The sequence below is a fragment of the Phragmites australis genome, chromosome 1 (assembly GCF_958298935.1).
Source record: "Phragmites australis chromosome 1, lpPhrAust1.1, whole genome shotgun sequence".
Taxonomy (NCBI): Eukaryota; Viridiplantae; Streptophyta; class Magnoliopsida; order Poales; family Poaceae; genus Phragmites; species Phragmites australis.
This window is the reverse complement of record NC_084921.1, coordinates 18883537-18954594: the sequence shown is the minus strand read 5'-3', so window position 1 is coordinate 18954594 and position 71058 is coordinate 18883537. Positions and strand designations below refer to the sequence as shown.

The 71058-nt window shown below is 46.0% G+C and overlaps 4 protein-coding genes across 5 annotated transcripts; 2 read left to right on the top strand and 2 right to left on the bottom strand.

Annotated features, from left to right (window-relative positions):
* Positions 1-18590: 18590 nt before the first annotated feature.
* Positions 18591-24879, bottom strand: LOC133883302 (uncharacterized). The gene is made up of 3 exons (XM_062322587.1): positions 24749-24879; positions 19470-19557; positions 18591-19376 (listed from the first exon to the last, which is right to left on the bottom strand). The coding sequence occupies exons 1-3, from the start codon at positions 24799-24801 to the stop codon at positions 18591-18593; spliced, it is 927 nt and encodes a 308-aa protein (XP_062178571.1). The 5' UTR covers positions 24802-24879.
* Positions 24880-25240: 361 nt separating this feature from the next.
* Positions 25241-28963, top strand: LOC133912175 (eukaryotic translation initiation factor 6-2-like). Its single transcript, XM_062354786.1, has 8 exons — positions 25241-26163; positions 26453-26500; positions 27010-27106; positions 27209-27294; positions 27375-27419; positions 28147-28277; positions 28369-28479; positions 28572-28963. The coding sequence occupies exons 2-8, from the start codon at positions 26491-26493 to the stop codon at positions 28827-28829; spliced, it is 738 nt and encodes a 245-aa protein (XP_062210770.1). The 5' UTR covers positions 25241-26163; positions 26453-26490; the 3' UTR covers positions 28830-28963.
* Positions 28964-29517: 554 nt separating this feature from the next.
* On the bottom strand, positions 29518-33532 carry LOC133912185 (NADH dehydrogenase [ubiquinone] 1 alpha subcomplex subunit 6-like). The gene is made up of 2 exons (XM_062354798.1): positions 33137-33532; positions 29518-29992 (listed from the first exon to the last, which is right to left on the bottom strand). Exons 1-2 carry the CDS (start codon positions 33347-33349, stop codon positions 29810-29812), a joined length of 396 nt encoding a protein of 131 aa, XP_062210782.1. The 5' UTR covers positions 33350-33532; the 3' UTR covers positions 29518-29809.
* A 4361-nt stretch (positions 33533-37893) lies between these two features.
* On the top strand, positions 37894-41366 carry LOC133912161 (uncharacterized). Of its 2 annotated transcripts, none has more exons than XM_062354768.1 (5): positions 37894-38168; positions 39563-39834; positions 40512-40616; positions 40701-40754; positions 40857-41366. In XM_062354768.1, the coding sequence occupies exons 2-5, from the start codon at positions 39568-39570 to the stop codon at positions 41112-41114; spliced, it is 684 nt and encodes a 227-aa protein (XP_062210752.1). In that variant the 5' UTR covers positions 37894-38168; positions 39563-39567; the 3' UTR covers positions 41115-41366. The 2 variants fall into 2 exon arrangements, with proteins under 2 accessions (XP_062210752.1, XP_062210760.1); XM_062354776.1 differs by having other exon boundaries at positions 37897-38168; positions 40701-40748.
* Positions 41367-71058: the final 29692 nt, after the last annotated feature.

The window sequence follows — 71058 nt, the reverse complement described above, 5'->3', positions numbered from 1 at the left end:
AGAAAGAAAAAGAAAGAAAGAGGATTTAGTTTGCTTTACAAATTTTTGTTCAATTGTGGTTGTATCTATCCTATTTTTTCAGCTTGCTTGAGCTAGTTATAGGAACGCGTTCGAGCCAACAACTGTGACGAGTATTGTAGACTTTTATTTGATTTTGCTAATCTGAATTCATTATTGCTATTCCTTTCTACTAAATATTGCTTGTCTGAGCTCCACATCTCTTGATCATAACATGTTCCCCTTGCAACCGACTAACTTGCACCCGATAAGGTATCACGAACCAACAACCGATTGTGCCACCTATTGCGATTGGTAAGAACAATTGCAAGAGCATGCATTACTGCAGAAAGTGCTATCATTTCCGACTCCAAAACCCCCTTTACTACTGGTTTTCAAGCCGGCAGTGGGCAATAGGCAGTGATAGTCCTCGACTATCACTGTCGGCCCAACGAATCGGTAGTGAAGGAGGTTATCACTGATAGCTCAAGGCTTCAGCCAGCAGTGATGCCCATGGAATCACTGCAGACTGAAGCCTTGAGCCATCATTGTTTTGCCTCTCCTCTCTCTCTCCTACCTCTCTCTCTCCTCTCGGTCCTCTCCTCTCTCTCTCCTCTCTCCGTCTCTCTATCCCTCTCGATACATGCATACAATGAGACACATATTTAATGTAAATTAATAATAAAGACACATTCATTAATACATAGTAATCCATGTCCTTCATTAATGCATAGTAATTCATGTCCTTCATTAATGCATAGTAATTCATGTCCTTCATTAATATGCAAATAAAGCTACTTAATCTGGCTTAACGATTCGCCCTTCATTATGATTACAGCGTACATAGGGACATTCATCGGTGCCTTCCATGAAACCTAGGTCGGCGTCCTCTCCGAAAGGACGTACGTGTCAAATTGAGAAATATGGTGTCATTTGAACAAATATACGTTGTCAAACCCCCTGGTAGACTTCTTCCTTATCTCATACTATCTACTAGAAGGTATGGTGTCATCTAAAGGTCTCTCACACGTCGATAGCACAAACAGTTCATGGAACTCGCCGTTTGGATTGATAACATGTTCGATGAAGTGCCCGGTGATCTATTCTTGAATGGCATGTAGTTCTACAGGGAGTATCGCACTCGTGCGTTGTTTGAAGCGCTGCATTTGAAGAATCTAAAGAATTAGTCCTTAAACACGGATAGAAATTGAAAAGAAGCCATTGATATGTAATTTCATACCTCAACATTATTAAACATGACAGCGTCTCCGTCTCTGCTGAATGCGTGCATGAAAGTAAGAACATAGAACCCGCAAAGACTATTGTTGTATGGCTGCCTCATACGCTTCAAGAGGAAATGATTCATCAGTGGAAGAAATTGAACCCTTTTTATTTAGTAGGAAATGCAAGACATGAATATTCCCTACATACCGGAAAGTTGGTTTTTACATCATACTGCTTCCTGTATGCAAAGTAGACAACACTCTTTTGCAGTATATTGTGTATGCCCTGCACATGACTATGAATACCAATTAAACTTAGATGCAATCGATGTGAAGATTAAATGATCGAGTTTGCCTATGTAACATGTCGATGAGGTCTTGATAAGTTGATTTATCTCCCTTTTGTGTGTCCAAGACAATAATCTTGCTCAAGTCTGGGTGGATGACAAGGAGGATCCAATAAAAACTGTAAAAATATGTCACAATATAGTAAATTAGTACTAGAATCGAGTTACCCATAAAAATAGAATGCTTTGTCATGTAAACACATACTCAAAGCTGTAGGGTAAGAGTACAAAGGTCTTGTGTTGGTGATGAAGCAGACACTTCAATAAGCAGTCCTTGGTGAAGTCTAGATTCATCTCTACAAGTTCCTCGTTGACAAGCCCAGGATTGATGAATCCTACTTTATTATCTAACTCTTGTTTGCATGTGTGGATCTCCATTCTACGAAAGATAGAAGTTAGCCATGCAATTTTAAGGTACAAGATGATATAATGTGAATTAGATACATAAGTCACTTACAGAGTCCACGCTCTGATTATGGACACGTCAAGGCCATTTTCCTGGTACAATTCATACATGCACTCAAATTTCACCCAAAAGGAGCCGTTCCCGTTGATGAAATCTTCATCTTTGTATCTTACGGGGAACACTTCTATACCCTGCCTGGACTACTCCAAGTACCACATATGTAATCAGCGTATTTGAGTTGTAAGGTTATTTTCTATATCTGGTTTGACCAAATGTTTGCCCAACTCAAACGGCCATCTAAGATCCAACTTTGGGATTTCCGCTCTCACAACAAGTCGTGCTAGTTCCTTTGCTTGTAATCTAGAAGTAGCCAAGAAGACCCCAATGATTAGAGCATCCTCAATGATTGGACCTGATTTGCTCTTGGTCGGCTTCTTACTGATGCGTTTGTAGTCAGTTGATGGCTTACTTGAAGTCGCCTCCGTCTGTTTAACTTTGATAATATTCATGAAAAAATTCATGCTATCTTCAGGCACGATAGGCTTCGATGGAGGTGATGGAGGATGGAAAAAAGCCGTGACACTGGCGTCCACAATCTTTTTGGCTTCCTCAGCATTAAGTGAATAGACATCTTTGGTTTCCACCATCTTCTTAGATGGCACCGACTTATTCGATGATGTCATCTTCTTGGATTGTGTTTTTGGAGATGATGGCTGGCTTCTTGATGGTGCTGGCTTCTTAAGCGGTGGACTTCTTTGAGGTGATGGCTGAGGAGGTAGACTTCTACTAGGAGATGACAGAGGAAAGGGAGATTTATGAGGCGACGACGGTCTGGGGTGTCGTGGAGAGTAGAGGTCCTCGGGAGCTGTCCCTAGTGGAAACACTATGTAGGCCTTTTCCCACATGATGAATGTGTGCTCATTCTCTTCTATAGTATTCGCCCCCTCCTCTACGGAGTAGTCCACCTCAACATGATGGTAATGATCAACTGTCTCATCTACTTCGACAACAACGTAGCCCTTCAGTATCTGACGTCCGTCCAAAAGTTTATGGGTGCCGTGGGGATAAGCCACACTGGAATCCACCTTGATGGTAATGTTCTTAGCACCAATGTGTAGTTCACACAGTGTCCGTGCTGTGATGTGATCTATGGGATAAGTGATGGAGTCAGCTCCTGAAACTTCCGTCGACGCACTACTACTTCGACGACCACTAGGGCTGGAGCGCACAACATTAGGACACGTTGCCGGTTGTTCCTGTTCACTCCCAATGGTGCCCCATTCACGTCTGATGGCTTCCTGTATTTCTTGTCTTATTTTTACGTCTGTCTATTCCCTCTCACGCTGTAGCGCAAGTTGAAGCATGTTCATCATCCTAGTTTGTTCTACCTCTCATTCTACATCTTGATCTAGTTGGAATCTCTTTCTACTCTTGTAACTGTCGATGGCGTTTGGGAAACCATATTTCCAACCCATGACACCAACGCCTCGTGTGCGACCACCATGCTCCTTGTTTCCCAGGGCCAAGGAGAGCTCATCCCTATCCTTATCTAGCTTAAAAAAGCCTTGTGCAGACTGCGTGTAAGCGTCCACAAGCCTTTTTGCAAGAGTTGGCGTCACTTCCTCTTCTTTGGAGGTTGTAAAGCACAAGCTTCCGTCAGCTGAGTAAGAAGCACCCCTCCCACAAAGGAAGCACATCGATCGTTCGCTCCAACCCTCCGTCTTAGGTGTGACACCTCTCTCTCGCAGTTCATCTAGCTCTTATTGCCACTGGCATTCTTTCCTCATGTACCCACGACTACCGACTTTGTGGGGGTAAAGGTTCTTCTTCTAGTTTGCTTTGTTCACCTCACTCAACGTATGTGCTTCTTCTGAAAACTTATACACTGCAAAGGCTTGCCAATGATCTTTCAGTTGTGGCCATTTGTTGAAATCTGGTGTTGTACCTTTCTGCACATAGGTTTTGTTCAGTGTGCCCTTACAATTCTTAAATGAAAGGCCCATGATCACTAGCACCTTATGCTTAACTACTTTCATATCTGTCTCTCCACGGAACTTGAACTTCCCTAATATGATAGGCCACAAGATATCATTCTTGATTGAATCAGGAACCACGTGTAGATCACCTCGTTCGCTAGTCCATAATATGTAGTGAAGGGCACATGGTCCTAATAGCTATCCCACAAATTGACTTGTATGGCCCCAGAACTTTCTTTGGTGTAGTTGCCTTCCCAATTGGTGAGACCTCTGTGATGACAAATTGTCCCCTAGGCATCTTCGAGGGACCTTGGACACGATGCCGCTCCTAGCTTTGATCATTGTTGTGACCCTCCGGAGCATCAGGCATCTACACATAAGCAAAAAAAAGTATTGAGAACTTATACGATCATATGTACAATAGATGCATTCATCTACTTATGAATTACCTCATTGCCTCCATTGGCGTCTGTTTGGTCCAAGTTGAGGTAGTTGCTCGGGCTACCTTCTTCAATGTTTGACGGTGGCACATCACCTTGCAGCACTTGGGCCAGATCGGAGGAGCCACCTTCCTGAGTGTTCTGCATACGACGGCATTGAGCGGTTGGTGGTCCATCCCATCCTGAGAGTTCTGCATACGATGATAACGAGTGGTTGAGTGTTCTACGGATAGAGAGCTGAGGAGGGAGGGAGATAGAGAGAAATCCGATCAGGGAGGGAGATAGGCTGTCAAAAGAGTGAGTAGAGGTCTAAGCCCCCACTCGACCCACCAAGTCTCCATCCGCCCCGCCCCGGTTGGGGCAAGATGGGGCGATGCACCTGTTAGGGCGAGGCAAGATAGGGCGGGGCACCGATCGAGGCATGGCGGGGGCGCGTCAAGGTCCGCCCCACTCCACCTTGCCTCGAAGTATATGTTATATGCATGCTTAGTGAGTTTATTAAGATTTTATTATTCTTTTGTAATGAAACTTTTAGTAAACTAATGAATATATGTAACTATTGTCATGTTATATTAGGTCTTGTGAACCTTAGATGCGGCTTTTTATTGATTTGTATGTTATGGTAGCTATTACCTCATAATTAAAATTGATCTAGAGCTTTTAATGACTTTAATCGGGGTGGGGTGTGTTGGGTCAAAGTCGGGGCTCCACGGGGCAGGGCGGGGCAAAAAGAATCACCCGTTCTCGGATTGGGGCGGGGAACATGCATGTGGGGGCGGGTGAAGGCAAAACCCGCCCGCCCTCCTCCATCTAGATCTCTAAGAGTGTGATAACCGGGAGGGGAGTTGACAGAGAGAATACATATATATACAATATTGCAAATGAGTACATTATGATCACATTTAACAAGAAAAGTACATTGCTATGATCTGTTTATGTATGTACAGAACTCATACTACATAATTAAATAATACAACACATTTACCAAAAAAGTACAATATTGTGATTACAAAATTACAACTCATAGTACATATTAAATAATACAACACATTTGCACCTGCACCTATCATGATTTTCACTCTAGCACATACCCTAAACCCTAATTTTCTCTCTTCCGTCTTGGATCTTTTTTTCCTCTCTTTCCTCTCAAAAAATCACATAACTTCACTTCTAGAAAATAGGAAAATGACCATGCCAAGGGCCCTCATACAAATATTGATTATTTGACAAGGGCCAAAGTACTGGGAGTTGTATTTCAAAAGAAATGTTTACTTCTCCCAAGAGATCATTTAATGTAGGAGGCTAAGCATGGAAAAACCAAGAAAATCTTTTCCAAAAATAAAAATATAAAAAAGGCCCCAAACTTGTAGAAAAGAGCATATGTTCTTATAATGTTAAGTAGAAAGACAACAGAGAGAAGGAGCAACAGCAGCATAAAGGTAGGAGAGAGAAGGAATATCATCTGTTCTTATCATTTTTAGTAGAAAGGAAGCAGAGAGAGAAGGAGCAGCATTTGTTCTTGTCTTTTTTAGCAAAAAGGCAGCAAAGAACACCCTCAGCTTTGCAGAAACTCTTTCACACTTAACCTCCAAAACCACCTCGAATCACAAGTTTGCCACAAATCAAAGCTTAATCATGAAGGCATGTAGCACCTTGTGCTACAAATAGGAGGGAGGTCATGGTCAGCCATTCATTTGGCCAAGGCTTTCTCCAAAAATGAGAATTAGTAGGAGGGATGAAAAAGGGAGAAATTATTCTTAGCAAAGCAAGTATTTGTTCTTAGCAAGTAAATATAAGCTAGATCAAACAAATTTCTGTTCTTAGCTTGTAAATATAAGCTACATCAAACAAGTATATATCTGCTCTTAGCATATTTTTAGTATCATCATAGAGCAAGATAAAGCATAGGAGCATCTGTTCTCAGCAGCAGTGGAAGACCAGATCGGCCTCTAGCAAGAAAAACAATAGCGGTTCAAGTGTCATGACCATAGGCAATTGAGACCCCAACATTAAACTACAGTAAAACTGGACAGGATTGATGACCTTAATCATGGCTCTAAGAATCATTATTCTAGTTGGCTCCAAGACCCGACGGGTCATGCTCCCTAGCTAGACAAATAGACTACTTCACTAACCAGGAAAAAGGCACAATGCACAAGTGAAAAAGGGCCCTCTATAGGTACGGAATTGATCAATCTATACTTTACATAGTTGCTATCAAAATATGTGAAAAGGTTCACCAGAAAATGGCAAAGCCTCCTACAGGCACAAAATCAAGTTGGCCAACCCAATAGCAAATAAATTCTGATGGACGAACATGTAATAGAGAGAATCTGATACCTGAATTAAGTGAACAGAATAGTATGCAGTGTAATAGAGCAGAAGCCAAACTAAGACAGAAGGTGACTGCACCTCAATTCAGCATTACCAAGCAAAATATTCAGGTGATCAGGCACTGAAACAGTATGCAAAAGGGCCTAAAATCAATGGACTACATCTGAGCCTGATTTCAGCATTTCAGATCATCATAGAGCAATGTATAACAACACTTAATCAATTATGTCCAAAGGACAAATCAAGCACAAAACAAATCAGCTGGACAGGATAACCTAAAATGGATGTCAATCATAATCAAGCACACATCGCAACACATAGAAATCATGTAGCTCATCATCACGATCAGGCACTCAACCATCATCGGAGAAAGCGGGCTAGGGCTTGCTTACCTTGGAGAGACCAACCGGTGAGGGCGATGGAGAGCTTTAGAAGTATGTGGTCATCGGCCTCCGTTGGTTTGGGGGTGAGCCAACAAGAAGGCAGCGGTGGCATCACAGTGGAGGTTGACGACCGCATTGTGGGGTGGGGACGGCAGGGTTGGGCAGTGCTCTGGGAGGGGTCGGCCCTAGAAGTGGCAGGGATGGCGAGGCCAGGTGGCGGGGGTTCAACTTCCCATGAGCACGAGTCTCGGCGGTGGCAGAAGTGTCAGGGTGGTAACGGGGATGAGGCATTGGCCTCAGGGACGACGGCAATGAGGACGGTGGCGTGTGGAGGAAGGTGGCCTTGGGGCGCACAGGGCAACGATGCGACGTAGGCAACAGGACAGAGGCGGCGCAGGGCGACAGGGGAGCGCGGGCTCCAGGGAAGAGGACAAGGATGTTGGCAAAAAATTTCCATGTGTTGGTCGGCCATGTACAACATTTTATAGGGAAGGGGATTCACTGCCGGCAGACCACTTAGGCTGGTAGTGAAAGTATTTTCACTGCCGGTCGTAGTCATGTGCCAGCCGGTAGTGAAAGTACTTTCACTGACAGTGAAACCCCCCCCCCCCCTTTCACTGCCAGCATGGGGCGAGCAAAAACATTGTGCACTACGTGCGCGCCGAGCATCGAACCCACGACCTGCCTCCAAGTATGGCCAAACAAACCGATGCACTTCAAGTGTTTTCATTGATGTTGGTACTAAAAATGTTTATTAACATTTAGTTAAGCTCCAGCAAGCCAATATTCATATTAATTTTAAATTCAAAACATGTTTATTTTAATTTCAACTTTCTATATACCTAAATTTCATATATACAGTTTTCTATATTGTTGCTTGCTAATTAATTAAAAATATAATTGGAGCTTGTTATAAACCTAAATTTCATGGATAAATTTTTTAATTCATTGAAAATGGAAAGTAATTATCCACATACCTAAAGTTTCTATATTGAAGCTTGCTAATTAATTAAAAATATATAATTGGAGCATGCTATATACCTAAATTTCATGGATAAATTGTTTAATTCATTAAAAATGGAAAATAAATATCCACATACCTAAATTTCTATATTGGAGTTTGCAAATTAATTAAAAATATATAATTGGAGCTTGCTATATACCTAAATTTCATGGATAATTTTTTTAATTCATTAGGTAAACAAATCAAATTAGTCCTTCCTTAATACATAGTAATTAATGTTCTTCATTAATATGCAAATAAAGCTACTTAATGTAGCTTAACGATTCGCCCTTTATTATGATCACGGCGTGCATAGGGACATTCATCTGTGTCTTCCATGAGACTTAGATCGACGACATTCTCCACTTTGACAATTCTTTTTTTTCCTTGAAGGAGCACGTGGCGTTCATCCTTGTTAGCTAGGTCTGGGTTCGTTACATAGAAGACTTGCATAACATCTTTCGCAAGTACGAATGGTTCTTCTCTATATCCAACCAGTTTTTGGTCCACTGTAATCATACCACACTTGTCGATCTTCACGCCCCTGGGAGTCTGACCCATTGGCATCGGAAAAGAGGAACATTTAACACTCTATAGTCGAGCACCCAGATCTCCTCTATGAATCCATAGTAGGTCTCCCTATTACCATTGCAGTCGTAGGCATCTATACAGACACCATTATTTTGGTTAGCGCTCTTATTATCTTGTTCTCTCGTATAAAATGAAGTTATTTATGTCATATCATTGGAATGTGAGGATTGTAATTAACGGTACGTGAGCCAACACATTCAACTGAGCACACGCTATCAGCTTATCTATCACTTGTCTACATAATCAGGCGCCAAAATGACATCGGACTTCCCTGAGTTTTTGGTGCGTAGCATCTTCTGGTGTTCTTCGACATACAGGCCCACTACAACTGATTGTTGCAAAACTACGAAATGTGCTTGCGTGAATGAAACTGGATCGTTAGTGCAGAATGACTTTTCACCTATCGTCCATTTCCCATATAGCATCCCCTCATGGTGAGATATAGGAACACCAATCGATTTGATATTCATGTAGTCAACGCAGAAATCAATGACCTCCTCAGTTCCTCAGCCCTCAGCCATGTAGCCTTTTGGCCGATTTCGATTATGAACATATTTTTTCAGAACTCCCATGAACCTCTCGAAAGGGTACATCTGATGCAGAAATATGGGACCAAGAATCTATATCTCTTTTACAATGTGAACAATGAGATACACCATGATATCAAAAAATGATGGAGGGAAACATGCCTCAAGCTGAGATAGAGTCTCGACCATGTCTTCCTACAGCTTATCTAGATTGGTCGGATCGATGGTCTTCTGTGATATTGCGTTGAAAAATGAACACAGCTTTATGATTAGGTTTCGGACCTTCGGCGGTAGAATACCTCTAATTGCAATTGGAAGCATCTATGTCATCATCACATGACAATTATGAGACTTCATGCAAGTTAATTTCAAATCTTTCATGTTTACTAGTTTCTCTTTATGTTAGCAGAGTAACCAGATGGAACTTTGATTCCTTGCAAGCACTTGCACCTTGCAATTTTCTCCACCTTGCTCACACTGTAGCTAGCGGGACCAAGATATTTGTCATCTTCTTCTATATCTTCGGGATGTAGATCATGTCTGAATTTCAAATATTTCAGGTCCTTTTGTGCTTAAAGTGTATCCTTTGTTTTGCCAAATATGTCTAGGAACATACCAATCAAGCTATCATACACATTCTTCTCAATGTGCATGACATCGATTGCATGTCGAACCACCAAATCTGGTCAATAAGCTAAGTCATAAAGAACATATTTCTTTTTGAACATAGGAGCTCTAAGATTAGATTTCAGAACCGGTGTACACCTGTGTCCTTTTCCATGGGTAACCCTAAGTCTCTTTACCATCTCATATATCTGTCGCCCAGTGCGATACTTAGGAGGTGATCGAGTCTCAAATTTTCCATCAAAAGCTCTCATGTTGTTGCGGTACGGGTGATCCTTGTGAGAAATTTATGGTGATCTAGGTACACCATTTTTTGGAAGTTTTTTGGCCTCAAGCTCTCTATTTCATCCAAGCAACGCATGAATGCAAAGTAGCCTTTGACACTCTGACCCGATAGGTTACCAAGAGCTGGCTAATCTTGGATTGTTACGAACAGCATTGCGCGTAGGGTGAAGTTCTCTCGTTTGTATTCATTCCATACCCGCACACCATAATTCCAAAGTGTTACAAGATCTTCCATTAATGGTTTTAGGTAGATATCGATATCGTTGTCTGGTTGCCTCGGCCCTTGCATCAGCACCAGCATAATAATGTTCTTTCGCTTCATACACAACCAAGAAGGAACGTTGTAGATACATAGAGTTACAGGCCAAGTGCTATGACTACTACTCATATTGGTGAATGGATTCATCCCATCTATACTCAACCCAAATCTTATATTCTTCACATCTTGTGAGAAACCGTCCAAATGGTATTCCAATTAATCATCAAGATGATCATTAACTTGATCATAACCACGATGATTAACCATAATACCATCCTGGTAGTCTCGGCACATGTTTTATGCCCAAGATCGGAACACATATCTTTCCAACATATAGCATCACAACACAACTTAAGAAAGAGCGAGTAATTAAATTACATTACAAGTTCTTAAGCATTTAACTATTTACAATAATTTACAACAAAAGGAAGCTAGGAGGATAAAGAACATATTACCTCCTAACAAAACTAGAAACTACGCAGCGAAAGATTAACATCTATGAACCAACAAAACTAGGTGAAGCCATATGCCCTTAGGCTCCACCCAAAAACCTCGCCACACGAGTAGTTTGCACTACTCATTCCCGTCACGTACATCGGTGGCATGAAGTAGCCAAACACAAGATTCTCCTTATTGGTAGAACCTGAAAGAGCAGTGTGAGTACGAAGGTACTCGCAAGACTTAATCCATATTGGGTACATATAGATAACCCGACTCCAAGGATTATGCATTGAGTCATTAGCAAGGAGTAGGCCACAAGGTTAAGTAAATTCGCATGAACAAGCAACCTTAACACCTATGTGTGAGCACCTAAACTTAACCACATATACCTTTCTACTCGGTAACCATTGACTTGCATATAAACGTAAATGGAACAATCTCATGAACATAACTATAAAACGAACCATCTCAAACCCGGCCATCTCATCCAACCATACCACATATCCCACCTTCGCAACTCTATGACTGCTGCAAATGGACAGAAACATGCTCATGACCGAGAGCAAGGTAATTCGAATTATTCTTACACCCTGCAGGGGGTACAACTTTACCCACATGACTCGAGGACCATACGGCTTGAGTGACCACACATGCCCACCCAAAGGGGTACTTGTGCCAACCTTTCCCAATTAGCCCCAAACATTTGAATCAGGCATCGCTCAGTGCAGAGCCCAGTTAGGTTAACTCACAGAGCAACCACAAGTGTCTGTACAAGCTCACCCGCTCACACCGTCGATGTACAAGCTCAAATGATCATAGCTACAGAGGTATTCGGCTTATCTTACCATTATATCAATATGTTGTTAGTACGAAAAGTGCTAAAGCCAACTACAAAAATGGACAGTGCTTAAACGATGCAAGTGGTCTATGGCATTTGAGTTCCTCTCCCGAACTACACCAAGGAACTCCCCCGGTGCAGAAGATACCCCTAACACCGCTGACATCTCACCTCATTCTCACATCTCATACAACTCACATCATTGTCATTGTGTTTGTAAATAACAAGTAAGCCCTAAGCTCGTGAACAATGGTTGCACCAACGCTCGATTTCTACAAGGGACCTATGCATTATTAAGCATATCGAACAACTCTTCAGTTAGACATCAACAATGTTATCAATACTACAAGTATATGGATAATCAACAACTCAAGGTAGAGGTAATACAATTCATCAATACAGGTTCTACCCACCAAAACCCGACAATGGACCCACTACTCATGCAAACATACATAAAGCGTAATTTATCAAGTTATACAATACAAGATCCAAGTAGGTGGTTGAGTATGCTTAGATGTTTACTTTGCTACTCTGGCGGTTGCCTGATACTGCCCGCACAACACTCACATAACTCAGATACCTCGGTGGCGCCTTCACTCCCTAGGCTTCGGTTATGCTTGTGTCTAAATGACATGGGGATCAACTCAAGCATGGGAATGACAGAGAATTAATAGGGGATGCCTCACCTTAGTGTAGAGAAGCTTTCTATTAGAGGGGTTCACTCTGGGGAAGCTCCGATTTGGAGATCGGGCTCCGGGGTGGTGTAGGGGCTTGAGGTGGATGAACTCGCGTGGAAACTTCACTGAGGTCGAGGGTGAAGGGGATGAGCTCAAGGAAGCCTTTTGGGGAGGTCGAGAAAGTTTCCTCCGTCGATCTCCGGTCGTTGTGGACGTCGATGTGATCTATCCCTCTCTCTTGGTGTGGGTGAAGGAGTGAGTGTGAGACAGTTGGCTGATTTCCTTAAGTGGAGCCTCTGCGCTGTTGTGGTCAGACCACAGGAAGCCCACGTGGCAAGCCTACGTAGCTGCCCCCTGGCAGTCAGACTGCGAGAGCAGTCTTATGCTAAAAACTTGATTCTATTCTTCTTTTATATTCTTCTTCATCTCCAAGGCATTTAGGGTTTTCCTAAAGAGCTCTAAACTACGTCTAGATACTTTTAAAACATGTTTAAACTCAAATTATCAAATAAATACTCATAAACATAATGCCATGATGATTATGAATGCTTAATCATGTGATTAGCATTTTGAGACGTGACAAACCTCCACCCTTAAAAAGAATATCGACCCGAGATTCGGCAAGCTCAGGGAAAAGGTGATGGTGATGAAGTGGAAGGGAATCTCCCACAAATGGAAAAGAAATTTGAAAATCCTTGACAGAACAAAATGAAAATCATTTGGCCTTCACATAGTACTGCAGCTTGATTAGACCGCAGAAACGGTGGTTAGACCGAAATCTAAACAAAGAGTTTTGGGCTCTATCGGTTGAACTAACGTTATGCCGGCGGTCAGACCACCGACCAATGGTCAGACCGTGAGCCTGGGGTGGTTAGACTACCCGTGAATAGAGTTTTGGGTTCTAAATGCCTCTGGCGATTAGACCGGCAGATCAATAGCGGTCAGACCACCAAGAGTATGTTCTCCCTGTTTGAAAGGTTTCTAAGTACAATCCTTTAGGAGCAAACTTTCCATTCAACATGGTGATAAATATAGACACGTGAGACGCTCCGATTATGCAAAATTACAATGGCATTTACAAGTTTTCAAAAAGTTTAGGATATTCAGAGCGGATTTTATCCTCACGCTCCCAAGTTGCTTCATCCTCGGTGTGGTTGCTCTATTGGACTTTGATGAATTTAATAGAGTGTTGTCAAGTCTTGCATTCCGCTTCATCTAATATTCAAATTGGTCACTCACAATATGAGAGATCAGGTTGCAATTTTTTATTTGCAACCTCAATGACTTCGGTTGGAATTCGAAGGCATTTCTTCAGTTGCGAGACATGGAACACATTGTGAACAGCGGAGAGGGACGAAAGTAGGTCCAATTGATAGGACACCTCTCCATGCCGAGCAATGATTTGGAAAGGCCCTACATAACGAGGCACTAACTTCCCTCGGACTTGAAAGCATCGACCCCTTTTGAGAGGCAATACCTTGAGATATACAAAGTCCCTAATATCAAATACAAGCTCTCGTCGGTGGCGGTCCGTATAGCTCTTCTATCGATATTGAGCTGTAAGGAGACACTTCCGAATAGTCATAACATGCTCTTCTACCTCTTTGACCAAGTTCGGGCCTAGAAAAGCCCTTTTGCCAGATTCAGACCAATTCAATGGCGTTCGGCATCTACGGTCATAGAGAGCCTCAAACGATGATATTTCAATGCTTGACTGATAGCTATTGTTATAGGAGAACTCAGTGAATGGCAAGCAAATTTCTCACTTCTTCCCATATATGAGAGCACAAGCTCACAACAGATCTTCTAGAACCTGATTCACCCTCTCGATTTGACCCTTGGTTTGAGGGTGGTAAGCGGTACTATGGAAGAGTTCGGTTCCCATAGCTTCACGAAGGCGCCTCCAAAAATGTGAGGTAAATTGAGTGCCTTGATCGGAGATGATCTTTTTCGGAATCCCATGTAAGCAAACAATTCGAGTAAGGTACAACTCCGCATATTGCTTGACCAAATACGAGGCCTTGACAGGAAAGAAATGAGCGGACTTTGTTAACCGGTCCACAATGATCCAAATTGGGTCATATCCATGAGACGTCTTTGGCAATCCGGTAATAAGTCCATTTCAATCTCCTCCTACTTCCAGGAGGGAATAGGCAATGGTTGGAGCATACCGGCCAGCTTGAGGTGCTCGGCCTTTACTCTCCGACAGACGTCACACTTGGTAAGATATCTAGCAATTTCTTGCTTCATGCGAGTCCACCAGAATCTTGGCTTGAGGTCTTGGTACATCTTGGTACTTCCCGGATGAATAGATAACAAAGAATCATGGGCTTCATCTAGAATTTTCTTTCTTAGTGCCTCAACCTTTGGAACCACTAATCTCCTCTCAAACCATTGAATACCCTGATCATCCTCAGAAAAAACAAGTAGTCTTGCCATCTTTCATTTTCTCTCGGATTCGGGCCATGCCCTTGTCATCCTTTTGAGCTTCTTTGATTTGATCTAGGAGGGTGGATTTGATCTCCAAGTGTGCAAGAAATCCCTCTGGGACCATTTCGAGTCCAAGCCTTCGGAATTCATCACAAAGTGTGGCATTTCTGGGCTTGATCATAAGACAACTGCATCGAGCCTTTGACTCAGTGCATTGGTGGCCACATTCACCTTGCCGGGATGATAATGCACTTCTAGCTCATAGTCTTTGATTAACTCGAGTCATCTTCTTTGTCTCATATTCAAATCAGCTTGAGTGAAAACGTATTTGAGACTTTTGTGATCCGTATAGATACGGCACAGATTTCCTAGCAAATAGTGGTGCCAAATCTTCAAAGAGTGCACAACAGCCGCATGCTCTAAGTCATGGGTTGAGTAGTTCTTTTCATGGCACTTCAACTGGCATGAGGCATAAGCAACAACCCGGCCTTCTTACATGAGAACACATCCAAGGACTATGCGGGAAGCATCGCAATAGACGTCAAAACCCTTGTCCACTTCAGGTTGAGCAAGAACGGGAGCGATCGTGAGTAGTTTCTTCAAAGTTTGGAAAGCTAACTCACATTCACTCAACCACCCGAATACACTTCCTTACTTTAATAGCTCAGTCATTGGCTTGGCAATCTTGGAGAAGTTATCAATGAACCGGTGATAATAACCCACAAGTCCGAGAAAACTCCGGATGTCGGTGACATTCTTTGGTTGAACCCAATTGAGGACTTCTTGAACTTTGCTCGGATCAACGGAAACATCGTTCTCGGATAAAATATGCCCCAGAAAAGTGACTTGTTTGAGCCAGAACTCGCACTTGCTGAACTTGGCATATAGTTTGTGATCTCGAAGTCGGCCAAGAACAATACTGAGATGCTCATAATGTTCTGCTTTAGTCTTAGAGTATATAAAAATGTGGTCGATGAAAACCATGATGAACTTGTTGAGTTCTTCCATGAAAATTGTGTCCATCAAGTACATGAAGAATGTCGGTGCATTAGTAAATCCGAAGGACATGACGTGAACTCATAAAGCCCGTAATAGATAGAGAAAGTCATCTTTGGAATATCCTCCGGTCAAATCTTTATTTGGTGATAGCCCAATCTCAAGTCAATCTTGGAAAAGACCCGGGCATCGGTCAATTGATCGAATAGAATATCAATTCTAGGAAGCGGATATTTGTTCTTGACAGTGACCTCGTTTAACAGACGGTAATCGACACACATCCGCAGAGTCTGGTCCTTCTTATTCACAAAAAGTGTCGGGCATCTCTAGGGTGAGGAGCTCGGACAGATGAAACCCTTTGAGAGCAACTCCTGAAGCTGCTTCTTCAACTCTACCAACTCATTTGAAGGCATTTTATAAGACCTCTTCAAAATCAGGGCCGTACCGGGCAAGAGATCAATAGAGAATTTCACTACTCTGTCGGGTGGTATTCCTGACAATTCCTCTAGGAAGACATCAAAAAACTCACACACAACAGGAATGTTCAGGAGATCTATGATTGTGACAACCTTCAGGGCATAAAGACAAGGATTAACTTACACAGCCTTGAAGGTCCTCTAAAATGCAACTGCATCCAATGAAAATTTTAGCAAGTACTTCTGGAGATGAGATGACAAAGAAGAATATATAGCGTCTACTGTGTAGCAAAAGAAAATACTAATATCTAGTAGTTCGCCTTGCTGCTCCAGACATTTCTTGTATGCCTCAATTGTCTTCACTCTAAAATCATCCGCAAAGCCTGCAAGTTGTTAATATATCAGTTCTTGCAAATGTTGCTGCATAAATGATTGTAATGTTTGAAAACAACATGATACATGAATCCAAATACATAATGATTGTAATTCGGTCATTATGTTTTCTGAGTACAAAATTTTCAGAATAGTATTCTTATTTACAAATGATTAATAGCTGCCAACATCTCAAGAAACATCATATTTAGCTCAATATGCATAGTGCAGATCATAAAATACCATATTATCAACTTTTGCAACCTGTTCTTGTCGAAGATTAAGAGTTAAAAAAATAGCAGTCAATAAGGCCAAATTGATGAGGTCCGGGGCCATGGAGGAGTATCAACTGAGAGACTCGGCACCTTAAAAAAGAAGTAATTTATTAACATAAACTCAAACTCCAGATTCGTTTGAAAATGAAACAAGTAACTTGCTCCCTTTGAAAATGAAATAACTACGCTGTGAAAAAGAATCTATTCAGGTAAAATTAAATAATGGCATACAAGTGAATCTACTTAACACTGCATATCATATATGTTCATCCGATTACTTAAACACAATGAACAGAAAGAAAGAAAAAAAAGACTCTTCTGGCAGTGTCTTATTAGAGAACCTTAAACGGTACAAAGTAACAGCCTCGTATCACATTGCTATATATGTTGTGGTATCTTAACTAATCATCTTACATATTCGAATATTTGGAGGAACATAACCAGATCAATGAGGTAAAAAAAATCAAAGACAGAAAATCACTTTAGCTGTTACAGAGCAGATCTCACGAGTATGCTTTTAGATACAAAGTCAAAGAAGAATATGTAGTGTATACAGTATAGCAAAACAAATTACCCATTGCTGGTGCTTTCTCCTTCAGCCAGTCCTTGTATGCATTGATTGTTTCCTCCTTAACTAGTTGTTCCCCGGAGCGTTTGATGGGCAATATGCTAACTTTAAGCTCCGTTCGTTGTTCCTTCGACAATACAAATCGAACCTTCCTCTCGCTCTCATTATCTCTTATCATTCTCTCCACATCATCATGATAGTCTATCAGCTGCAAACTAGCCACCTCACTCCTACCTCTCTTCTTGTAGTACAAAAAGTCTCTCGCTACATACCCAAGTTTCTCAATCAATAGGATAAGATTATAATAGCCAATATCACCCTATCCACTTCCGTCTAGTAGAATTCTTCTCCTGCAGGTGTCCCCTATCAGTGAAAAATAGAAGTCCAACTGTCACCAGCCATCCTGTCACAAGATCATAAAATTCTGGAGATTAATTAATAACAATTAGCGTTAAGGTCATAAACTATTTGAGAACCTGCTTCTAAATAAATTCAAAATACTGAAAGATAGCACAACTATAATGAACAAGGCTACAGGATAAATAATTATTGAGCATAGTGCTATAATGAACAAGGCTACAGGATAAATGTTTCACATTCAGTGTCAAAATTGACCTTGGTAGTTTTGTTTATGGCCATATCCAGACCCTCCCAGGTCATGTTTGAAGGGGCTCGAACTTAACTACAAGCCATGTAAGAACTTATGCTAGAGGGCATCTTAAGGGTCTTATATGTCAAATTTTAGCTGAAACTCGAGGGAACTGTACTTATGATCCAAATAACAGCCTCAAAAGATTTCTCCATTTCTTTGGACAGTGGAAACAAATATGCATGCTGTCCAGTGGATAACCTTATGGTCACATGTGATGCTATGTGCACTCAACTACTCATGTTTACATAGATGAATAAGAATAAAACAATTCAAATGATCAGAATGTCAACAAGTTCACAGAGAGAATCACCCTAACGCACTTGCTTCAATTAGGAAGTTCATCATCAAAATTGATTTAATTGCAAGCAATTTGTAACACTGTATCATCTAAATTGGTTAATTAGCAATGTTTATCTTGTCATATGAGATTTATCTATAGCAAGCACTAAAGAGATTCTAAAAATACTTGTAAAGAAATTCGTAACAATAAGTTTTTAATTTTCAATTCTATAAAACCAAACACATAAATGTCAAAATCTACACAAAGAATTCATCATCAGATTCTTGATGTAATGGATGCCCAACAGCATCACAGTCTCATCAATGTGGGTGTCGTCATCATCGATCTCTGAATCACTTTGCTCATTTCTGGACTGCACATCAGCTTGTGCCTTTTCAATTACAAAAGCATCACCACTTACTCTTGCCATGTCAGCTCTACTCCAATGAGTGATATTGTCATGTGTGTGTGCTACATTCATGTCTTGCACTCCGACAACCAGTGAGTCGAGATCAATCTCCACCTCATTGTCTCTATCTGATAAAAGGGGAATGGCAAAAAGATTTCTAGGCTTCATTCTTATAACAATGGACCAATTTGGTTTCTTCACATCTTTCACATAAAACACCTGCTCGGCTTGGATCCCAAGAATATAAGGATCATATATATATCGACGTTGAGTTGTTTCAACATCAATAATTCCATATTGATCCTTTTTGTAGCCTCTACCTTGGTTTCTATTGACAGTAGGCACATCATACCAGTCACACTGAAACAACACAACCTCCTTTCCCATTGCAAAATCTAGTGACATAATTTTTGTTATCACACCATACCAATCAATATTGCCAGTAGTATCATCACCTTTCACAACAACACCACTATTTTGTGTACTCAGATTATTCTCTTTTCGAGCTGTTCGAAACAAAAAACCATTGATGAAACAACGATTATAAACTCGTGCCCAATGGTCTGGTCCTTTAGAAAGTGCATAGATAAGATCATTCACTTTTCCTTCTTCATGGAGTTTGGTGATCTGGGCTCAGCAAAACATTGTATAGCTGTTATTATTTTTTTATAATAGGAATATGTAATCATAATAAACCTGAATTTATAATTAGTCACTTACTTCACGTTCAAACCACTCTACAAATTGGTCTTTGTGTCGCCGCTGAACATTCTGTGGATTGCTTCTTTTGAGTTCATCAATATGCTCACTACATTGAATGAAAAACAACTAATTTAGTAAACACAAAAGTAAATGCATACTACTACAGAAAATAAAGTACATGTACAGCCTACTTGACCCATGGATCTACTTCCTCACAGTTTGTTAGTATGTAGTGCCTAATTCGCTCCATATCATATGTAGAAAGTGAAGCCAAAGTGGATCCTTTCTTGGAGTAGTCAATTGTGCCAAATATGCTAAGCCCTGACGATGGTTCATTAACAGTAGCACTTTTGTGACACTCTGGACGATTAAGTTTACTATCCACATCTTCCAAGAAGCGAGAACAAAATGTCATGCACTCCTCCGATACATATCCCTCAGCAATTAAACCTTCTAGGTGAGCTTTGTTATGCACATAGCCTTTGAGTGTTCGCAGATATCCCTCAATGGGATACATCCATCTATAACACACGGGTCCTCCAAGTTTAGCTTCCTCAGCAAGATAAACCTGCAAATGCATCATGATATCAAAAAAAGCCGGCTGGAAGATCATCTCAAGTTGACAAAGAGTTTCTTTGATTGAATGGCTCAATTTATCTAATTCTTCAGCATTCAACTCCTTTGAACATATTTCATTGAAGAATCTACTAAGCTCAATCGATGGGACAACAACTTCTTCTGGCAATATGTTGCGTACTGCTATGGGTAAAAGTTTCTGGAATATAACATGACAATCATGAGTTTTGAGTCCATACACCTTACACCCCTTCACATCCATGCATCTCTTGATGTTCGAGGCGTAGACATCAGGCATCTTCACTCCTTCTAGAAATTTGCATAAATAGGCCTTCTCATCCTTATCCAAATGGTAGCACACTGGTGGCAAAGTGTACTTCTCATTCTCTACCAAAGGATGTTGATCAGCTCTTATCCACATAAGTTGCATGTCAAGATGAGCTTTCATGCTATCCTTAGATTTACCATCAATATCAAGTAAAGTTTCCAATATGTTGTCACAAATGTTCTTCTCAATGTGCATCACATCAAAATTATGTCTCATAAGCAATGTTTTCCAGTAAGGTAGTTCAAAGAATATACTTTTCTTCCTCCAGTTGTGCCATCTAGTTTCATCTTCACGCTTCCTCTTTCTTGTCATCTTCCCAAATGTCACTTCCTCAAAACTTTCATACTGTTGCAACACCTGATCACCGATCAGTGGCATCAGGGAACCTCTAGTTTCGACCTTGTTGTTGAAACAAGTCTTGTTTCGATGCCACTTGTGATTCGAAGGTAAAAAGCGCTGATGACCCATGTAGCAATGTTTATAGCCAAATTTCAACCACAAATACTCTGTATCCTTGTGGCAGTAGGGACATGCCAACTTGCCTTTTGTGCTCCAACTAGATAGCATCACATATGCTGAAAAGTCATTAATTGTCCACAACAGAGCTACACGCAACTGGAAGTTCTCCTTCTTTTTAGCATCCCATGTCAGAACACCATCAAGCCAGAGTTCTTTGAGCTCGTCAAATAAGGGCTACAGATATACGTCAATGTTATTTCCAGGAGACGTAGGACCGGGTATTAACATCGACATGATCCAATATGGTTGTTTCAGACACAACCAAGGAGGCAAGTTGTAAGGGATTAGGATCGCAGGCCATGTAGTGTATGAAACATTCATTATACCAAATGGATTGAATTCATCCGATGCAAGGCCCAGTCTAACATTGCGAGCATCCGATTCGAACTTCAGATACATGTCATCTACATGCTTCCATGCTAAGGAGTCAGCGTGGTGCCGCATTATGCCATCTGTTACACAACCCACCTTATGCCATAGCATATATGAAGATGTAGTCTCACTCATATATAACCTTTGTAGTTGTGGAGTAAGTGAAAAATACCGTAGTATTTTGCGTGGAACACGCTTCTTTACCGCTCCACTGGAACTTGCCTCATCTGTTTCACCAAAACCACCCGTTTTCCATGTATCTTCACCACATGTTGGGCACTTATCCATGTTAGAATACTCCTTTTGGAATAACACACAATCATTGATGCATGCATGTATCTTTTGGTAGTCAAGTCCAAGCTCACGAACAACCTTTTGCACCTTTTCCAGAGTGTTTGGAATACAATGTCCTCCAGGGAGCACGAGCGAGAACAGCTGAAGTATTGTCACTAGTGCCTTGTTACTGAAACCAAACATGCACTTGATCTGAAAGAGCCTAACAATAAAAGATAACTTAGTGGCCTCCTTGCAACCTGGGTACAATTCCTTCTTGACCTCCTTTAATAATTTAAAGAATTCCTTAGCACAACCATTTGGCTCTTGATTCTTTCTAGCTCCTGAACTACTACCACAAACATTACCAACATCATCAAATGCCCCTCTGTTGTTAGCGTCAACATCTTCATGATTACTTGTGATGTCTCCATGGACAGTGCCCTTAATAAGAGTGGAGATCAGATTACGAACTGCAAGACCATCATGTGTTACATCTTCATCGCCAACTCCTTCATCAATGTTATCCTCACCAGAATCTTCACCATGGTCTTCCCCTTGAATGAAACTTTCATCAAACCCTCTCGAAATCAAGTGTCTTTGTACCTCGCAATGTGTTTTGTAGGACATGCTTCGGCATCTTGCACAAGGACAGCGTGCAGTTTCTCCTTTATAAGTACCTCCAAATGTAAATTGGATAATTTCCTCAAAGCCTTTTTGCCACTCATCAGATGATCTACTCATACGCATCCAACTCCTTGATGGTGGCATACTTCCTGCTTAAGGTTGCAAATCGAAGGCCAAGAAATTTAGCGTTGGTAAAAGTACATTGAGCTCATCAACATTATAAACATATACTCTTGCCAAAATTTAATTTAGCCTTAAATTGCATTGGCAAAAGCAAATTTAGTGCATCAACATTATAAACATATACTCTTGCCAACAGCTAAACCAGCTGATAATATTTCTTTTTGTCCGTGGTATAGGTAAAATATATTGAAACCAAGGTAAGCACAGAAGAACCAAAAGCTTTATACAATCTCCAACCTTTAGAATTCATCTCTCTTCAGTGATAGTGATTTTGAAACTTTTTTGCCACTAATAACTACTGAAATTTTTGCATAGCTTGTCAGTTTTGCATAGCTTGATAGTGTTCGCTTTCTGAATCATTGCAAGAAACAACAATAAGAAGATCCAGACAAGGGGCCAATAAACGGTGCAGTGCCAAAAAGATCAGTTAATTCAGATAATTGTCCAACTACCAATTAACATTTTACTATGGTAAAAGGACTGCTAATGTACAAAGGTGAGTTTGACACTTTCAAAACAGTAACAAATGATAAATTCCTGCAAATATACCAAAATATATTGCAGGGTCTAGAACTTGGTGTCTTGAACATGTTAGTAGAAGGTAATTAACTTAGTATCATATGCCGATTAGTGGCTATGCTTTAAAGAACTCAAAAATTGGCTTGTTGCTTTGAGTCAAAGTACAGCCATCATAGAACGACACTAACCACTCAATCTAAAATTGGCTGTCATTATTTCTAATGGAATCAATTGTTGACTACATAGCAAACTTGGAATTAAGAAAAATAGCATGTGTATTTACATACACAATCTTTAGATAAAGAAAATTAGTGTTATATATACGATCAAAGATTTGCGATGAACAGATAAAGAAAAATACCATGTGTATTTACATACCATATGTATTTACATAACATGTCATTATTTCTAATGGAATCAATTGTCGACTACATAGCGAACTTGAAATTAAGAAAAATACCATGTGTATTTACATACACATGGTGCATGTTCTTTCATAAATCTGCAGGAAACTGACAAAGTGTAGTATATTTGTTGCAGTAAAAGAAAATATGGAGCTTGTGCGGTGCATCTAGTATTGTGCAAATTGCAAGATGAACTTTTGTCAAAAAGTTAGGGCCAGCTATAAGCATAGTTTGTCATCTAAAGATAGTGTTAAAAGAAACCATTCCAGTGAGTTATCTGCAAGGTTATATATAGGTGATTTTAATACTTGCATGTACATAGAAATCATGTTGTTCAACAATCAACACTAAACCGCATCTTTAAAGTTCATGATTTCTCTAAATAAATCCGAAGCAGGAAGGCAAAAGCCACAGTGGAAGAAGGCCTCAAACACCATGATTTCTCTGGTGTTTGGAGTCAGAAGTTATTCCCCCACCGCTTGCTTCCAAGGTATTAAACTCTTGGGAGCGATCAACTCTTCATTCTCCAACTTCTGGATGCGAGCATTCGAGGACTCTAAGGTGGCCCATGAGTTATTGGAGAACGCCATTGGAAGAGTTGAGGGCTGCAGGTTAACGAGAGGGGAAAAAAATTTATCAATGGTGAAGAGTTTGAGAATGTGAGCACAGGAAAGAGAAGATAATGTCATAATCATCTCCTATTTATAAGAGAGAGTGGTTTGGCAACTGCTCCGTAATGAACACCGATGTTACTGCTTCAAATAATGGCATCCCTGCCGATTCAAATTTCAAAGTGATTTTTATAGGTGATATGATCGATTGAACTTCCCTCAGAAAATGTGCACATTTAATGCGATATTCTCTTAGGACACAGAAAAAGAGAAGGTAACCTTGAGATTCTATGGTCCGATATAATTCACTAGTTGATAAGCCTCTACAAGTATAAACGTATTTGATTGGAGGAGTTTTTTAACCAGAAAAGTTCCGTTCAGTCATGTATAATTCATAACTAGGAAGAACATTTTTTTTGCCAATGACTATTCTTGACTAGGTTAGTTCTAGTATTGTTGGATACTATTCTTGACTGTGTGCACTCTAATCGTCCTCTTCTAAGCAGAGTTGGGGTGGATAACTAATGAGGATTTGATAATTATTAATTAGGGATTTTACAAAAATATGGTATATTCTAAAGATGGAATACCGTCATACACATGTGCTTCATCCGAGACGATAAGGGATACGTCCAGAGGAAGGAGGGCAAGGTTGGAACCCAGAAGCCAAACAAGCAATACGAAGCAATTCTAGTCACACTTCTCTTATAATTATCTTTTCTAAAGATTAATCATGGCATAACATGTCTTTATCTCGATACGAACAGTTGATAAACATATATCTCTACTTTAAATAAGTATTTGTATAATCAATTTTACTAATTCTTGATAGAGGAAAAAACATTGCAGGCACAAAGAGAAGGAAGCAAAACTCATATAACACACCTAGCATGACCACCGATGTTGGATGCATCTTGTTCAGCTCTGATCAGCACCATCGTCCAGGGACCTATTGCTTGCCAATTTGCACGGGAAGATCGTGACCAGCATCCCAAGTCTTCTTCAAACCAGCGGGACCTGGCTATCTAGTTGCCTCTCAATCTACGCCCTTCAACTGCCTACTGAGGAAAGAAGCCCAAGAGGATGAAGGAGCCATCGAAATAGAGTGAGGGTCTCGCTAACCCGCCTTCGGACATGGGAATGAGTCATTTTCACCAATGCGCATCGAACACGAAGTCATCCACACCGCCAACAAGCATGGCAAAATCGAGCCTATCCGCATCAACCCAGCTAGACCTGGGTATCTAGGTGCCGCTTCGTTGACCTCCTCTGCCGTCCTCCAGAGGAAGGAAGCCCGGAAGGATGAGGCCTATCAAGAGAGAACGAGGTGATCCGATGATCTAGAGGCTAACTGACCCGACTTTGGATGAGCCAAGGGCCATGGCAACACGGAGCGATCTGGAGGAAGACGAAGCTCCAGGAGCATAAAGGAAGCCGCTCTTCGTATCACAACTGAACAGCCAAAGACGAACTATGGCCACACCGCGGGGTTGGACATTGTCGGTAGCCACCACAATCGAGAACAGCCAGATATTGGCCTTGGAGGGCCCTGCTGGACCGTGCAGAGGTGAAGCACCTCCCCGCGCACCGGACACGACGCTTTTGCTGCACAGTCTTTGGCATCACCGATCGAGGCGCTCCCGCCGATTGGATTCCGGCAGGGATGACAAGGAGCTCCCGGTTCACCATGGACGCGCCCGTGCTGCCACCACGTTCGTCCGCTGCTTGAGCGGAAGCGAGAACCTCGACGAACATTGCCAACCACCGCACCAGGGAACCCTTGGCCTCGGTGGTCACCACGCAACCCACGGCTTGAGCACCGGCACTGGCACCATGCCACCTCATCAGCCACCACGCCAGCCAATGACCCCCTCTCCGAGGATGGTGCTTGCGAGTTCGTAGCCGAATCTGATACAAAAGCCGATGTCATCCGAGGCCAGGAGAATTCTATCGGAACCTGCTCAGTCGGTGGTGGGTCGGCAGCCCAGGCCCATCGTCGACGTTGGCCGGCCATTACCATAACACGGCCCACCCTCGACTCCACCGCGGCGCAGCAGTGCGGTGCGGTGCGGCGCGGCGCAGCGCGTGAAGTGCAACACATAAGCCACGCCACGCTCCCGCTCGTGACGCATAGGCTCGATCGCAACGCAACCCTAACGCTCAGCGCCTCCGAAGGATCCGGCCATTCCCCAATTCCACACCCGCCCAGAGCCGCCACCGCCCCATTATTCTCCCATCCTCTCCTCACTAGACCAGCGCCGGCGCACCACCCATCCGTTCGCCTCCTAGAAGAACAGCCGGTACGGCCTTTCCCATCCTTTCCTCGCTCCGCACCAGGGTTTCGAGTTCGTGCTATTTTTTGGCCAACTGGGGGAATTTTAATTTGCAAGTTTTACGCTTGTGTATTTCCTTTTTGCATTCCATGTAAATAAGAGCATAAGGTATTAATTATTTCTATGTTCCCGAAAATCCAATCAGCTGATTTGCCTTCCGCTTTGAGGAGTGTGTTTTAAGCGGGTACTTTCGATGCTCATTACCCTGTAAGATTCCTCTGCTGTTCTCAATTTTCCTGGTGAATTTGACCTGCAGGTGCGTGTTAGTAGTCTGCTGCGAAAGGGGAATCAATCATGGCGACCCGTAAGCTTCATTTTGTTTTTCTATTTTGCCATTTTGTTCAATGTGAGTTTCATGCTCCGTGAATTTCGTTGGCCGTTGTGGTCTATTAGTTTTGCTGCCAGATGAATAATAGCTCTCATTTAAGCAGCATAACACAGTCAGGATATGAGTTTTGGGTCTAGAAAAGTAGTTAATTGTATGCATATGTTCCTGAGCACACTGTGTTTAGTACTTGAGTTAAAAGCTGAGGTTTGCTATGGATTTGATAAAGAGTATTGGCTCCGACATGCTCTAGCGAAGGATGGCTTTGAGCTTGTACCATCCATATTTCAACATTATTGGTTTAGTTGTATTGCATAACTGCAATTCCCTAGAACCCTGTTAGTATACAACTGGATGGGTTTGATAGGACACTTCTGTTCATGGCTTTTCTATGTAGGAGTTCTTTGTTCAGTATGAATTGGTCGGTATGCTCCTTAAAGTTGGTGTTTTGCATTTAATCTGCTTGCTCTGGCATGCAAACACTTTAGGTATTCAGTTCGAGAATAATTGTGAAATTGGTGTTTTCTCCAAGCTGACAAATGCCTACTGCCTGGTAGCAATTGGAGGGTCAGAGAACTTCTACAGGTCAGTGATACATATTTCTTTTGGTTTTAGTTGTTGTGCAACTTTTGGTGGAAATTGATGGATATCTAACTTTGAAAGCATGTTCTTTTAAATATTTTACAGTGCGTTTGAGTCTGATCTAGCAGATGTCATTCCTGTGGTCAAGACCTCTATAGGTGGTACTAGAATAATCGGGCGACTCTGTGTTGGTTAGTGTTCGAGTTTGGCTTCACTAGTCTGAGTTATCCTTTACTTGCCTTAATTATTTTTAACTATTTTGATGACCCAGGAAACAAGAATGGACTTCTGTTGCCTCATACTACCACTGACCAAGGTATTTCATTGAAGTATTTGCTTTATTCTGCAAATTTTTGCCTGATCTCTGTTAATAATATGACTTTATATGTCAATAAAGTAGCTATCCAGATTTTGTTTCTAAATACTTGTTTTTGTCTTGTCATATTCTTTAGCTGCATTACTTTTCATAAATTGACAGTACGATGGAAACCATTATTTTTGAAAATTGAAACTACATATGCACTACCAGCAAAGCAAGAGTTTTTTCTACCAGAATTCACTCGTAAGATGATTTAAATTCAGAAGGATTATAGCTACTTCTGAAACTAATACGAAAACTGCTTAGAGAGAGATTGCATTTAGAGAGGCAGCTTTTTGTTAAGGCAATTATGGTGTCAGCTGTTGTAAGCCCCCCTGCTTTATAGAGGACCTGCATTTGGACCAGTATTCATGTAATTCCTGAGGCCTTCTAGTCTTCTGGAGATTGTATATGTTTGCTAGAGAGGAAGAATCATTTCACATGGGTAAACACTGCATGGTTATGTTGTTGGTGTTGCAAAGTTGCAATGACCAGAGTTCTACTTTGATAAAATAGAATTTAGATCTGTTCCTCTTTATCTAAGAAATAAAAGGTGGGCAAGGAATAATCTTGGCAACTTGGTTGCACTATGTTATATATATATTTGTATCATGGGATACACAGTTCATGAGTTTTTTATACTTATATAGTCATATGTTTTCCCTGTCTGTTGGAATGGCTCCAGAGCTTCAGCATCTGAGGAACTGCTTGCCTGATCAAGTTGTTGTTCAGCGTATCGATGAAAGGCTGTCTGCTCTTGGCAATTGTGTAGCCTGCAATGACCATGTTGCGCTTACACACCCTGACCTTGACAAGGTATGCCTATGTATCTCTGGCGATGCTCCTTGAACTTGTGCCTTTCCTCGATTATCTCAAGCTGAAATCTTTGCGTTGATCAATTCTCCAGGAAACTGAGGAGTTTATTGCAGATGTGCTTGGTGTTGAGGTGTTCCGGCAGACTATTGCAGGAAATATCCTTGTGGGGAGTTACTGTGCGTTCTCCAACAGGGGTGGCTTGGTACGGTGTTAACTGTCAACTAAATTTCCATTCCGTATTCTATTCTGGTGACAAATGTTCTATTTGTAATGTGCAATGCACTGGTGAAACAGGTCCATCCTCATACATCCATTGAAGACCTTGATGAACTGTCCACGCTCCTGCAAGTTCCTCTCGTCGCTGGAACCGTGAACAGAGGCAGCGAGGTCATTGCTGCGGGCATGACAGTGAATGATTGGACCGCCTTCTGTGGCTCAGACACGACGGCCACCGAGCTCTCGGTCATCGAGAGCGTCTTCAAGCTGAGAGAAGGGCGGCCCACTGCGATTGTTGACGACATGAGGAAATCTCTGATAGACAGCTATGTGTAACTGAGGTCCTGCAGATGTGGGTCTCGAGTGTTTACTGCACTAAGATATGCGACGGGCTGTCTGTAGCAAAACTCGCAACAATTATGTTTGGTGGTGTATCCTTGGCAACAGTATGGGAAGTTAGACTTTTCGCTGCTTGATGTCACGACAGTGGTTTGAAAAGTTGATGCCCAAGTGCAGTGGTACCACTGGAAGAATGCCTATGCGCTGAATTGTGCACTGACGGCGCTGAACTGCGTTGGACAGTGTTTCACGAGTCCTTTTGAGTATGCTAAGCTAAGGGTACCTCACAATGAATAGACTGAAAACCATGTAACACCAATTAAAGTGTGCAAAGAAGGTAGTTAATACCAGCTCCATCTGACGTATTCAGAATAGCTGCGAACTGTTTTTTAAATCCATATACCTTGAAAACTTAAGTTTAGACTTGAGAATACATAGAGCAGTACGTGCTCCTGTTTCAAGTTTATTTGAATATCAAGAAGGTACAGGATAAATTAGAAATATAAATTTTGCCTTTAAACTTCAAAACAGATATGCGATTCTTTTAGTATCATCTTTTTTGTACACGCTACTTGCGGCCAGATTGACCCTGGGAGAAATGGCGTTACTCAGCGGCAACACCCAAGAGCAAGGGGTGTGCAGCCTCATTTAGTGGTAGCGAGTAGGAAAATTGTGAGGACATGGGGAAGATAGAGCCAATAATTTACAGTTTCTGTCCATTCGAAGGCTGTCAGCATGTTGAGCTCACCCGAGTCAGAAAAAACACAAGAAAGTTCCATCTTGGTAGGCTCAACCCATAAACATCAACTTGATAAGTACACAGTGTACAAGTCACAAACAACTAACAACAGCAACACATTGAGCAGCGGATTGAAGGACCAAACAAATCAAACCTCCAGTGGAAAAACGATTGGCCCTCGGCGTCTTATTCAAAGCACCTCCCCAGTATGACAGAAGGTGGAAATTTGTAACTCAGATTAGAAGTAATTGCCTGTGTAGAATTTCTTCAGGAACTCGGAGCTCCCTTGGTCCTTTGAGCCCAGGTCCTGCAGCAGGCCCTCTCCGATCACATACTGGCCAATCACGTGATGGCGCTGCTTTGCATGCTCAGCTATGTTGTTCAGCTCCTCCAGGCCCTTGAACAGAAGCATATCAATAACCTGTGTGCAACAAAATTAGATGTCATGAATGAGATGCTGAAGTGGCATACTCTGTAAAGCTCCAATTAGTAACATATTTCGTTTTTAAGGTAAACAATGACATGAATGCTGCATTAGTATAGAAAAAAAAAAAGCACTAACTCTACTAAAATGCTACCATAACACAACGATCCTAAAATGAAACAAACAAGTATGACATAAAAGGGCTGAAACTTAGTACGTGTTTGGTTGGATCAATCCATCCTAGATGGGATAGTCTACCATGCGATCATCCCATGCATTATGGTGGGATGACCCCATCCCTCATATTTACACTAACCATGTGCTTATGAGAAAGGAGGTAGTGATGGATCAACCTATTCCATTCCTCAAACCAAATAAGTAGTTGGGTTTGGAGTTAGGATAGGATGATCCATCACCACTCCATTACTCAAACCAAACAGCAAATTAGATAGTAAAATCTAACTGACATATGACCAGAAAGAAGCATCCATTCCAACCTAACTGTGTTCAGATGCAATGGAAGGCTAGAAAATGTGATCAAGGCCAGGATTGTACTTCAGATCCAGGGGTAAGGCCTTGACAGAGATATGGCAAATAATTACGCTAAAGGTTTATGAAACTGGTACTGGATTGCAAAATGTAGACCATAAGTGGTACATAACCGAAGTACTACAAGCGTAGTACAGTGATCATGTAAAATGTGATAATGTAGAGTCACTGAATGGCGATACTAATGTGTCTGGTAATATCTTTTACACTCGCTGAATTTAATAATATAACCAAAGTCTCCACAAAATTTTGGACCAAATTCAGTGCATACAAACATAATCACTGAAAACCAAGTTAGCAGGACTTGTTTTGGATAACTGTGTGCAAATAGAATAAATACAGCATCCTTACTCCTTGCTACTCAGTCCCAAAAAACAATAAGGACATCTAAATCTAAATGTCTTTCACTAACCTGAAATCGAATTACAGTTTACCTGGACAAAGAGTATATGTTTCAGGTAAAGTGCTCGGGCTCCCTAATAATATGAGTGTAATTCCAATTGAAGTCGACAAGCACTACTAAGTCAAGAAGATGCAGAACATAACATAACAAAATATGTTTCCTCGCACTTGTAAAGGATTGCATATCAGTAGTTAGTATGTACCTAATACAGGTACAAAGAACCATACCCATGAGCATTCTCAGTCAACCAAACTGGTAAAAGTGAATAGCCTCGAACCAAAGCTACCCACAATTTCAGGTAAATATCAGGAAACTACATACAGAAATATGTCAAGGTAGAACTAAAGAAGTTTGTGGTATTGTACATTGCAATGGACTAGGTTCATAGCCTTTAGTTGGAAAAAAGACTAAAATAAACATTGTTAATCAAGGACCTCTAATTGCAAAAAAATGCGGGAAATCTCTACCGTATCATTCTCCAGTTTCCACCCATATTTTCAAGAATGCCACATTCAGTAAATCCTATCAGGTGCTCCAGTTATGAGGAATATGATTACACCGAACAATATAATTATCTAACTCAGGTCTTAGAATCAAATCATGAGTAGAGATCATGTTCATGCCTGGTTTGTGCAAATATAACCTGGAACAATAAGCGATGCTGCTATATACTTGATTAGCTGCAAGTTGATCTTGAGTCTAAAGAAAAGTTAGTGTGAAAGGTGATTTCGGATGTTGTATTTCAAACTGAGTCTGATGAAACACTTGAACTTAGTAAGGTGAAAATTAATTGCGCCTATAATGACTCTTAATTGTACAAGATTTGAAGAATCTTCCCAAATTGATTGTAATCAACCAGATAATACTAACAGGCACCAAAACAAAATGTAATTTTATCAGCATTACCATTCGAAACAAGCCAAGAAGCATATGCCAGCTCTTAGCACCTCTAGGTGGACATCATGACCAACAGTGCAACACAGCAAACAAATGAAATCTGAGACATAAGGTATTAAGGATCTCACAATACAAATATTTAACTTAGTTAAAACTGAAGCAAATCAGACCTAACATTTCTTTTTAGAAAATAAACTTTGTAAAAGTCTCCAGATTTAGCAGGAGGTAGTCATTAAACAACAATGAGCAAGCTGCCTAGAATTCTTAAGATATTAACCTTCCCCTCGCCTAACAAGAACAATCAACAATTGGGGTCTGATTTATGCAAACTCTGGCAGTCTAGCAAGCACATAGTTTCAGCTTCAATGAATTTACAATCAGTCCTAGGAAAATCAGTAGTAACACATATTAGGTTATGATTGCATCAATGACCACCTAAAGTATCAAATTCATGTTCTTTTCAGTGGGATTCCTGTTTCATTGTTTGTAGACATCTTCGGATTTTACTTTCGGTGCACAGTCACAAACCACTTGTGTAGAATTTTCATGTAAATCATTGACCACTTTTCTGAGGCAGAAGGTAGTACACAACTGCTAAAAACATTCTGGACGAAAAGATTGTACCAAACAAAAAACATCATCAGATTGTGAGGCCCATTTGCACTATTGCCCTTAGCTAATATTACCATTGACAAAGGCGTGGTTTATATTTAAGTAGAAATGTAGTGCTGGAGTAGCTACGAGATTCAGGTAATATTTTGATATTGCCAGGAGTACTAGGACCGTCATTCTCAGAGGGAAATCTGCCTGAGAAACATTGCCAATAATTATTTTACAGTGAAGTAGCCTGGAGTTAGTTTCTTACACAACAGAAAAGCGAGTGCAAATTAATGCTTTTGGACACTTAACTGTCCAAAATCAAGGACAGCAAGCAACAAAGCTCCAAAACCACAATGCAAATTGAGTCAATCTACTGTCCACAAAGCACGTAGCTCTGCAGGGCTACACCACTACCTAAGGCACAAGGTTACAGCATGCTCAGTGGATTCGTACCGATGCATCTTGCCAAAAATCCTACAATCCACCTAATATCTAATAAATATAGTGCATCCACGATTCCCAACCCGGCTAACCGGGAGCCGATTCTACAGCAGGTGTACCCCTGGATCGGATAGCCAAGAAGATCGGGAACCCGCCCGTTCGGGCCTAGGGATCGATCGAATCGAGAGGGGAAAAAACCGGAGAAAGGATGGGACGGAGAGGGGGAATCGGATGCAGAGGCAGGCAGGGACCTTGGGGTTGGTGACGGCCTGGTTCCTGCGGATCTGCTGGGCGATGCTGGAGCGGAGCTGGGCCCGGGTGACGACGTCCTCGAGGTTGTAGATCTCCATGACGGACGGGATGGAGCGGCAGGCCTGCTTGAAGAAGTCGAACACGCGGTGCCGCGCTTCCTCCAGCGACGCCGAGTTCGGCGGCACCTTCACCGCGCGCATCGTGAACGCCATCGCCGGCCGACCGGTTCGCCTCTTCGGGCCGCCGCCTCTCTTGCCTTGTTGCCTCCGGCGTGAGCTGCGCGCGTGCGTGCCTGAGTGGTGGGGGCGGTGGATTCAGTTCGAGCTGATCCGTCCTGTACCGCGTGGTGCAACCGATTTTAGCGACTGAGATTGTTGAACATCTTAAAAAAGTATTCTAAAAATCTGAAACATCTTACCTTATACAGGTTCATTCTATTCACCTATTTATACACCCATCTAAACTATACACGCATCCAAACACACCCTATTAGGCACGCACACGGGTCTTACACGACGCTACGGGGTGGTGCTTCTGTTCTGACGAGCCAAGTTGGGGCGAATCAAGTCCACCCTCCTTGCTGCAAAGGACGTTGCCGTCGTTGCTGTATCCTTTCCTGACAACGGTGGAGGCAAAGGCAGGAACGGGTCCCTAATCCACCATGGCCTCCTGCTGACCACGCACGGTAGAATCCCCTTGGTTGCCACGACGAGCGTTGCTATGGTTCGGCTTAGCCACGGTCGACTCCTAGTTCATCTGGTGCCACATAGGTAAGAGATTCTACTGCCATTTCTTGGCTCCCCTGTTTAACTTCCATTTGGCATTTGTTTGGATGGGCAATGCGGCGTCAAGCAATTAGATTTTTTAGGGCCACGAGCGATCTCTTGATGTTGCAATGTAGTAAAAAAAATAGATTTTGGTGATAAAATGCACAGTGGTTTCGGCAATTTCTTTGTGCCACACTAGTACTTGGAATTGTTCAATGTCGCACTTCTTGTAAAACTGTAAGAGACAAAAAACTAAAGTTTGTTTGTCCAATGATTGCCTTTCTATTTCTGTACAAGCTGGCATAAATTTTATTCAATTTTAGATTTCTGATTGGCTAATGGGTACATAAGAATCTGTGGGAGGTAATATATACTGAAAGTGGTGCTTTGATCTATTTATTCACTTGTGGTAATATCTGCCTTTTGTTAATGATGTTCTGAAACAACTTAAAAGAACTTGTGGGCTTATGATATTCGGTCCATATGAATTTGTGAACTTGAGAACTAGTGATAATGGGTCCATCTGAATGTTATTGCTGATTTGCAACAAGCTGAAGCTCCTTTGTTGCAGATATGAAAGGCCAAACTATTTTGATTCAGCCTCATGTGGGCCAGCTGTGGAAATGAAAGAAAAAAACTTGAATGAGCATCATGTGAACCCGTTATTGTTCTCTTCAGGTTGTTTTATTTCCAGGTTGTGGCATGGAGGCAAATGAGCTTGCACTGATGATCACACTTCGCTTAGAAATTAATTTTTCCATCCTTAAGAATGGCCACTCTTCAAATGTCATCCACTTCACCGTCTCTAATTTTTTGCCGCAAGAAAGAGGCAAACTCTTACTCTGTGCTATTTTCAGTTCTTTTCCCTGCCACTTGGATGCTCCAACGTGGAAAGGTAGGGGAAATGACTTCCCTGCCCCTGCCTATGAGCGCTCACCATTCTTTCCCCGCCACCATTCTCTCCAGCGGTCGTAGAACTTCTTTGCATCGAACAAGTTGGTGACGCACACATAGTCGTAGGCACGGATCTTGGGCGAGTTGGACGTTTAGGCAGTCTGTGAAGCCCGACGAGTCGACGTAGAAGCGCCCAGAGATGACTTGCGCCCCAATGCTAACACCCTTGTCTATGCGGACGACGCGCACCTAGTCGTACCGGCGGGACGCGATGCGGTCGGCCTCGGGCATGGCACCGGCCTGTAGAGCGCTTCCTCAAGGTCGCCCTTGATGGTGTGCGCACCCAGGTTCTTTTGCATGCCCTGGTAGCCAGACCGCAATACTCGAGGAGGATGGCCCCATTGAGACGCTTGTAGCGGCGACAAGGTTGCCCAGGGTCAGCACCAGAGCGCTCATAGGAAGGGACAGGGAAGTCATTTCCCCTGTCTTGCCACGTTATAGCGTCTAGGTGGCAGGGAAAGAACTGAAAATGACACACGAGTAAGAGTTTGCCTCTTTCTTGTGGCAAAAAATTAGGTATAGTGAAGTGGATGGCATTTGAAGAGTGGCCATTGTTAAGGATGGCAAAAAATTAATTTTCCCGCTACATGGTTGATGGATATGGGCCACACGAGTGCTAGGTGGGCCTAGGATTCTGTAGAGGTCCAACTTGAGGCCCGGTCTGCTTCTCATCTACCCAGTTTTGGGAGGATTCCTGGATTTTTTACATTTTTATTTTAAAATCCAATATTGCCCATTTTGAAAAATTGCAAGCATAGACTCTTGTCGCCCGTTGGAAGCAGAAGAATAAATTTTATGTCCCGGATCCTAATAACATGAAGTAGAAGAAGAGACGTCAGAAGACCACAAGGATTTGTAATGACATGTATCAATCCAAAGCCGAGCGTCATGTGAAATAGTACATCAAGTGTAACAGAAATGTACACAGTTTCAAGAAAGGCACCCAAGGTCAAGCAGGTGGCAACGACTGTGAATCAGGTTTTTTTGGATCGGGTTCCGATGGGAGGTGTCCCTGACCTTGTTGTTTAACTTCTTCATCCACATATTATGGAGTTATATGATCAATTGTGATCATGTCGTAGCGAATAATTTGTAATAAACATTACTATATGTAATTTGTATTGTCAGACTTATTATTTTCATGTTGTAATAACTATCTAATGAACTGTGTTGGTATTGTAATATTGTTATGTTTTAATTTCCTGTTATGATGCATACTTGTTATTGACTTATTGTAATATTCTATTATGTTTAATTATTTACTAATGTTATATCTTATCAAAGTGACATGGGTTCCTAGAGGACCCACCCCTTTAGAGTGTCACACTGGTATGAGCGTATGTTGTGCTTATGTGGTGAACGAGCACATATGTCAACATCCTTCGAGATGGAGATCTTTGATAGGAGGTTCTTCATGTGTCCCAAATTTGACTTTGATTTCAAGATATGATCATCTTTCCTACTCTGTCACACCTGCCAAATCCATATTGCGAACTACAATCATTATGCAACCTATACTTATTAAACAACCCTTCCACTTCAAGGAATGGATCGATGTGGTTAGGCCACCATTCAATGAGGGTTGGATCAGAGAGACCGAACGAGAAGGAAGTACGAGATTATAATGAAGGAAGCATGATAGAGGCAGGTGGCACGTTGTCCATGGCAAGAAGAACATTAGCGGTGAGAACAAGAACTCAAATGGCAGGCTGAGGACCTACAAAGGCGAGAGAATGAACACCATCTTTGGGAAGACATTTTAAGAAGATAGGAGGCCAAACTTTGGAAGCGTGAGGAACTTTTTTAGAGGCGTCAAGCTCTACTATGTCACCAGAAAGATGATGAGCGCGAAATGACATGTGAGAGAAGGAGGAAAAATCTTCGGTCCATGCAATAGTGTCCATGTTTTATCACTTGTATTGTAAAATTTACAACCATATACCACGAACTTAGCATTCGTCGTAGACGTTTCACTTTGCAAATCAAATTGCCACTACAACTCTAGCCCTAAAATTAGTCCTTTTTTTTAAATACAACCTGTCACCCGTTCATAGGACCTGCCGCCCTTCAAACGGGCAACAGGTTGCACGCCTTGTCTACACTAGCATGTCACGTTGACCTGTCGCTTGTTGGAAAGATGACACGAGGCTAGATTTGCAATTTTTCAAAATAGCCGCATATATTTACAAATATTTGATTTTAAAAATATAAAAATAAAAATATCTGGATTCCTTGTCGGTCGATCCACCGAGCCCATACTAGCTTTAAGATTGGTGTAATATAGAATCGGATGTATCCTTTCTTTTTTTTTATCTTGTCCTCCCGAATCATGACTCCCCTGATGTTGCCGTGGAGCTGCCACCGTCGCTGACTTAGGGTTCGAGGTTGGAGGAGCCTCCTCTCCCTCGACCACTTTAGAGGTAATACTAGGGAGGTAGGCTAAGTGGTGGCAGGCGGTGGGCACAGTGATGAGGTGGTGGGGATGTGACCGTCCGTGGATTGTGGAGGACCACTGGTTAGTAAGGGTCGAAGCAATGAGGTCTCAGCTAGAGAGACTGTGGACTCTCGGGGAGGAGACGGCGGTGGAGGAGGACGGTGGGCGATTTTAAGCGATAGAGAGGCGGCGAGGGTGTCAATAGTCATGGACGATGGAAGAGGGGCGGGTAGCGGTGTGACGAACATTCGCGACGCCATCAGCTACAAGAGTGATGATGCCATGGAGCGTGGGCGGTGCTAGGGAAGGCCACCCGAGGTGGTGGAGAACATGGCAGCGGCAAAATAAGCAGTGGGCCGGCTGATTTTTGTCATCAAAGACCCCTCCATTTTGGTTCATCAATCTGCATCAACTTTGCAATCTTTTCTAGAAAAAAATCAATTTTCCAATGAATGCAATATAAAAAGTCACCATCAATTTTCAATTTTCTTCTTGTGGAAAAAATTCAGATTATCTCCACACGAACAGTGTGGGAAAGGTACAGACACTAAACCATTTTTTATTTTTTTTTGCAAATAATCCGGAACGATGCTGTACCGAAACATTATCAAGTCAAATCATGCTCTCTTGAAACGGAGCACGTACTCGTGCGACGTGGGAGAAGACTTGGAGGAGCGAGCTTCGGTAGATGAGAAAGGGACCATCGAGTTTTCCGCACTCCGCAGTACAGCGCATCCCCGGGCGGCACGCTTTGAAAGGTCGAAGAACTCGCCTGCCTCCACCGTCCGCCTCTATCCATCTCCGTTTCCCTGCAGCGGAAAACCTACGACCGAAGGCGAATTCCTGCCTCACGCGGTTTCTTCTCCAACCCCAAAGGTGAGAGTGCTGTACGGGAAATAGGCTTGTTTTGATGGATTTGGGTGGGTTTTGCGGGGGAATTCAGAGGGGCGATCGGGCCCAAAACGCTGGTGGCTTTTGTTGGGTCATATCGGCGCTTGGGTTCTTGTAAACTTTGTGTTGATTGGCTGTTCAAGCCTGGTCCGATTCGTTGGCATGGAATTAACGATCGGGAGTTGGGAGGTTTTGGGTTCGTGGTTCCTTACGCTGCTGCTGGTTTTGGCTGATTGTAACGTTTATGCTACACAAGGAGTTGACTGAAAGGAATGGCCTTAATTGTTTCTGGAGGTGCACATCGATTTTAATTTACACGTGATTGTGCATACGCCGTGAAGATCTGAAGGTTCCTTAGCCTCATAGCTGGTGATTCTGAGTCGATTATGCTCTGTTTGAGCTTTAATTCCCATGGACTGCTGCAGAGCTTGATTACGGAAAGGTGCCCAGTGTATACTTATAAAGGCTGCTTGCTAGTTTCATGTTGTTAGGAACCTCGCTTGTTAGAAGATACTCTACCCCTTCACAAATATTTGAGATTTCTCAATATAAATGATCAAACTTCCTTAATTTTGACTGCTAATGTATACAAAAGCATCTAGGTTGGTTATATGGAAATACTACCGTTCAATTTTTTTATTCGTGCAAAGTACTTTCAAAACACAATAACTTTAAACTTCATTTAGACATGTTACTATAGAATTGGTACTCTGAGTTGCTGCTTATTGGAGACCTTATCTTATCCAAAGGGTCATATCTTTACTATATAAAACATGAGTTGGTTTTCGTATCACCTCTTCCTCCCTACTCTTCTCTCATCTAATAATAACCCTTAAAGTTTGAATAATTTACCCACTTTTATCATCTATTCTTATCCTCTAGCCTCCCCGTCTCATTACCGCTACAGATATGGGTACTGTCTTACTAATAAAAATAAATAAAGAAATTAGAAGAAAAATAGCGGATAACCTCCTGCTCCTTTTTCAAATACCATCTGAAATTAAACTACAAAATCGCTCTCGACGTATTCGTTCGGCGACGCTCCCATAGCACATCCATATCTCATACCTTGAGTTTGTACTTGATGTTATCGCATCCATTATTTATGTTTTCATTGCAACGCATGGACACTTAGCTAGTATATTTTTAAATAGAGGGAGTATTTGTTCTTGTTTTGGTCAGGCACTCATGGGCGTTACTTCAAAATTTGGTTAAGGTTATCATCGTTTCAATAAAGAATTAGGCTCTTGTTACTGCTTACTTTTGCTTATTGAAATTTTGAATATGAATAAATGTTCACATTCATGGTCTTTCCACATTGCTTTAATAAGTTTCTGCCTTGCTAATAAGATTAGTTGTTGTTTTGTGTTTCTTAAAAGGGTTAATGGGGTCAGAAGGACCTCCTGCTGTGACTATTCATGTTACTGGATTTAAGAAATTTCATGGGGTTGCTGAGAACCCAACCGAGAAAATTGTGAGCAATCTTAAATCTTTCATGGAAAAGAGAGGGTTGCCCAAAAACCTTATACTTGGAAGCTGCACAGTTCTCGAAGCTGCTGGGGAGGGGGCACTTGGAACATTATATGAAGTTCTAGAATCTACTATTGGAGACAGAGCGAATGGGTCATCAGTTCAGGGGCAAGTAATTTGGGTTAGTGCTGACCTTATTAATCTTTGTAGATAGTTTGTCCTAGGATCATACTAGATGAAGCAGCTTTCCTTTAGCCTTCAGCTCAAAGGTTTATGTTCTGCTGTTTTCTGTGTTTGTACTATCGCAGCCAGGAACTATCTCGGTTCAACTAGCATGTTTCTTCATGCATGCTAACTGAAATTATGAGTTCTGTGGATATACAAGTTAATATTACTTGATTTGGACAACTTAGTGTAAATTTTTGCTTCCTACATTATTAAAGAAACATCCCAGTTCAGAAAAAGGACAATTACCATTTGCAATCATCACCTTCTAGGCTTCTGCAGACCTGCAGTTTTCATTGATTAGTACTTCAGGAATCAGGATTGCATTTGACTGTGTGGGTACCTAATGCTGGAGCTCCAATTTTTGGGGCAGCTGATGCCTGTTAGTTTATATATTTTGTCTCACAGTGAAACTACACTTAACATTTACAAGATTGTTAAGTTGTAACTGGAAATTATTAGAAATTTTGAGAACAAAACATAAGTTTCTTAAGTGATAACTGGAAATCAATGCTTCAGTTGCCATCCACCCTTGATCTTGTGCATTGTCATGTTTTCTGTCCGAAAAGAACACAAAGTTTCTAGTTTGTATTCGATGTCAGTTGAACTAATTTTTGTATGGGTCATTTTCAGATCCACTTTGGGGCCAGCAGTGGTTTAACAAGGTTTGCCCTTGAGAATCAAGCTGTTAATGAAGCCACCTTTGCTTGTCCGGATGAGCTAGGATGGAAACCTCAGGTTGCGTTATTGCCTATATATATTATCTACACCTACAAACAAACCTTGCCGTTATGTTTTATCAGCTTCATTGTTCCCATGCAGAGGGTCCCTATTGTTCCATCTGATGGAAGCATCTCACGGACGAGAGAGGTAAAGGTGAAAATGTTTATATCTTAGAATTGATGCTTGTCTGTTGAAATATAACTGCATCTGAAGCATTATTTATCTTAAGGTTAATGAAATTTTCATTATGACCAGACTACTCTTCCAGTGAATGAATTCACCAAGACACTCCGAAAGATAGGCTATGATGTGATGCCTTCAGATGATGCTGGTCGATTCATATGCAACTATGTGTACTACCACTCTCTTCGGTTCGCAGAGCAACACGGCATCAAATCTCTGTTTGTGCATGTGCCCCTTTTCTTGACAATCGATGAGGAGGTTCAGATGCATTTTGTTGCTTCCCTTCTTGAAGTTCTTGCTTCCTTGAACTATGAACAACAGTTCATTTAAAGGTAGGTCTACTTGGACAAAGGGATTTACACCACAATGAAGGCTTGGACAAATGTTTCTAAACTCGAAACTGCCATGAATGTCTGCAGAGTAAAGATTTAGCATGCCCAAGTGCAGAAAAACAGGGTCAGGTAGTTTACTGTGAAAGTTTTTGTAATAATGTAAATAATATATTATCATCACAGCAAAGATGGTGTGGCCATTTGGTGATATTATTCATGTTCGTAAGGTTGTGTTTGGTGATATTGTTCATGTTCATGTCGTGCTGGTATGCCATCATGTTGTTCTAGCCAAAGCCTGAGAAGTGAAAACTTGTATTGTTTTCAACAAAGTCAGACAACTTTGGAATGGATGCATTGCATGGAAGACATTTGTTGACGCTGCATCTTTCGATCTTTCATTTGCCCTTGTGATGTCGATCTATCGGATCTCCTAGTTACAGAAGTACCTTTTCTCCTTTCTGTGATGTTCAGGATACAAGCAGTAAGCAAAGTATACTGTGAATCTTCTGCTGTCAGCCGAGCTGCTTGCCACTTTGCAAGAATCTTGGATGCACGATGGCGAAGCCTCTGCTTGTATGGACTTCACAGTTTAGAGTTCAGACATCAGAATCTTCAAACCATCAGCAGAAGCCGTGTCATGTGTTTGCTGGAATCTGAACGGCCTGAAACTTACAGCGTCTCGGGCCTACTACCAAAAATTGTTTTAGTGATGCTATAACACTGCTACCTTTAGTTTATTGTATCTTTAGCATTCTCGATGAGGCTTCTCCGACCTCACCTTCGTGACGATGCCGTCGTCGTTTCCACATTTTAAGTACAACAAGGAGCTCACTCTAAACTGCTTCTATCAGATTTCTTCAGGTAACTTCAATATTTGGTCACAGCCATGGTGTCCCATATGGAATAAAATGCATGCATACTTAAACATCAACACTCAAGGGGAGCAAATACCTAACAAAGTCTCTGATTGTGACTCCCAAATTCTAAAAGTTGGAATGAGGAAAAAATTACTCACGTTTTTGGGCAATAAGCTTCACAATCTATTTTGTAGGTTGAGTTTCTCAACACGAAGGAGAGGACATCCTATATTGGAAACCAGCAGCATCTGGTATTTGCATAGCCAAGGATGCTTATAGGCACCTCGCAAGTCAAAATGTTCAGCCCATTCCACAAGAAGGTGAGAGATCCCTACCTATGCTAATACTGAATTTGCTGAATCAAATCTGGAAAGATAGGTTCATGCAGCCAAGAGTCAAAACTTTTGCCTGGAGATTACTGAGGCAAGCCATAGCCACAGGAGAAAGAGCAGGAAGATACTCCTCTCACATAGACGAATAATGCAAAAGGTGTGGCATTAGAGAAAATGAACATCACTTGTTTTTCACATGTATTTTTGCTAGGGCTGTTTGGTTCACAGCTGACCCTCCTTTAATATATGATGTTCTACCAGAAGATGACACTACGATTCAATCTCCAATTATTATTTTTGTTTCGAACATGTGCTCATAATATTCAGATCCACAAAGTTTTTACAACTCTTTGGTTTATTTGGAAAACTCGAAATGATCATAGGTTTAATTAAAAAGATTGGATTGTTCAGCAAGTTCACCATTTAACCAATGCCACCGTCCAAGCTTCAAATCCTTTTGCTGGTACACGGCAAAATAAACAGCACATACAAGAGCAGGAGAAGAGAACTGAGCTCACCATGCACTCCCAGAATGTACAAGACAAATGGAAGCACAAGTTATAGAAGAACATAAGCACCTAGGAGGACCAGCCCGAGCACAACAAGAGGACATCACCATTTTAGTGCAACGCATCCAGGAAGGGGAACAGGGTCAACCGCAACCTCAAAGGCAACAAAATATTTCAGGTATGCAGAATAATTTGAGGACTTCGCTCCTAGGTCCAAGGAGTTACACTGATGCCGTCATCCTCCCCGACACACAAATAACTGAACCTCGCAAAGCAGGATTGGGAATCTTCATTCGCCACATAGCAGCAAATACACCTTTTGCAGGTATATTCATCACGACATAGATCTTTGAAGTTCAAGGACCTTTGATGGCGGAAGCACAAGCTGTCAGACTTGCAGCTAAAGTGGTGAAGACTCTAGGCCTCAACCAAATGACATACATTTCAGATAATCAAACTTCGGTGACGGCTCTTCACAAAGGTGATATCATTACTGCATTGGGTCACTAGAATTTGAGACCCATTCTTGCTGAGATCATAAACAGCAATAGAGAAATACAATTTGAAGCTAGAAAGATTCGAAGAGAGGTAAACAAGATAGCACACAGCCTGGCCAGGAAAGCTTGAAATCAATCTGACAGGCCGGTTACTTCTTTCATGTGTAACAATCTCCTTCATGATCAACAATGCCCAGTAGTTGAGGCATTACAATCTTCTTACTGGGGTGACTTTCACCTTTGTAGAATTATTTGTGTTTGAATGAAACTCCGCTTTTTATCAAAAAAAAAAAAAAGTACAACGAGGAATTGAGCTCTTGGGCATGAGAAACTTAGGTGCCAGGCAAGCGTATCAACTTTTTGCAGGCTACCAAACACGATCTATGTAGACTATCGACGATTCATAAATTACCGATCTAATGAACTTGTTGAACAATAGGGGTGTTTTGAGTAGACGAATCACAAGAGAAACACATATAGGTTTTTAGATATGTTCGGATCTCCCTGAGGATAATAATCCTACATCATGTTTGTCTTGGATTGATCTGAGCATGTTATAAGGGAGTGTAGTTAGTCTAGATATATCTAAATCTAGTTGCCAACTTCTTTGGCTTCTGTTGGTTTGTATGGGCTTGTGAAACTTGTATCGCTTGAGATGACTTGTTCTAGGTTGTCCTCCGTAAGGCCCCTCTGTCTCGTATATATATGGGGGTGTCGTACGTCATTTGGACTCTTCCTTTCTATTTTTGGCGATAGAACTTCCTGGATATGGGACGTATTAGGTATCTGTGAGTAGTTCTTTTTTTCTTTTAGGGATCCCCTTATCAGAGATAAAGATATGCTCCGAGGATTACGGGACACCCTGGGATACCCGGATATAGTGACTATCCATTGTTCATCGTCAAGCCCTCCGTTAGAACGTGAAATGAGGCTTCGATGGTTCAAGTATATAGCCAACAAAGATAATCTTTGTGTCTGACCATATCATCGAGTAAACTTGGACTTCTGATTAGGATAAAACATCTAACCAGGGTTCCTAGGTCTTTAAGATCACCTACTCGGGATATCGAACGCCTCTGAGTTCTCAGAAGAGTTCTCGAGAAGGTATTCTGTCTGGGTAGATTCTTTAGTTGTCCCAAAAAATTATTCTATCCTTGCCAAGTACAAAAGAGATAAGACTCGTCGCTGACTTAGGCTAAGAAGTTGAACCATGGCAACGGAAAGTTTGCATGGTTGTGAAAAAAATTCTTTATCATGAATGCGAAGGGATTGTTGCTCCATCCTTTCAATTGCTCTCATGCCTTGGAAAACTCAATGGGTAAATGATTGCACCGGAGTCTGCCTCTTTGTCCGCGTTAGTCAGTTGAAAAGACGTAGCTTTGATGACCAAGCATCATTTGGGCACTCGCGGCTATACCGTAGCTACACCCGGAGTTAAAGCTTGTTAGGTTAGGTGTCTCACCTCCTGATCCATTGGTATATATAAACCTTTGAGCACCGGATCTCAGCTGCACCACACTCAAGTTTGATCATGGATTCTCCTCCTTCTCCTGAGTACATGGCCTCTTCTCCCGACTACTCACCTTCTTCCCCCGAGCACACACCCTTCACTCATCCATCGTCTCTGACATAGTCTGATTCAATGGTGAAGGTCATTGATGTCTCCTCTGACAAGGAGGTTGAAGAAAGGGCTATGACTCACAGCGTCCCTATTAAAGACGTTAAGCTCCCAGCGCCTCAGGTCTAAGATGAGGTGGATTGGGATCTTTTGGAGGTGGAAATAGAGGAGGAAGAAGCGGAGGCTAAGGCGGAGAAGAAGGAGGCATCCGACGACATCTCCGTTAAAGACGGCAAGACGCTCTGCCACTTCATCCTCTCCTTCCTCGTGTTATTCTAGCGAGGATGGCCAAAAGGAGTAGCTAAGGCTGCGACTCTGGCGATGGTGGTTGGGAGTTAATCCCTCAGCTAAGGCGTGGTCGTAGAGCAGCAACCCGTGGTGGGGAGTCCAAATCATAGTCATCAAAGACGTCGATGATCATAGGCTGCGACACCGATGAGTTCAGCAAGGAGTTAGGGAGCCACTGACCTTAACCTCTCATTGGGCAGGTTAAAGCAGTTTCTCCTTTCTCTTCTCTAGGTAGCTCTTTTAGGACTTTTTGTAATCATCTCTCCTATGCTTATATGTAAAAGAGCTCAAAAATCTTGTTAAATGAAAGATTCCTACTTCTACTAGAATACATGTGTATGACTATAATACTTCTTTTGAATACAAGTTTTAACAAGTGTACGGTATCTCTTTCTGATAGTTTTGAGATTTGTGGAATTTATTATCTGGATGCTTGCCGCGACAACCATAGGCTTGATTCTAAGCGGAAAACATCTAGGTTTTTAGGCACTCGGAGATTCGATAAGGTCGTTTGCAATCCCTAAAAGAAAATTCTTCTCTTTTCATTAGAAAAAAGATATACATGACAAGTTTTGTACTTCTATATGTATGAAGGGACTGACTATCAAGGAAGGATTTCCGGATAGGCAGTTCAAAAAACTGAGTGCGCACGCGAGTATAAGTTCCTGATTTACGGCTTATCTCAGTTTTTTAAGGCATTTGTTTGAAGATAGGCGAAAAGATATATATTATTAATATGATAACTAATATTACAAAAATAAATATATTCTAAGTCCTTACATGTAGAACTTACGGAGTTGGTCAATATTTTAAGAGTTTTTAAGGACTTCACCATCTTCCATAGCTATCCTATATGATTAGACCACCCTATAGGGACCCTCCCACTTTGAAAATAGTTTGTTGCTATTTTTCTTGCTTTGTACGAGACGTAGAACCAGATCTCCGGGTTCAAAAGATCTTTTATGGATGTTCGGAAGCCCAGGCTTTAGCAAAGGCGGATAAGTGGTTGAAGACGCGGGTTTTGATTCCCTGCATGCACTCGTTTTCTAGCAGCCCTAGGCTCTGGAGGATCCCGCCATGCCGGAGGCCCCACGCCGAGGTAAAAGCAGACAGGTTGTACCGCTCCCAGCTTCGTGCCAGGGCCACCTGCTGCTACCGCTCCGCAAGAGTAGGGGGCCTAGGATCATCTCCGCGATCTCCACTGCGAGCTCCAGCGTGAGGCAGCTCTTTGGAAGAAAAAAGATGGCTCACATCAGCAGATCAAAAACCAAACTACAAAGGGAACTCACCAGCACTGACAGGCGGGCTGGAATACACCTTCGGCCACTCTTTCGCACCTTGCTCAAAGACGCAGTTCCAGCCTGTCTGAAGGGGCCGAACGCGTAACATGGTGAACTCCTCCACGAGGTCACGCATGCTCATCTTTTCGGCCACCCTTCGGAGAAGGACCAGCCGTGAGGCAAACTGGTTGTCCGTAATCCCCGTCTCCGGCTCCGGAACATATGCGATATCTCGGTTCATGGAACGAAGGGGCGAGGCAGGGCCGACATTGTAGTAGAACCACCACTGGAACCAGCCGGTATACCACCGGCCGTTAATGATCTTCGCTAGGAAGGTATCACGATACTGCGGTCGTATCTGGAAGTTGACACTCCCAAAGCAAAGGGGCCTCTTCGTCCCCTCGACCTTGATCAACTTCGGTTAGCAGCTGGCAAAGCGGAGGGCCGCTAAGAAATCCACCCTCCCTTCGCACCCCTCCACTCGCATGGCCCACCCAAAGGTGGCCAGGCGGGCAATGGCGTTGGCGTGGAGTTGCGGAAGGTCCACGTAGAAGTGGAAAAGCATCTCCTCAAGCAACGACACCGAGGGAAAACCCAGGCCCACCTCGAAGAAGGCCTCAAACACCACGACCTCATGGGTCAGGGGCTTTAGGACCTCCTCGCCCATCGGAGGCCGAGTGACAGCTTGGGATGGAATCTTCCCCTCCCTAACCATTCGGTCGAGCTCCTCATCACCAATGACAGATGCCCCCAGTGCGGTGGTTTGCTGGGAGTGACTTTTGCTGGCACGTCGGAGCTCCACTCCTGGCGGCAGCCCCATCAGCAACGGGAAAGTCGGCGCCACCTGAGGGTCCCCCATCCGTGCGAGGTACTCAAGCTAGCCATACTAACCGCAGGAGGATGGCGAAAGGCGTTGGATTACGAGCGAGAGAAGAGTAGGGATCAAAGGACAACTCACGCATAGCAAAAGACATCGAATACAAAGGCAGATGAGAACGAGGAGTTGGCGAAAAGGTCGCTCTAGGAAATCCCCCTCCTGCTACAAATAGGGAGCAACTTGCCCCCCACCCAAGCAGCAGGCACACGCGCCGTCCTTTCGCCTGCCAGACTGAAATCTTGGGGAAGCGAAACTGACTCCCTTGACCCCCCAACGACAAGATGACACGCGTCCCACACGCCGCCTGATAGGGCAGGACTGCACCTCTCCCCAGGGCGCATTCAATGCCCCCTGTCGCCAACGTCATCCAGCATGTCGTTCTGTCACCCGGGTCAAACTGTCCCGGACAAGCCAAGCGATACTTGAACCACGAGCCATCAACCGTAAGCCAGGGACCGCCGAAGGCCCTGCTCCAAAGGAACCGCGGGCCCGATAGCTCCGCTGGATACCCTCGCGAGGGGCTACTGTTGGGGGTCATTATCAAGGACCCCCGATGGCCCCTTGGCTTAATCAGCCCAGCCTCCCAAAGGCTCGGCCTCTCGAAGCCTCCGTCTTCCGAAGCCCTGGCCTTCCGAAGCCCTGCCTCCCGAAGGCTCAGCCCCCCAAAGGCTCGATCTTCCGAGGCCTCCGCCTTCCATAGCCCCGGCCTTCCAGAGCCCTACATCCCGGAGGCTCAGCCTCCCGAAGGCTCGTTCTCCCAAGGCCTCGGCCTCCCGCTGCCCAGGCCGGCTTCTCGGAGGCTACTTGGTGATTCATCAGGCCTCAGGATAGATTTGCCAAAAGGGAAGCACCGGTCGTACTTTGCCTGCGAGGAGGTGACCGGCATTAAATACCTAGGCTAGTGGACACCACTCTGACATCCCGACATGATGGAGGCTGCCCTGACACCCCTGACAGTGCGGTGTTGGGCCGCAGTTGGCGACCGGCTCGCCCCCTTCAGGGGGCAGGCACCACGATAATTACCACGGGGGATATTTATGTTCCTGATAGGGTAGAAGGTAGTTATCCGAGATAAGGCCTAGTAATTTGGTCAGATCCTGGATATTTGTATATTATGATATCTTATACGCCAAGCTACGCACAGCCCTATAAATAGGAGGCCATGATCCTCTGGGGAGAGAACGAGCAAGACAGAAAAAAAGACCCAAATGTGAAAACATACCAAGTCACACTGTGATACTCCTCCCAGAGTGATACATTTTTCTACCATTAATACATTCGTGGTGTTCCTTCCTCTCAAACTTCGTCTCCAAGCTTGAGTCTCCAACCATATTCCCTTCATTTCGTTCCCTTCCCGATTCCCTTCTCCGTTCTCATTCCCTTTATTTCCTCTCATCTCCAACAGCTTCCCTTCCAGGGTAATCTCGAAGGGAAAGGAGAGAGAATCCCGTCCTGGAGGGAATGACCTTGGGAATCCCTTCGTGACGGGAACCGTGAAGGAAAACTGTTGGAGCACTGAAGGGAATAAAAATCCTGTCGTGAAGGGATTCTGGACCCTGAAGGGAAACCGTTGGAGATGGTTTTAGAAGAAACTCTCGCGGTACTTGCTGGGGCAAGATGAACTCTTGCTCCAACAATAGTGAATGCTGGAGAATTCCTTGCAGGGAGGTTGGGGTTGAGCTTCCCATCGTACTTTTGGATTGGGCCCACTTTGAACTTCTCAGGCCATCATATTGATCGGAGCTCGGGATGTGAAGGCTTCGCAGACACCATCAAATTCTTCAAGAGGAGATGAAGGAGGACTATCATGCTTGTTCCTTCGAATAGGGGAGTCACGTCGACCGTCTCGTCCTGGAGATCTACGGACGTTATGATGACGATCATCTTCACAGCGTTCCTCACGGTGGTTGTCTATCACTCTTCACAGATCGTGCTTGTCGTGAGGGATGTGGTTCCTTAGGTCTTCCTGGTTTCTGTTCCTATGGATAGGGTAGTCACAATTTATTCCATAGGATTGCGCTCGAGCTCGACCACTCGAGCTTCCCGTCTGGGATCCCTTGACTTAGGGATGTCCACGTTCATGGCTCCTCAAACCATCACCTTGCTAGCTAGGGTGCCTAATGCTGTTGGGGTGATTGACTCGAGCCGCCTAGATATGAGCTACATCGAGTAGAGTCTTGAGTTGATTGACCATCGGGGTCAGATGATTCACCGGATTCAACTCGGGGAAGGACCTTATAATCATATAAGGCCCCTGGACATTAGCTTCTGGAGTACTGAAAACACCACTGCCCAGACTTGGTTGTGATTGAGTCGATGTTGCTCTGTGATCGCTATGTTGAGGGAGTTTGTCCCTCGATCTTGAAATCATTGCATGTGGAGGCATCACCTGAATAGCAGGTGTTCCCAGGCTAAGTCTACGTCAAATATCAGGGTTCACCTGACCCTATATTGTCCGTCGATGATGGGTAGTATCGGGAGCCTGCAAAGTTCCAGCTACAGATGTCCTTAGTGGCAATCCTCCGGCAGCACCGGTGCCATGGGCGGTAGATGTCGTTGCTGGATCCTCAGTGATTCCTACACCATTGTTTACCATAGCCTCTGGATCTTCCGCGTTTTGCTCGATGGGTGTGCCGTCAGCCCTAGCTGTAAACATGAATCGATATGTTTGACTGCTCTGGCCATCGATGGAACCGTTATCGCCACTTTCGTGACTTTCATCATCGCTATTGGTATCCATAAATTGGAGAACGTTGGGCTCCTAGGATCCCAGTCGAGGTGTCCCACCTCGCGGTATGCGTCCAATGGACTGGACTCGATAATACCAGTGTGGATCAATTCACCTTGATCGTCCTAGCGGTATGCCATTGTTCCGAAGGTGATCTCTGAACCGGCAGGAGACGATGCAAAGATGACTGCCGTTGACTCGAAGTGGTCGTAGAAGCCGATGGCAGAGAATCCAACACAAATACGCACTTGATACATGATCGATCCTGAAAAACAGATGAAGGTCCCTACCTGGCACGTCAATTGTTGAATATTAGTTCCTAACAATATGTTTGTAATTGAACAGGGGTACCTTCGAGATCGGGGATCGAGCAAGAAAGAAGACACACAATATAGATAAGTTCGAGGCCCCGGTGTGGAGTAATACCCTACGTCCTGTATGGAGGATGATGTATATGAATTGTATTGAGTACAAGCAAGGTGGCTAGACATATTACAATGGAGTAGATAGAATCTAAGCTAATCTAAGATGGAAATCGCCGAGTATCTCTGATGGCTATGGTCTTGATGCTTGTGTCGAATTGCCTATGTGTTGATCTATTGTAGTTTTTCGAGTTGTCCTTCTGGGGGTCTAGATCCCTGCCTTATATAAGGGTCCTGACGTTGCTCTGGAAATAGTCATAGTCGATATGGAGTCCATCGTCTTGTCAACCACGGCAAGGCAACCGAATCTAATCTTAATACTAGTCATACTCGAGTTGGTTAACTCAATCGAGATCTTCCTGTATAGGTCTCTTTGACCTCCAAGTATACCAGATCCCGCAAATTCCGGTCTATCATATTTGGAGTTGTTAAGAATGTGTACGATATACCTTATTTATGTACAGTATATTTCTTATACGTGTATACCTATAGCTAGATTTTTGACAGTAGTATTGGTGGGTATAGTGATTAGATCCATAGGTAGATGGACCTGACGATGCTAATCAGGTTCTGTGCACCATTAACAGTGGTCGCAGGGGTCGCCCTGGTGTGACAGAGAAGCAGAGGACCCCCTTTTTTTACAGGACCTAAGCAGGGGCATTGGTATAGGATGACCATAACGTAGAGGCACGATGCGAATTGAGATGGAGCTCGGCAAAGAGCAGAGCCGCGCAAATGAGCTAACCAAAACAACCGTGCGAGTTCAAGAGGCTGAGAAAATAAACTGCAAGTTCATGAGGCTACCTGAGACAACCAAGCCAAGAGCCTACCGTGCTGTAAAAAAAGTTTAACTACTGTATTATTTCTCCCTGTGGTTTGGAAAGAGAGAGCCTCTCACAACAGAGAAGGAGTGTATCGTACGTGTAACCGTTAAACTCAAGAAGTCCATGGCCGATCTCGTCAATTCAACTAAAGCTTCTACGACTGATCGTGTTAACATCCATGGGCTCACGTGGTTATAATCTAATCGAAATCAGTAATTAACTCACTAATTAGACTACATGCATGACATGTATCTTAGTTGCTTCATCTTGTTCAAGTTGCCATATATAAGCTAGCTGAATTGTTCTAGTTGCAACCGTGCACGCAGGGACCAGCTGCTGATACGCACCTACCTGCAGTTTGTCACGAACGGTTCATGCTTGATGAGCGTAACTAGGAGCGGGCATTTGGTTAATACGAGTACTTCGCTTCAGTTTTTCCGTTTTATAAAAAGTTGGTTTTTAAAACTAAAGACCGATTTACCTTAAGAAATATAAAAAACCAAACCTCATTAGCCTATTTATTTCAGAACTCCGTTTTAAATCGAAATCAGGGTGGACCGAAGCGTTCGCCACGCAGACAAGCAATGACAGAACTTGGACTGAGTGGGTGAGGGCAGGTACAGAGAGGCAGTGTGCTGCAGGATGTGGTAGTTGTGAAGTGGAAGTATTTAGAGGGATTATAGTATTACTATTGTGTGAGGCTCAAGTCGAAGGGGTATTTCTATGGTGCATGTATCAATTCGGTTTATTAGGTAAGTTTGGTTTTTGAAAGTTGAGAACCGAATTATGATAGAAACATAATAGTGTCAATTTATTTACCGAACAAGAAACAAGAAACCAAAGAAACCGCAAAAATGAATTATTTTGTTTCAAGTTCGGTTTCTATGTTTGGTTTTCAAATTATTTGCCCTGCCCTAGGTGTAGAGGTGAAAACTGTTCAGATATTATCTGGAAAATTCAGATTCGGATAACCTCAGTTTTGATATTTGTTGGATATCGTCAGATCGGATTCGAATTTGGATACGAATTCGGAATAATATTTTGTGTTGTATTCGGATAATTGTCGATTCAGATTTCCGAACTTTAGCCCAGACTCGATAAAGGAGAGAGAGGAATGAGACGGGCTTCGGCCGGGGAAATAATTGGATTTTGGCCCAAAGTATTTTTCTAGGGTTTTCTATTATCTTTCATTTTCCTTTTTTGTTTTCTATTGTCCAGTAAATCCATAATTGCAAATAGAAAACCAAAGAAATAGAATAACACTTCAAATGAATCTAGAAAAAATCCAACAAACAAAAGGGAGCATGATGGTTCAAACAAAATTATTTCTAGCTCATGTTAATGACTATAATTTAACTCTAAGTCTTATTTAACTATTTTTAATCAATTTTCTATTGTTGAGGTAATATCTTTAGTGTTAATTAACTTATGCACTATTAATTAATTTAGATGTTGATGAGGATGTTAAGGTGGACTTTTTGGAGGAAATTGAAAAATAATAATGTGGAGGCTAGCCGCTCCACTTACGACAACATCATTCGGTTCGTATTTATTTGAATTCATAAGTTATATGGCTTAATTTCTATCATATTAGATTTTATTGGACTAAAACCTCTAGGAGCAAGAGAACTTGGATGTTAATGAGGATGTGGTGGTGGAGGACTTTTTGGAGGAAATATATCAATGAGAATCTTAAGGCTGGCCACTCCATTTGCTAGGGCCATTAATGATATTGTGGATGAACAATTTAAGAGGTTTTCTCGTTACAAGAAATATATGTGACCTTATTCGTTTCGCATTTGTATTCAAGACTATTCGTATTTGTATCTATATTCGAAGATATTCGTATTCGTTCAAAATCCTTTTAAAATATACAAACAAATATGATAAAAATATTATTCGTTCGTATCTAATCCGTTTACTCTTACTTGGGTGTAATAATGGTGGAGGGAGGCGGCGGTTTGATGCTGGCACCATCACCGTCCATGGCGGGAGGGCGGCGTCATTAATCCTCAATGCTCACGACGCAGCTCCCGGTGCCCCACGACCACGGACAATCACCACATAGTCAAAGCTATGTAAGATGCCCCCCCCCCCCCCCACGTAAGAAATTTATAAAATTATAGTGCTAAGTAAATATCATCTGCTATTCATGCAAATTGTAAGGAACAAAAACAGATAAAAGATAAAAAAAAAGTTACAATTAATTGGACACATACAAGTGATTGTTTATGATAAACAACCAGAATCATAAGAATTTCGTAGGATCGTAAAAAAATTGGTCACCATCCTACAAAAGATTTGGTAGAACCATAACATTTTATGATTCTCTTCTAAAAAATAATTTTTTTTAAGGTTCTCTGCTCTACTGAGACTCTACCTGATAACCGGATCGCTATATAGTCAATCTTGGATTGTAGAGTTGTAAGATCTTGGAACCGAGATTCTGACTACATTATTAAGCAACCTTGATTTGCACTGCGAGCCAACAACTCACATATAGTTAATGTGACTAATAAGTGATAGAGCCATGTCCAGGTGTCTAAAAAACGTTTCGTTTCGGTTGACAAAATACAGCCGTTGAATCTTGATCAGACAGCTCTTCTCCCTTCTTCTTCTTCCTTTTCGATTCTTCTCCATATGCGCGCAAGGGAACAATTCACCCGCCGACCTTATTGCAGTGCTCCCGCCCACCTCCACCTATCTCCAACAGTGCTCCCGCCGTTGGATCCATCATCGCCACTCGTCATCGCGCTAACCTAACATCCTTGCCTTCCTCGCCTCAGCACTGGCCCACCGGTCGTGCTTCGCAGCTGCCCACCGACCGTCCTCTACCGTCGCCCACGACCGACAGTAGTCCCACTGCCTCACCGCTCTGCCCCTATGCCCGCCTCCTTCGCCGGGCTGGATTTCCTCCTAAGGACCTCTTCTAAGTTCGGTGACGAAGGAGCCCCCCAACCCCCTCCCTTAACCTGTCGGTGTTCTTTATCGCATAATCGCTGCATCTCTTTTTTAGGCGCTTGAAGATTAGAAAGTGTGTAAGTGATTTGATAAGATTAGTCTTTGAAATTACGGAATAAGCAACTTGCACACGATCTGAGCTGTCCATTCTCAGAATCCAATGGACGAATTTCGGTCCCACAGTTCATTCACTATAGTAAAATACTTCGCGTAGATCTGGACCCTTGATTCCGGATTCTGTACGGTGCTAATGCAAATGGTAGCAATTGCAGTTGCATTGCATTTTCCCTACCATCTTTCACCGCGCCACGGTGTGGTACAAAACGACCGCAACAAACTTGCCATTCATCGAGCTGAGGCCAATCCATCCATGACGCGTCGATACCCACCAACTAAAACCCTAACACCGAAGCTCCTGCCATGTCCACGGCGGAGATGGCAGCGCAGCCGTGGCTGCCGTAGGTTCTCCTGGGCTCCATCCCACTGGTGCTGAGCACAGAGGACAACTTCCTCCCGGGCACCGACGTCTTCGTGGGCTTCGCAGACCCCCCGCATGTCTCCCTTCTACTTACCATTGTCATACCTGCCTGCACCATGATATTGATGATATGACATATACATCTTTGGTGGACAACATACCCACCAATGTAGCTCTGTATGTGAGGTTCTAGATCCTCCATTGCTTTTGAGTTGGCTGATGCATTGTCCAAAGTTATAGAAATAATCCTATTTTCTATTTTAAATTCCTTAGCAACCTCTAGCACACGTGCGGCAATGACTTCTCCTGTATGTGACTCATCGATAATTCTAAACCCTATTATTCTTTTATTTAGGTTATAGTTGTTGTCTACATAATGTGCGACAACACTAAGATATGATGTTCTTTGATGTGATGAAGTCCAAATATCAGATGTTAAAGCAAATGAGTAGGTCACATTATGAAAGTTTTGTTTCAAAGCATCTAATTGACTATGAAACAATTTTAAAATGTCATTCTTAGTAGTTTTTTTAGAGACATGTTGATATTGTGGATAAAATCATGTTAGATCATTCTCTCAAAACTAAGGCTTTCCCCCATTCTAATTGGTAGATCCTCAGAAACTATATATTTAGCAATTTCTTGACGAGCTACTGAAGGATCAAATATCCATGTGCTTACCGAACCGTCAGGCACGAAGGTAAGTTGTGTCTGTATAGGTTGTCCAGCTATCCACGTAGCTGCAGCAATCTTTTCCCGACACTGTTTCCAATGTCGATTCAAATGTGCGGTACCTACTGTTGTAGACGCAGATAATTCACGACTACAATAATTGCAAATTGCGATATATACCTTCTCACCACCCCGTATTTCCTCAACCAACTTCATGTGCTTCCACGCTTCTGATCGCCGTCCGATCGAGGTGGATGTGTTACCAACAGAGGTATGATTCACATCATTAGGCTCCATCGGATTTGCGTCGGTATGGTCGTCCTCATACCCCTCGAGACCGTCCATGTGACGGTCGTCCATGCCATAATCTCCCATGCTCGGGGACAACAGGCGAGGGTCGAGAGCTAGAGGGGGGCTAATGGAGCGTTGGACGGCTCTAGCGCGCTTGCTCCGAACAACACATGACTTTGAACGAGGCAGCATGGTTGTTTTCTGTGTTTGGTGACTCGGTGTGATAGAAAAATATAGATCAGACCGGAAGATTAAATAGAAGCAGAGAAGTAGCCGTTTACTCTGCTCTTGCTCGTTGCTTTGTTTTGTCACTTTGTGTCACTCTACGAGTCACAGGCTCACAGCATAAAGTTAAAGTCGATGAGTCACTTCATTGTGTCACTTTATGCCCACTAGCTCACCTGGTTGTATGCCTCGTATTCCTAATTTCACGTTTGCTTGTAGCTTAGTAGTGCTGCTTGCTTGTGAAGTTTGGTTGAGAGATTTCTATGCTCGTGTTGTAAATCACCATAATTCTTGATCTTGCAGGGATGTGTATAATTATAAACTGTTTAGCTTCTTAACTTACAGCCTCTAATTCAAATCCTTGGTACTGAACCTTGCATTCTCATTTGCCTCAATGTTCAGTACATCATGAGACCATGACCATTTTTTTCTGACATGCAGGAAAATGGCCTAAGAGATGTGACCGAGCAGAGCCAATTTTCTTTCTTTTATTTGAGATCACCATATCACAACTCAGCTTATAGATTGTATATGACGAACTGGACCACCGTGTCTCAAGGCTTTTTTCATACCGAGCCAGCCCAAGCCCAACCCATTTTTTTACAGGGCCGTATCGTCCATTGGGCTCCATATCAAGGCCCGACCTGACCTATAAATGGAACCAGATTAGCCCGGCCCATCAATGCTCGTGCCGGATCGGGCTTAGGCTGGACCGGGCCGTGCCGTGCTTGGACCGGCCCAAAAAGCACGGCCCAAAGTCCCAGCTCTACCTGCGACCCCTTCGCTGACCAGCCGGACCTGCGCTACGTGCCGCTGCCGCGGGGCTGCATGATGGCCGTCGGCCCCGCGGGCCTGGACGGGCACCGCTGCGTCAGGATCAGCGCCGGCAGGCTGCGGTACGTGCAGGTGCACGGCCTGCTCTCGGTGACGCAGATGGTCACCATGTGGCCGCTGTCGGACGACGCGGCGTGGACTCGCGAGTACCAGGTGCCGTGGTCCGAGATCTGGGCGGACAAGAGCTACGCGGCCACGGGGATGCCGCGGACGCCGCCCACGCTCGCCGCCGTCCACCCCAGGGATCCCGGCGTGGTCTACTTCTTCCTGAGCGCGTGGATCTTCGCGGTGGACATGCGCGCCAGGCGTGTCGTCGAGTGCGACGCGTGCCAGATGGCCGACCTGCCGGCGGAGCACTGGTCCTCCTGTTTCCTCCAAGCCTGGGAGCTGCCGGCGAATCGCTTTAACAATATTTTAATTTTTTCTCTGTATGCACTTGATCGTATAAATCTTCTTTTTATCCCGGTGATGCGCTGCTAACCAACATGTTTGTACGAGGTGCGTGGGTAGGATCTTGTTGACTATGATGCGGGAATTAGTGGGTGTTCATGGACGAAAGTTCAATTGCCCTTTGTCATATAGATTGTTCTCAGAAGGAAATCTTGTGCGAATTTTGTAACTTTCGTGCATGCTATCTCTGAGATATTTTGGGCGACCATAAGAAAGTAGCATGGGATATTCAGATGCTCATATAAGTCATGTTTGGGATAGTTTAATTCTGCAGAGTTTTTTTTAAGAAGTTGGATGTTCTGAAAAGCTGCTCTCTGGAAAAGCCGGGCGTTTTGCTCCCTGATTCTCTACAGGGAGATTGTTTAGGCTGAGTGTAAAATGACATGTATGCACTTGAAACTGATAATGACTTGTTTATTTTCCTAAATAAGCGTAGAAGATAATATTTGTATTGATTTTTTACGGTTTAAGATGTATCATGAGAATATTGTAACAAATGGAAACAATGACAATATTGTAATAAATTGAAACCATGATAATATTGTAATCTATTGCATTGTGTCCCTCTAAAGTAGCAAGAACACTAGCATCATCGAACAAAGTACTAATCACAGGTACAAACAATAGTTATGCTACCAAAGCGGAGGCAATAGAATCACGTAAAGCACCCATATCAGTTTCATCTCCTAAAGCACTCCCATCATCTATGGTAGCTTGGGTACCATGAGCTCCATCGTCATCAACGTAGTTTTCAAAATCAGCATCATGTATGACACTGTCTCGAATAAAATTGTGAAGAGCCATTACTGCAATTTTGATTATAGATTGCTTCTCTATTGGATACCTAGGCAAGATTAAAAGAATGCATCACTTCATCTTTAAAACTCTAAAGAAATGCTCGATCACATTTCGGAGGGATGAATGTGCATAGTTGAAGACTTTCTTGGATCCCACAGGGTGGCGACCATATTGCCAATCAGAGACATGATACCTTTGTCCCTTGTAAGGTGCTAGAAATCCATTTTTGTTAGGATATCCTAAATCGACGAGATAATATTTTTCTATTTAACAAAGTGTTAGTTTAATACATGATATACAAATATTCGTATATAACTTCCGGGGCATATGGAAATTGTTGCTTGTATGTTACCAAAGTATCCAATAATCTGCGAGTATCGTGAACAAATCCTGGCCAACCGGTGACAACAGATGTGAACCCCATATCAAAGTAACAAACTGCCATGACATTTTGCGAAGCATATCCATGTCAGCTAAAGTATTTAGGTTGTTCACTTAAGGGCACAGTCACAGATATGTGTGTTCTATTAATTGCACCAATACAATCCTTAAAATGAGGCCAAAACCTAGGTTCTCAGAGCCTAGAATGCATTGTTGTAAATTGAGGATCTTTAGGCTTTATTATGTCAACAACCATTCGATTGATACTATCTAGTACGTCGCGGGGTGCTGCAACCTTCGGCTCCGGGACGGCCTGGGGGATCATTACATTCCCCAGGTGCTGCGCAGCAAGTGGGAGGAGTGGCGATGGGACTGGTTCTTCGTCGACGTCGACCCCCACGAGCGCCTCGAACTGCCAGAGGCGGCGGCGGAACCTCGATGATCGACGTGGGAGGCACCGCCGCCAGAAGACGCGAGGCTGAAGCCGGTGTTGGAGCGCATCCTGGAGCTGTGCGAGGCCGGGCTGACCTCCGTCATGGTGGTCGTGGATTTCCTGCGCCATCGGCTGGCGCCTCTGCGAGAACGGGCCCGGCCGAGCTGGTTCTACACCGGGCCGGAGGACATCACCAGGACCCAGATCGGCGCGAGCTGGGATCTGGGGCCGGCGGAACTGCGGGGGATGACAAGGGTGATCACCGGAACGGAGGACATGGGCCGGGCGGAACTCCCGTGGCCGGAGATGGCACTCTGCGCCAACCCCGACCGGGTGGCCATCATGGCACGGCTGTCGGAGTTCGACGCCCTGGGGCCCGTGGACCGGCCGAGAAGACGGAGTCCTGAGGCCTTCGAACTCCCCGGGTTGGAGGAACTACTTGGCGAGGAGGCCGCTGCCAGCTCGGCGCGGGCTGGCGAAGGGGCCGCCACAGGCAGCAACCGCCGTGCCAGGGAGGAGGGCGCCTCTGAAACCGTCGAGGAGGTGGCGCCGGGAGACCGAGGAAAGCATCCCCGGGCCCTGATTCTAGTGCCGGATTCTCCGCCGTCGCCAACGGCAGCGGCGGCATTCCCGGTGCTGGAGCCGCGGCTGGTGTGGATGGGGCCTGCGCCGGTGCCCGCGACCCGCGCGGCGGTACCTGAGACCCGCGCAGCGGCCCCGCCGAGCCCCCAGCGGAAGAGGCGGCGGGAGGAATCCGGACCGACGGCGCCGGACCCAGACTTCAGGCTCCCAGCGGCCAAGTGGCAGTATCGGTGAGTCTCCTTTCTTGCTTTTTCCTGGGCATTTCTGGCCCGAACTAAGCTTTGACATTTTTCATCTGTCTCCCGTAGGCCGGCCGCAGGCGCCACCGCGACGGAGAAGGCGCGGGCGCCAAGGCCAGGGCTGAGCCCGCCGGCTGCGTCGATGGAGGCGGGCACAGGAATGGTGGAGGCGCCAATTGTCGTGGCGGCCACTGGGAGAGAGGCAGAGGCGGCGGCCGAGAGGAGGACGGAGCAACCGTCTGAATCCTTGGCGCCGGCGGAACCTACCCCGGGCGCGGAGAGCCTGGGGCGGATGACGGTGGAGGTGGATGTTTTGCCGGGGCCGACGGACAAGGCGGCCGATGCGGGAACGCGGCCGCCGTCCGAGTCTTCGGCGCCGGCGGAGCCTACCCCGGGCACGGAGAGCCCGGGGCGGATGACGGTGGAGGTGGATGTTTTGCCGGGGCCGGCGGACAGGGCGGCCGATGCGGGAACGCGGCCGCCGTCCGAGTCTTTGGCGCTGGCGGAGCCTACCCCGGGCAGGCAGAGCCCGGGGCGGATGGCGGTGCAGGGCCCTACAGAGAGCTCGACCCCCCCGGAGGCACTCTGCGGGGAGGCCTGGGCCCCACCGGTGCCCCGCCAGCCCGCCGACCCCTTCCTGGCCGCCATCGAAGGCGTCCAGGTAGCGGTTGGGCGGCTGGGCGCAGCGATGAATGCCAAGGAGGGGGAGCTCGAGACCGAGCACGCCCGCCTGGCATCGGAGAAGGCGCAGCTGGCAAGCGCCCAGGAGGAGGCCCGCGCGGCGGCCGCGCGGGAGCAGAAGCTCCTAGAAGACATCCGCGCGGAAGCCGCGCGGGAACAAGAAATTTTGAAGACCGCGTGGGCAGAAGCCGCACGGGAACGAGAAGACGCCGCCCGCCTGGCTGAGGCGGCGAAGCAGCAAGCTGCCGAGGTCCTTGCCAGGATGGGGCAGGCGCAGGAGAGGGAGGTGGCAGTCGCAGCTCGGGAGCAGGCGGCGGAGGAGCGGCAAGGCAAGCTGACCCGCAGGGAGGGCGCGACCGAGAAGACGCGCGCCGACCACCAGCGCTGGGAAGACGACCTCCGGAAAATCAGAGAAGAGATCTGCCGCTGGGAGGAGGACGTCTCCCTTCGGGAGGTGGACAATGAGTTGTCGGCGTCGGATCTCGGCACTCGGGAGGATTCGGTGGCCCAGCAGGAGGATGTGCTGGCCCGGCGGGAGGGCGAGCTGAGTCGCCGAGAAGACGAACTGAGTCGTCGAGAGGGCGAGGCTGCTGCGGTGGCAGCGGCCACTGCTACCAGGGCGGAGGAGAACGCGAAGCACGAGGCGGAACTGACCGCCCGTGAACGCGCCTTATCCGAGATGGTGGCCAAGACGAAGCAGGCTGCCGGCTCCGCAGCAGTCGGCGGTTCTTCTGGTCCGGTCGGGGACCAGGGACTTGAGGCGCAGCTGCGGGCCGCCAAGGAGAAACTCGAGACCGCTTTTGTCTCGCGGGTCAACCTGCAGCATATGCTGGAAGATATATTCTGGCGGATGCGGCGAGCCGTAGAGAAGGGTGGTCTTGGGCGGCTCGTTGAAGATCAGAAGAGCGACAGCCCCGCACGACAAGTGTTGGGGCTTCAGCAGGTCTGCGAGCACCTTGAGGCCCTGCCTTGGGCGGTCCAGGAACTTGCCGCTCGGGAGGGACGTGGCTTGGCACATGCAGTGGCCGAGCACGTCCTGGCCTGCTACCGAAGCAGGGACCCAAACTTCCCGCTGGAGCCGGCGCGGGAGGGAGTGGTTGAGGCTGAGGGAGAGGCCGCTCGGGTAGCGGTCCGGAGTACCTCCGCCGTGGTGGCGGCTGGCTTCAGGCGAGAGGTGCTGCCGCCGCTAGCCCCCGGGGACGACTCAGAGGATTCAGCCGATGCCTCCGCCGCCGACTAGATCTTTTGTAGCTTTTTTCTTTCTTTTGTCGTCTTGATGAATGCAAATATAGGAGTGAACCCTTAGAAAATGCCTTGGATATGTCTTGTGAATATAATGGTAGCTTTTCCTTGGGCTCGCAACTTAAATTTCTCTGAGTGTTTGATGTTTCTTCTGATGTTTTGCCTGGAAGTCCCGGGGAGTACTCAGTCGGGCCGTTCCCGACCTTCCCATCCCCGAGAACGAAGTTGTCCCGATCGCTATTGCTGGCGTAGTTGGCCCTCGAGGTCTCGCGAGTTCGCATTGTCTAAGTTAAGAAACAAAGACACAGACTTCCTTGCCCGGGAGATAGATCGATCCAGCACGGAACACGCCGTGCCCAGTGAACACTTTTTCACTTCGCGACCACTCAGTTAGTAGACGGGAGACACGTGCGGGCGAGAATGTGACCAAGAGTCCTCGTGGTCCGGTGGTGCCCGGGCTTAAAACGGGCCGGACCAAGCACTGACAGCCCGCCCCCGAGGCCTGAGCTCCGGACTACTGGAGAAGCTCGAGCGATAGGATTACCCAGGGCACCCGAGGACTCGGTAGTGCTCGGGGTCCTTAAAAGCGGACCGAACACCACGACCACCACGAAGGGCTTCGGTCAGACATTACCGTACACGCGGTACTCCTTTCTACAAACCGCTCTGTCGTTCTGGGAAAAAGTAGACACGCGGCAGGGTTTTGCGTGCGAGGAGACCACCTCGCCGAACAGATTAAAGCGCGAGAGCCCCCGAGAATGACTCGGGAACATAAATTTACTGAAAGCAGACTTGTCTGAATATAACCACTCACCGGACAGCTGTCGGCCTTCCGGCCAACCGATCCAGGAGGGGTGTGCTTCCGAGCTCGAGTGCCCGGGGACTTGGTTCTTTCAACGGAGCGCCCGAGCGCCCAGAGGCACACGAGGCTTCCGGGGTCGGGTGATCTCGACCACTCATGCCTAAGTGGTAGGACCACCCGAGCACCCTTGGGGCCGACCAGAGACCGGGGTATTGAAGCCCTCGCAGTCGAACTGCTCGTGATTGCCGGCCTGTGACTTAAGAGAGAATATAGAATTTCTTTGTCTGGTGCGCTCTGTTAGTGCGGTACTTGTTATAGACTGCTCTCGTTTTCGACCCGAGACCTCTTGATTACCCAAACCGGCGGACAAGAGCGGACAGAGGCATAACCTAGAGGTCCTATGGTTCGGTGGCGCCTGTGTATGACAGACCAAACCGAGCACCGACAGCCCGCTCCGGGGGCCTGAGCTCTAGACTACTCGAGCAGCTCGAGCGATAGGATTACCCAGAGCGCCCCGGAACTCGGTAGTGCCCGGGAGCCTGCCACGACACCGAACACCACAGCCTACCATGTCGGACGTAAGTCAGCGGCGACTGCTCGCATGCATACCGATTGGGATTCTTTTATCAGCGGGGAAAATGAGAGAGCAAACTTTTTCTCGCACAACCGAGCACCTCACCAGACAGATTAAACATATGGAATCCAAAAAAATATTTCGACATAGCGATTGCTTATTGAAATACTGAATGTGCAATATTTACAAGGTTGGGCGACAGCGACTTACCCAAGGGGCGGAGCCCTCGGACTGCTTGGGCGGGGAGAAGCCCCCGGCCTTGCTGACCTGAGCCGCGAGCACGACCATCTACGGGTAGAAGCGTCAGAGATGCTCGATGTTCCACGGATTCGGGAGTGGCTATCCTTCCTCCGTCGCCAACCTGAAAGAACCTGCCCGCGGGACCGCGATCACGGTGAAGGGACCTTCCCACACAGGGGACAGCTTATTCATTCCTTCGCGCGACTGGACGCGTCGGAGAACTAGGTCCCCCACCTCGAGAGACCGGGCCCGGACATGGCGTAGATGATAACGCCGCAGACTCTGCTGGTATCGAGCCGCCCGGATGGCGGCACGCCGCCGACGCTCTTCCAGGTAGTCCACGTCGTCGCGCCTTTGTTGCTCCTGCTCACCCTCAGAATACGCATGCACTCGAGGGGAGCCCAGAGTGAGCTCGGAGGGGAGGACTGCCTCGGCGCCATAGACGAGGAAGAACGGAGTCTCCCCGGTGGCGCGACTTGGCGTAGTCCGATTAGCCCACAGCACGGCTGGCAGCTCATCCACCCATCCCTTCCCGTGCTTAGCGAGCACGTTATAGGTCCGGGTTTTGAGGCCCTTCAGTATCTCCGCGTTGGCGCGCTCGACCTGCCCGTTACTCCGAGGATGAGCGACGGAAGCGAAGCAGAGCTTGATGCCGAGGTCTTCGCAATAGTCCCTGAACAGGGCACTTGTGAACTGGGTGCCGTTGTCGGTGATGATCCGGTTCGGGACGCCAAAGCGGCTGGTGATACCGCGGATAAACTGGAGCACCGTGTTTTTGGTCACCTTGATGACTGGGACCACCTCCGGCCACTTGGTGAACTTGTCGATGGCGACATATAGGTATGCATAGCCCCCGATTGCTCGGGGGAATGGACCCAGAATATCCAAACCCCAGACCGCGAAAGGCCATGACAGGGGAATGGTATGAAGAGCCTGAGCTGGCTGGTGAATCTGCTTTGCGTGGAACTAGCACGCCCTGCAGCGTCGAACCAGCTCGGAAGCATCCTGGAGAGCTGTAGGCCAGTAGAAACCTGCCGGAAGGCCTTCCCGACCAGCGTGCGGAACGATGAATGGCCACCGCACTCGCCCTCGTGGACCTCAGCGAGAAGATCGCCGCCTTCTGCCCGGGAGATGCATTTCAGGAGTACACCTCCTGCGCTACGCCGGTAGAGATCCCCATCTACTATGGCATAGCGTCTGGACTGCCGAGCAACTCTTTCGGCAGACGCCTCATCCCCGGGTAGGAACTTTTCTTTCAAGTACCCTCGGATGTCAGACATCCACGAGGCATCTTGAGAACATTCGGCGAACGCAGCACACTCGCCGGACGGCGGCGCCCTGACAGGGCTTCCCACTGAGGGCACCGCCGGGGTCCCCTGAATTGAGTTCGAGGGTTCCCCTTCATCCTGTTCGGCAGGCAGGACGGAAGGCCGTGCGAGTCTTTCTTCAAAGACTCCGGCAGGGACGCGCGCACGTGAGGAGGCCAGGCGGGAGAGCTCGTCGGCCAGAGTGTTATCGCGGCGAGGAATGTGCCGCGACTCCAGGCCATCGAAGCGCCTCTCGAGCTTCCTGACCGCAGCCACGTACGCCGCCATTTGAGGATCCGTGCACTGGTACTCCTTGGACACCTGGTTGACGACCAGCTGGGAGTCCCCTTTGACCAGGAGGCGACGAATCCCGAGCCCCACCGCAGCCCGGAGGCCGGCGATGAGACCTTCATATTCCGCCATGTTGTTGGATGCGCGGAACTGTAACTGCACGATGTACCGGAGCTCTTCACCCGTTGGGGAGGTGAGAACCACTCCGGCCCCTGCGCCTTTCAGCGAGAGGGAGCCGTCGAAGTGCATGACCCAGTACCCGGGCGCGTCGTGCCCGGGATAGACAGAGATCTCTTCTGGGATAATGTAGGGGACGGGCGTCCACTCTGCCAAAAAGTCAGAGAGTGCCTGGCTCTTGACTGCCTGGCGACTGACGAAGTGTAGGTCGAACTCTGCCAGCTCGACTGCCCATTTGACGACGCGCCCAGTGCCTTCCCGGTTCCGGAGAATGGGTCCCAGCGGATACGTGGTAACCACCGAGACCTTGTGCGCCTGGAAGTAGTGGCGCAGCTTTCGAGAAGCAATGAGCACGGCATAAAGCAGCTTCTGAGCCTGGGGATATCTTGTCTTGGCTTCCCGGAGGACTTCACTAGCGAAGTACACCGGTCGCTGCACCCGGCGAGCTCGGACGGCGGCTCCACCCGAGGGGCTGCCGCAGCCCCCAGGCTTGGCGGCACGGTCGGGGCTGGCCGGGCACTCGGGCTCGACTCCCTGGTTGGGAGGAGCAGTGTGCTCGGGCTCGACCCCTTGCCCAGGGGGAGCCGCGAGGACAGGTGAGTGGTCAGGGACCTTTGGGAGCTGGGACCCAGCACCCGGCCCTGAACACTCGTCGCGCTCCACCACCAGCACTATGCTCACGACCTGAGGTGTGGCCGAAACGTAGAGCAGTAGGGGCTCACCTTGAGAGGGAGCTACCAGCACGGGTGGCGAAGTGAGGTACTTCTTTAGATCGCGGAAGGCCAGCTCGGCCTCCGGCGTTCAGTCGAAACGACCGGATTTCTTCAGAAGCTTGAAGAGAGGGAGCCCTCGCTCCCCGAGCTTGGAGATAAAGCGCCCGAGGGCTGCCATGCAGCCGGCGAGACGCTGGACCTCCTTGAGTCGAGCCGGGGGTCGCATCTGCTCGATGGCCCGGATCTTCTCTGGATTGACCTCGATTCCTCGGCCAGAAACCAAGAAACCAAGGAGCTTGCCCGCCGGCACCCCGAAGACACACTTCTCCGGGTTGAGCTTGAGGCGGGTAGAGCGGAGACTGTTGAAAGTCTCGGCAAGGTCCTTGAGCAGGGTGGCGCGGTCTCGGGTTTTGACCACGAGATCGTCGATGTAAGCTTCGACGTTGCGACCAACCTACGAGTCAAGGGTAATACGAATAGCGCGCTGGAAGGAGGATCCAGCGTTACGCAGGCCAAAAGGCATTGACATGTAGCAATAAGTCCCCACCGGAGTGGTAAAAGCAGTTTTTTCATCGTCCCCTACGGCCATACGAATCTGGTGATACCCAGAGTTTGCATCTAAAAAGCATAAAAGATCGCATCCCGCAGTTGAATCTACAATTTGATCAATGCGAGGTAAGGGGAAGGGATCTTTAGGGCAAGCCTTATTTAGGTCGGTGTAGTCCACGCACATGCGGAGCTTGCCGTTGGCCTTCGGGACGATAACTGAGTTTGCTAGCCAGTCGGGGTGGAGGACTTCTCGGATAAATCCGGCGTCGAGGAGCTTGCTGACCTGCTCGCGGATAAACTCCTGGCGCTCAGGCGCCTGCCGCCGGACCTTCTTCTTCACCGGGCGGGCGTCCGAACGCACCGCCAAGTGATGCTCGATCACCTCCCTAGGGATCCCGGGCATGTCGGATGGTTGCCAGGCAAACACATCTGCGTTAGCCCGGAGGAAGGCGACGAGCGCGCTTTCTGCCCAGGTCACCGCCGATCCGGACGACCTGGGTAGCGTCTTCGCCCACCACGACCTCCTTCGTCGGAACAGAGGCATCGGCGGCGAGTCGGGGTTTGGATAAAGAGGGTCCCGGGCCCCCTGGAGAGCCATCAACCTCGGCCTGCGCTGAGACCAGAGCCATGTATGACTGCTCAGCGCAGGAGACGGCACCGCCGGAGTCGGTGATCAAGGAGATGGGGCCCGTGGGGCCTGGCATCTTAACCGTGAGGTATGCGTAGTGCACGGCCATCATAAACTTGGCGAGCGCCGGACGCCCGAGGATGGCGTTGTAGGGGAGAGGGAGCTCCACGACGTCGAAGAGGACGCACTCCGTGCGGAAGTTGTCCCGGCTCCTGAACGTTACAGGCAACTCGACCTGCCCGAGGGGCAGGGAGTGCCCGGGGGTCACTCCACAGAAGGGGAGCGACGGCTTTAGGCGCCTGGAGGACACCTGCAGCTTCTCAAAAGCCTCCTTGGAGAGGAGGTTGAGGCCGGCACCACCGTCGATCAGCACTCTGCCGACCTTAACATTGCAGACAGTGGGGGACACTACCAGAGGTAGTCGCCCCACGGCTGCAGTACTGGCGGGGTGATCAGACATGCTGAACGTGATCGGAGCATCCGACCACCTCAGGGGCCTCGCGGCCTCCTCGCTCGGGGTTGCCGAGCACACCTCGCGTCGCATGACCTTGATGCCACGGCGCGAGGAAGGCGTGTACGCGCCTCCGTCGATGAAGGCGACGGTGTGCTCGGGCTCCTGGAAACCAAGCTCGGCGTTGTCGGGGGCGACCTCAGCATCGCCTCCTCCGCGGGACTCGTCACGCTCCCTCTGGCGCTGCTCCACGAGTCCTTTGACCGTACGACACTCCGTGAGGTCGTGCCATCTGGTCTGGTGTATGGGACACCATTTACCTGGCTCGGGCCCCGCGGGAGCGGGGGCCCTTGCTGGAGCAGGAGCTCGGCCGGGGGCCGGGGCTCTTGCGGGAGCCGGTGCCCTAGCTGGTGCCGGGGCCCTCGTGGGCACGGAGGCCCGAGGAGGAGCCCTAGCAGGGGTCCTTACGGGACGTCGGTCGACGCCCGGCCGGCGCTCTTGCCGGCGGTCGGGCTCTTGTGGCGCCCTATGGGTGGAGCCCTGGGTCGGCTCGATGGGAGCGGCCTCGCGCTTCCTTCTCCTCTTCTTTTCCCGCTTGTCGGAGCGGAAAGAACTTGGCTGGTCGGAGGCGGGGCGAGGAGCATGCCACGCCCTGGCCTCCGCAGCCTTGGCGCACTTATCGGCCAATGCGAAGAGCTCCGCAGTAGTCTCGATCTCGTGCGTACCTAGCTTTTCGAGCATCCGCTCGTCGCGGATGCCCTGCCGGAAAGCAACAATAACAGCATGGGAGGCCACTCGTGGAATAGTGTTGCGAACCTGGCTGAAGCGCTGTATAAAGCGCCACAGCGTTTCCCCTTCCTACTGTTGGACGGCGTGGAGGTCGCACTCCAAGCCGGGGCGCGTAAATGTACCCTGAAAATTGGCCACGAACTGGTGGCAAAGGTCATCCCAGGAGCTAATAGACCTTGGGGGTAAGTTCATAAGCCAAGAACGGGCGGAGCCCCTCAAGGCAACATGAAAATAGTTTGCCATCACCTTTTCGCTGCCTCCGGCCGCTTGGACGGCCGTCGTGTAGATCTGGAGGAACTCGACGGGGTCGATGGACCCGTCGTACTTCTCTGGCAGCTCGGGGCGGAACTTGGAAGGCCACCTGACCCGGTGGAGCTCGGCGGTGAAGGCACGGCAGCCGGTGCCGTACCCCGCAGAGCGAGCGGGGGTCCTCGGTGGCGAGTGGCGGCGAGCCGGGGATTCCCGGTGGCCTTGGGCCGGGAGAGAGGAAGCCTGGTCCTCTGCCCCGACCTCCTGCCGGGTCTCCCGCTGGCGCTCGAGAGTAACTCGGGCGTCCTCGTGGCCCCTCCGCTCGTCAAGGCGCAAGCGGAGGTCCCGGGCTTCGGACACGGCCAGGGGGACGGCACTCCGCCTGGAGGCCCCTCGGCCCGTGCGGGCGTTGCCCGTTGAGGAGCCGGCTCTGGCGGCGCCACGCTGAGAAGTGGTGCGAGGACTCCCGGCCTGCACCTGGCGGCGAGCAGTGCCAACCAAAGCGACGATATCTTGTATCCACCGGCCTTCCGGAGTATTTGGCGTGGCCTGAACGGGCAGGTGCCTGAGGAGAGCATGCGCTGCAAGCAACGCGCTCCCCGGGCCGGCCTCGCTGAACGCGAGCCTGCGCCGGGATGGCACCCGACGTGGTCCAGAGGCGGACCTGGCGGCCGGGGTCCCGACCTCTTGTTGGGGGTCGGAAAGTGCATCAGCAGCGGCGGCGGCGGCCCTGCTGGGCCCAGCGCCTTGATCCCCTTGAGCGGGAAAAACCGCGCACGTGGATAGCGGCTGCTGATGGAACGCAGCAGCGACTGGGCTCTCCCGAGCGTCAGGCAGCACTCCGTCACTGGAAGTGGAGCCGGAACGCTGGAGACGGTGCCCACCAGCCATCTTTTCCTGTGGAAAAAAGCAAACAAACAAATCTAGGGATATTCCCCCCTACCTGGCGCGCCAGCTGTCGGAGGATGAACTCCTGTCGCAGGGATCCCGAGAGACCCCTTTTTAAAGATTCGGCCGGGTGGATGATCCTGAACGAGCTTGTCTGGAAAATAAATGGGAATAGAAATAAATGCAGTGGCTGGTGGTGGGAGATGATCGACCTAGTGCAAGAAAGATGGGTGCACCGGGATTCAGACAGGTTCGGGCCGCACGGGGGCGTAACACCCTACTCCTGTGTGAGTGTTATATCTCTCCTTGAAGGGAATTCTTCAAGGATGTATCTGGTTACAGGGGTGAGCTGTCTACAGAGAGCTTGAGGCTCTCGTGTTCTAGCTTGGCTTGAGCTTGTTTGTGATGTTCTTCACCTTTTGATCTGGGCTGTATTTACCTGTATTTGCCATCGATATACCTCGGATCCCTCCGCCCCGTCCCCATCCACGACAGCTACCCGATGGGCCGGTCTTCAAACAAATCTTCTCTCTCGTATCTAGGGTTTGGGACACCGGCGACAGGTGCTACCTGACAGGCTCACCGCGAGATTGCCTCCTCCAGTAGCCTCGGTACTTGCCGCTTCCACCCCATCTCTAGGATTCGAAGGAGGGCGCCCCTGTCCGCCTCCCTCGGCCGCGCCTCGCCCGGATGACGCTGCCCCGGTTCGTCTCCCTCGATCGCGAATCGCCCAGACAACGCTGCCTCAGTCCATCTCCCTCGGTTGCACATCGCCCGGACTGCGCTGCCCTAGTCTGCCTCTTCACAGCCAGGCCGTCACCCGTCTCCACAGCCAAGCACCTCCCCCTACGAGCTTCGCCAGGAACCACCGCCACACTCGAGGTACTCCATTCCTCCTTTTTCCCTTTGCTAGGCGATAGAAAATGCTAGATCTGTGTATGGAAGTTCGATTTAGCTATTCTATGAAAGTTCAATTTAGCTTATTGTTGTTGTATGGATTGATCGATGGATTGCACCAGTCGTTATACATGTCAGCCCATTTTTGCTATTTTTTGCATTGCTACTGATGGAATGAATGAAATTGATACTCATGTAGCTCATAAGTTCTTCGTGATGTAATGTTCAAATGCAAATCATAGATGGAAAAGCTTGCGAAGTGCATTGCCAAGTGGGATCCATTTGTTGCCAAGGTGTTTAATGAAATTTGTGTGGAATAAGTGAATGCACACAATAGGCCTCAACATTGCTTCAATAGTTTAGGGTATGCAAACCTTATAAGGAAGTTCCAGGAACGAACAAGAGGTTATATACCCAAAGGCAAATGAAGAATAGGTGGGATGCCTTAAAGAAAATGTATACCCAATGAAAGACTTTAAACAATAGAGTCACTGGTTTGTGAAGAGATCATGTGATAGGATGCATTATAGCTAGTGACGAGTGGTGAGCAGAGCAAAATGAGGCCAGTTGTTGAATACATTGTCTCTATAAGTAATCTATTTTTTGGTGTTGAAATTTATATTGTTCTCTGTAGTTTCAGGCAATGCCAGGCTGTATCACTTTTAAGACTGCACCACTTGAGCCTGAGGAAGAGTTGAGAATAATGTTTGAAGCTATTAGTTATACAAATGAGAGTTTCTTTGTTCCAGGAGTTCATGGACGAAACGATAATGGAGATGGTGGTGCTGCTGGTGAGGCTGAGGATGTGAATGGTGTGCCACCCATTGTTTAGAAGCGTGGCAAGGACAAAAGGCCCGCTCATGACTTCCCTAAGGGAAAGAAGAAGAA

What these genes read in the sequence shown, in the direction of transcription:
- LOC133912161 (XM_062354768.1), top strand. Translation starts at nt 39,568, where the DNA reads ATGGGGTCAGAAGGACCTCCTGCTGTGACTATTCATGTTACTGGATTT. An exon ending in AGCTAGGATGGAAACCTCAG is followed by an intron (nt 40,617 to 40,700) that starts GTTGCGTTATTG and finishes GTTCCCATGCAG; the next exon opens with AGGGTCCCTATTGTTCCATC. An exon ending in CACGGACGAGAGAGGTAAAG is followed by an intron (nt 40,755 to 40,856) that starts GTGAAAATGTTT and finishes CATTATGACCAG; the next exon opens with ACTACTCTTCCAGTGAATGA.
- LOC133883302 (XM_062322587.1), bottom strand. Translation starts at nt 24,801, where the DNA reads ATGGTGCTGATCAGAGCTGAACAAGATGCATCCAACATCGGTGGTCAT. An exon ending in AACATCGGTGGTCATGCTAG is followed by an intron (nt 19,558 to 24,748) that starts GTGTGTTATATG and finishes CATTCAATGTAG; the next exon opens with TGAGCATATTGATGAACTCA. An exon ending in TAGAGTGGTTTGAACGTGAA is followed by an intron (nt 19,377 to 19,469) that starts GTAAGTGACTAA and finishes TGCTGAGCCCAG; the next exon opens with ATCACCAAACTCCATGAAGA.
- LOC133912185 (XM_062354798.1), bottom strand. Translation starts at nt 33,349, where the DNA reads ATGGCGTTCACGATGCGCGCGGTGAAGGTGCCGCCGAACTCGGCGTCG. An exon ending in AGGCCGTCACCAACCCCAAG is followed by an intron (nt 29,993 to 33,136) that starts GTCCCTGCCTGC and finishes TGTTGCACACAG; the next exon opens with GTTATTGATATGCTTCTGTT.
- LOC133912175 (XM_062354786.1), top strand. An exon ending in GGGTCAGAGAACTTCTACAG is followed by an intron (nt 27,107 to 27,208) that starts GTCAGTGATACA and finishes AATATTTTACAG; the next exon opens with TGCGTTTGAGTCTGATCTAG. An exon ending in TCATACTACCACTGACCAAG is followed by an intron (nt 27,420 to 28,146) that starts GTATTTCATTGA and finishes GAATGGCTCCAG; the next exon opens with AGCTTCAGCATCTGAGGAAC.